Source organism: Lutjanus erythropterus, chromosome 7, assembly GCF_056507025.1.
Source record: "Lutjanus erythropterus isolate fLutEry1 chromosome 7, fLutEry1.hap2, whole genome shotgun sequence".
Lineage (NCBI taxonomy): Eukaryota > Metazoa > Chordata > Actinopteri > Lutjaniformes > Lutjanidae > Lutjanus > Lutjanus erythropterus.
Window position 1 is genome coordinate 31,060,821 of NC_139323.1, and position 71,920 is coordinate 31,132,740.

Consider the following 71,920-nt stretch of genomic DNA (forward strand, 5'->3'; position numbering starts at 1 on the left):
ACAATGGTAAGGAGGTCAAAATATTGAGAATAAAGTTAAATCAGTGGAGATTTTTATTTTGCATTTTGAGAATAAAGTGGAAATATCAAGAATAAACTTGAGATTTCAAGATTCTCTTACATCAAACTACTAACTAGCACATGACTGCCAAAATGCAGATCATCTGTGTCTCATTAGTCACCTGAACCTCTCTACTAACTTTGATGGTCAAAGGTTACTGTGACCTCACAAAACACATTATTCGCCATAACTCAAGAATACATACACTAATTTCACATAAATGTCTAATAAGATGTAAGCAGTGCTGGAGAGTAACTGTTTACAAGTAATTAAATTACAGGAAAATGAAATAAACTGAGAAATAATGTGTAATTAAATTACAATTACTAATCAAAATGTTGTGATTAAAATACGGTTAACATCGAAATATTGTTTTCAGGTTGCCTGGTGGAGATCTGCACTCTACTGACTGACCCTCACCTTTGTTCCCCAATAAAGACAAAAAAAATGAAGATTAGAAAAATGATCCTGGCAAAACTTTTTTCACCTTGTAAGTTTTGTTTCACAGTTAATAAAAAATAAGACATTATCCAGATTTTCCCATTTGTTCTTCTGTCATGAACACAGGAGTGAAAACAACTTAAATCTGATTTTTCTTCCTCTCATTTCACCTCTTGCAGCTTCTATACACAGAATGAAGGGTTTTCAAGAAGTCACAAAAAATATTTGCATTCTGAAAATATCTATAAAATAAAATAGTGTAAAATAAACCCAAAAGCAAGGTGTCACTCTCATCACAGTAAACTTTTATTCCACAATTCAGAATGAACAAAAAACCAAACACATAATCCACATGACTAACAGAGAGGGGAACAGGAGCTCTTTGGCTTAAAGCTGACAAAACTTGACATTGACCTTAAAAACATACGTAGTGGTGTTTCATCAGTGCTTCCAGAAAGCAAGTAGACTTTGCTTTCACTGTGTGACTTGATTTAAATGTTTTATTCTAGCAAAGCCTGATTGTACAAGCAGAATAAATGTGTTCAGTTCATCCCTTTGGTTCATGTACTGATACATTTAAATCTCATACTGCAGACCGCTGAAGGCTCCTCTGACACGAGGTTAAAGCTCTTCTTTCTTCTTTAAGATGATCTGCCGCACCATTTCAGCTATTTTGGGTCGGATTTCTTTGACCGAAACCTTTGGTCCCCATGCATCCACCACTTTGCCGCTTACATCGATCAGATACTTCCAGAAATTCCAGTCGGGCTCTTTTCCAGAAGACTCTGCAGAGAACAAAAGCAGAAAAAGTTAAAATCATTCTTTTTAACAAAAGCGTTTAAAACATTTTGTTTCCATCTGGGCTTCCACCCAGAAACACTCCCATCTTTCTTTCTTCCTATCTTCCAAACCTTTTTTTCTGTTCTTTGTTTTTCATTTTGTTTCTACAATACAATGATCAAATTTTGACAGGTTTTTATCAGCTGATAATATTGCTTTAAAAGCCCTCCAATCAAAGACAGCCAGGAAAGCTTTGTTTCTTGGCAGCCCAAGTCTTCACTCAACAGCTGGAGCTCTGGGTCATTTTGATTATGCTGCCATCTCCTGGTACGTCAGATTATCACAACTATATTGGTCTGGGCTGCATGTGATGGATTTCCTTTTGGTTTACTTTGATGCAAATGACATGTTACCTCCCAAGATAGTTTCAAGTGATTTCACCATCACCAACTATTGAATGCAATATCCCCAGACTCCCTTAAAAAAGTGAGTTGTTGAGTGAGGAGAAACTTAATAAACTTTGCAAAAAGGCTTGCAAATTGTAAGTTTTAGTTTTCACAGTTTACAGAATGTAAAGCTCCCTGAGGCAAACTGAGATTTGCAACATTGAGGATGGTACACTTTTCAATTACAGCAAATTGGTTCGTCTCTTGTCACTTGTGGAGAAAATCAACACTCTCCTTAAAAAAAATCCAACAATGTGAGTTGTTGAGTATGAGAAAACTTCTTAAATTTTGTGAGATGCTGTTAACAAATTCTTAATTACGTAGACCTTTTAAAATCAGCAAATGTTATATGTGAATTTATTCTTTCTTTAAGTAAAAAAAACATTGTGTCTATTAATCCCAGCACAACAACCTTTGCAAAAAAAACCTTTGCAAATTGAAATGATGTAGCTGCATGTTTTTTTTTCAGGGCAAAGTGAGAAACAATCACAAAAGGTCACTCAGTATGCATATGGAGACACCTTGTAGTGCCAGGTGTGAACTGATGTACATAGAGCTGTCCATTTGTGATTGGTTGATGCAGGACACATGTTAATACCAGGTGTAAACAGGCCATTGCACCAACAACACCACAGTTCACTCACCAACAAGGTACTTGTACACATTGTTGGCTCCTGTTCCGACGACAGCGATTTTACTGAACAGAGGGAAGGAGACCCCGTAGACTCTGCGCACGAAGCTGTCGATCTCCTTGTCGCTGCCGGGCTCCTGCTGCCCAAACTGGTTGCAGGGGAAGGCCAGCACGTTGAAGTGGTACGGCCCGAAGTCCCGCTGCAGCTGCTGCAGGTCTTTGTAGTGTTCTTCAGTGAAGCCGCATTCACTGGCCACGTTCACCACCAGGGACACCTAAAGCCACAGAGACACACTGTGAGAACAGTACAGCAACCATCCTGACGGTCAGCAGCTACTGTAAACAGCTGTTCACATCTCTGAATGAGGGACGCTCTTAGAAATACAGATTCCCAAACGGTTCTTCCAGAAAGGCTGAGGTTCTACACAGAACCATTTGCTTCTGAGGAACCTTTTTTGAAGACAGAGTTCATCGAGTATTGTTGAAATTGTTGAACTCTTTGATTGAGGTTTCTTTGTATGAAAATATAACAGGAATCGATGAGTTGGTGGTTCCAGATAAAACCCTTGGAATATGAAAGTGTTTTTGGGAGAACCTTTTTTTAAACCAGGAAGTGAGACAGGGGTCCACAGGGTCAAGCTAAAACTTTTAAATCATGTTTTTTATAAAACCAGAGTTAAAAGTAATCTGAGACACAAATTTAAAGGCCCAACATTTTCATAAAAAAATCATTTTAAGACAAAGATGATTAAAATAGTATATCTTTACACCTACGTCCCAATTCTCAAAGATGTGTGATGTATACATATATATGAAAAAATACCACAGCATAGAAAAATAGTATGATAAAAGTATGTTAGTGCAGGTTAATACATGTTAATACTTGTTACAGCTTGGACAGGTGGATCTTGTCTAGATGAGAACCTTAAACCAGACGGGAGAGCAGCTCATCACTGCAAAAGGAAGCACATGCATTCAGTTGGACTACAGAGACTAACAGCAAGATGATCCCATCATCCGCTGACATCTAGTGTCATGATGAAGCAGCTCCAAGTGTGATGTATCTGAAAACCTCATGGAGCTACAAAACATATTGTAGACACCTAAAAAACATCAACATCAGCTAAAGTGTAAAAAAAAAGTGAAATTTACTGCAGGTAATACAATGACTGTGGAAAAGTAACTCATAAAACCCCACTTCAAAAAATCAGAACTATCCCTTTAACCGGGGACATTGGGTAGGATTATTTTCTATTTTTTAAAGGGAGCATCCTTTGAGGTTTTGTTTGTTAGGACAAGTTAAGCCAAAGCACACAAACTCTGATGTAATTTTTAATTCACATGTAATTTTATTTTCATTTAAACAAAATGCAACTGGCTGATTGCAGGAAAGAAAAGCGATAAGGGCTGCAACTAACAATTCGTTTTATTATTGATTGAACTGATGATCATTTTATGGGGAAATCGGTTTGTTGTTCAGTCCATAAAATGTCAGAAAAGTGCCCTCTGAAGTGCCCTTCTAGATGACAAAACACAACCAGATGCTTTCTGGGGTGCCCTTATTGTGGACAAAATGTAAAAATGTGAAAAAGAATGTAAAATGTAAAATGTACCCTTGTAAGTGTCCTTTCATGATAAAATATCCTCTGGGATGCACCTTCAGTGGATAAAGTGGGGTAAAGTTCCCTTTAAAGTGCTCTTTCAGTGGGCAAAACATGATGTAGTGTCCTCTGAGATGACCTTCTAGTGGGCAAAATGCAGTAAAGTGCTCTCTAAAGTGCCCTTTAGTCAACAAAATGTGGTAAAGTGTCTTCTAAAATGTCCTTCTAAAGGACAGACAACAACAAAATGCCCTCTGGGCTGCCATTCCATTGGACAAACCATGACAAAATGCCCCCTGGGGTTCCTTTTGAGTGGACAACATGCCACAGAGTGCTCTATAAAGTGCTCTTTCGGTGGACAAAACATGATGTAATGTCCTCTGGGATACCTGTGTAGTGGACAACTTGCTGTAAAATGCCCTCTGGGCTCCCCTTCTAGTGGACAAAATGTGGCAAAGTGTCCTCTAAAGTGCTCTTCCAGTGGACAAAACATAAAATGTCGTCTGTGATGCCCTTCCAGAAAATGTGAGTCTAAATCCACCACAGCCTTTTAATCTGAACTGCTGAAGGAAACCTGACTGACTAATGGAGAGAAAAAACGTAAAACAAAACAAAACCTAAGTTTGAACCAAATCGTGTCTTTTAAATGTCCTTTGATGACTAAAATAAACCCTGCAGTAGCTCCAGGTAGTGAACTGTATCTATAGTCTATTGTAGGCAGATTAAGGTTAATCCGGTGTAGTGATCCGTACCTGGTTTGAATGAAACCGTGTGGAGCTCCTGAAGCTGCAGCGGCTCTGCAGGCCTCCTGCCACGTAGGCTAACGGGGCTACAAGACGGGACATCCCGAGCAGAGCAGACTACAGACTGATCTACAGGAGCAGGAGGAGGAAGAGGAGGAGGAGGAGGAAGAGGACTACAGTGTGTTATAACATCTACAGACAGACTGTTAAGTGGCAGTAAAGAAATCGACGTGCTCGTGCAGCGTTCATTCATGCAGTCAGCTGACGTGCAGAGAGACTGTGTTAGAATATCATCACTGTTAACACTGAGCTGTGACACTTACCGAGCCCCGGTACTTTTCCAGGGACACTAACTTCCCTCTGCTGTTCACCACTTTAAACGTGTAAAAGTCTTTCTGTTTGCTCTCAGTGAGGCTGAGGAGTAACGTCAGAAACACGGTGAGCGCTGCGGGAAGCATCTTCACTCTCAGACTGCCAACGCAACAACAGCAGCGGGGAAACTTCTCCCAACTCCTGCGGATCGCCACACCGGCGGTCAAGTTACACACGGGAAGGAGGGACTACACTTCCTGCACCGGCCGCGCTTACAAAATAAAAGCCCTGTGCCCATGCTGGGGTTCTACGGCGAACCCTTTTCCATTATGGTATACGGGGTTGGAAGGGTCACTTTATTCTCATAAACTACTAATTACCTGTTAAAACAAGCAGTCGTTAACTTAATCCAACATCACAATATTCAAGTAATATAACTTGATTACTTTCCGTTACTTTTGGATTACCTCCATCCAAAATAGAGTGAAATTCTTTAGCCTAATATAGTGTTTTTAGCACTGCAGCTGACAATTTTTTTTTTATTATCATAATCTAATAATAATATCATAATTTAATCAGCTGTTTACCCAATTAATCAATCAGATGTTTGGTCCATGAAATGTCAGCAAATGGTGACAAGATTATGTCCTCAGATGCCTTGTTTTGTCCTCAACTCAAAAATATTCTTTCCTTTTTTTTAATTAAAAAAAAAAACTATAAAAGATTAATTGATTATCAAATGAGATGCAGACTAATTAGTAGTCAATTAATAATAGATTAATTGTTGCAGCTCTATGTGTTTTATGGTCACTCTTGTCACTGTTTACTTTCAGAGAGGAGTAAAGAAACCAAAAAATATTTAAATTTAAGAGGCTGAAATCACAGAATTTAGTTTTTTTCGATTAAAAATTACAAAAAATGATGAATTGAGTAATTAATTCTGTCACAATCTTGTCAGTTGAAAAAATGGGTCCGGAACATGTGGAAGACACGGACATCTTTCCTGTCATGATTATTTTTAAATTATTGCTTAATCTGTCAATCATTTTCTCCATTAATCAATTAGTAGTTTGGTCCATGAAATGTCAGAAAATTGTGAAAAGTGTTGATCAAAGACAAAGATTATGTCTTTAAAAAAACGTTCTTCAGAAGCAAGGGGATCTGGGTAGAACCTCAACCCTTAAGGAGGAAACCTTTTGGGAGCACTTAATTCTAACAGTGTACTGTGTCTACTGTTGCAGGTGATTAGTCTGAAGCTTTTATTTTGAAGGCGTATTATGATAGAGCAGTGCTGGAACTGGAACGAAAATTTGTCCACCTCTCACTCTCAGCTCATTAGGCAAATGAAGGTATGCACATCGTGGCCTACTTCTTTTTGGGGGAAAACAAATGAGCACAAGCCAAAAATACAGAACAAAATCTAAATTGTGCTCCTGTGTAAGAGAAAGTTTTCAAACTGGGTCTCATTGGTGTGAAACTAGGCTATGTCACATTCCTAACCTGAGAATAATTACACAGACTTGAGAGGAGGTATATTTTTACATTATTATATTTTTTATTTTGGTTCTGAAATGTACTTTTGGTTTGAGTGAATCGCCTACGGTCTGCCAAAATAATAATAATAAAAAGATCAGATACAGTATGTAAATGGGGGGACCAGTGGAAGGATGGATGTCTTTGACTGAGGACATCAACTTAGAATGTAGAAAGTAAAGGTTTGAAAAATACAAAATATGACATGTTTAAACTCTAAATAACTAAATGATGTCTATTTCCAATCATTCAAGTTTACATCAGATTGTACGAGCAGATGCAGCTGGAGGAAAAAAGAGGAGAAAAGAGACGATAGGTCTGAATTTGCCTCAGTAAGATATTTGCAATCACCCTGCTTTTCACATAACCTGGGTGTAACATTCACACTACATTTATAAATAAAGCCCTCATATAATTACAAAAAAGTCAGGGAGTCTATAACAAAAATCATAACTTACTGTTGAATGGTTCAATTTTACTTTAAATATAGACAAACAACAATAACAACAAAACAAATTAATGCTGTCATACAGATGTAAAATATATTTTTAAAAATGCTAATTTTTTGCCATTTTTCTCAATATCTTTTTTTTTTATTTTGTGCAATTTTACTTTTTTGTAAGTTTTTAAGTTTTCAGTATGACAGAAAGAAAGAAAGAAAGAAAGAAAGAAAGAAAGAAAGAAAGAAAGAAAAATAGAAAAATAGAGTACGGGAATAGTGTACTTTAGTGTGCTAGATAGAGATTCTGAATGGTATGTTTTTCTATATGTATCCTTACATTTTTATTTTTATTTACATGTTGGAAAGGAAAGAAAGAAAGACAGAAAGAAATAGTTTAGGAATACTGTAGTTACAGTAGAGAGTTTCGGGGCAGTATTTGAACGCAACACGTTACACGCCCCTCTTCATCATCACAGGCTCTGACTCCCACAATGCAGCGGGGTAATGTATTAATATGGCGTCGCTGGTTGCTGTTTTGAGCAGGGCCGTGGGATTTGAAAAACATTATTTAGACCAGAACCATGGAGGCAGCTAATCAATAATCTGAAATCAACTTTAGAGCTCGAGAGTGAGTTAGCACGCGCTCCTGTGCGCTGTAATGGTGGAAGTGGGTTTCATCGGTTTTTAATGACTTTAATGGTGCTGCTGCTGTGTGGAAACTGTGTGTAGACAGTGTTATTTATTTCCCGTCAGCTAGCTCAGCAGCCGGACGACCGACCGGGCACAGCGGCTAACGGTGGTTAGCTTACGAAGACTGCTAAGCTAACAGCAAAGTCGGCTAAGCGGAGAGTCCCCGGGCCGGGAAGTCAACGCGAGTCCTTCGTATAACACAGGAGACACCGTTTGGTTTTAATGGTGAGCATTTCTTTCACTCGATAATATCTGCGTGCATGATGACCCCCTTTACGTTCCTGTTTGGGAAGTTGAGCTAGCGATAAGTCCTGGTGTTGTGTCGAAATCTGTGTCCTCCTTGGTTTCGTTTACTCTTAACTGAAACGAACATCAGCCGCAATCCAACCACTCGTCTCTGCGACGCCTTACCGTTAACTACCATTATCACAGATTAATCCCTCACACCGACCGACTGCGCAGGGTTCACAGGTTGAAGGGGAAACAGACTTCGACACAACATCACTTCGCTGTGTGCTGTTGCTCTGTGCACAAGAGATGGTTTAGTTTTTAGAAGGTCAGAAAACAACACTTTCTACGTTCATATGAACGCAATATTCAATTTGTGGCTCTAATTCCGAAAAAGTCCATATTCCGACTAAGCTGTTTACATGGTTAATGGGAATGAATATTCCTCTAATGTTGCATTCAGCTGTGCATACTCTGATTATGGACGCTGCTTTCGGTCAATATAATAATTTTTCAAAGTTTTCCACCTGTGGCGGACTTGTTTGACAGTGCGAACACAGACTCAGTTTTTCATAGCTTTAACCACCTTCTTGAAGAGGTCAGCACTGCAAGACTTGCGGACATTGATAACAAATAGGTACGTTTCTCCCCACGACCACAAATGTGAGATTTTCTTTTGTACACACATCTCTACCCTAGTCCTGCATACTGCTGGGTAGTTGGTTTGTTTACAGCACAGAGCAGAAGATGTTATGTGTCACAAACTGTTGTAAAAAAAAAAAAAAACTCCAACTGATATGCAAATTCTGAATTTTCTGGTTACATGTCCAAAGATCGCTCCTAAAACCAGAATAATATCAGTATATATCCCACATGTCTAATTCAATATCCAACTAGATAATGCTGATTATATGACCTGTATCAAATTGGAAATATTGCCATAGTCTGAATAGTGGAAAAAAATTGCACTCAAACGTGGCTTCTGTTATTTTAACCTTTTCAGTAAAAAGTTGCTCAGTTCAGTGATGTTTAGTGGCACAAACCCTGCAAAATTTGTAACAAATACTGTGTAAGCCTGCAACTAACGGTTATTTTCATGACCCTGCCAATTATTATGTCGATCTATCAGGGATAGATGCTAATATTTTTAAGACACATTTCACCCCAAAATCAAAAATACATATTTTTCCTCTTACCTTTGGTGCTATTTATCCAGCTAGATTGTTTTGATGCGAGTTGCTGAGTTTTGGAGATATCTACTATAAAGATGTCTGCTTTCTTTCTAATATAATGGAAGTAAATGGGACTCGCCTTGTGGTGAGCAGAGTCTGAAAAAATACATTGTAATTTCCAGCACTGTTTTCCTGTGAAACTACTGTGTGTTTTTTGTGGACGAAAAAACTAAACCCTACCTTCAAATGGCATGAGGGTGAGAAAATAATGACTGGATTTTCATTTTTGGGTGAACTGTCCCTTTAAGATAATCCCCAGACCTTGTTATGAGCAGTGCCATGTAGGAACTACTTTCTTACTGTGGTAGAATCTACTGGAACTACTTTCTTTCTGCAGAAGACTTAACCAGAACTACTTTCTTTCCACAAGAAAGAAAATAGTTCCTGCACGAAACATCTCACAACGAGGTCTGTGGATTATCTTGAGTAACTGAGTCATTCTTTCTGGACAGTGCTGTAGAGTTTTTCAAATATATTTTGTCTTTGAGCACTACAGGCCAAGTGGCATCTAGTCCCATTATATACGGGAGAAGGACGGCATCTCTACCATCCAAATCTCGGCAACTCGCACCAAAACAAAATAAAAATATGTAGTTTTGATTTTGAGGTGATCTGTCCCTTTAAGCACTGGACACCAGGAATCCACCAGTAGATATTTCTAAACTATACTGCAATATATGATATATATCACATTTTCTCTGAAATAACATGCTGTAAATTTTCAAATGCTGCAAACATATTATGATTACATTGCTGGGAACCATGGACAGAATCAAATATCACAATATGTTTTTTTTTTTTTTACCAAATACCTTAATATTGATATTTATCAATCTTGTGACAATATTGCAATGAGTTTTGATAAATAGTCATCAGTAATGTGGATATAATGATGAAGTGGGCAAAGGCAAATAATAGATCACTCTGGTAAGTTCAGAAAATTACGTTACTTTTCTATAATGCAACACTTCTGCTATATCATGATATAAAAATATACAAAATCTCAGACAAAATCCAGTCTCAGATCATAATATCTGCACAGTATCAGTGTAACATCTTTATATCGCCCAGCCCTACACGAGGCCCCTAAATTTGGTGGCCACACAACAACTGACACGTAGTAAAGTCTTGTAAAACATGTCTTTCTTTCTCAGTACTCAGGAGATTTACCTCTCACTTTCATTTCCGCTGAACTGAAAAAAGCATTAGCCCTCATCTCAACTGCTGTAACTAGTACAGGAATTATATGACATGACCCCAAACAAGAAACTGTTTCAGCTGTTCTAGTCTCATAAATATGTCATTTATAACATATCAAAAGTCTTGAGAAATCCAAGTCAGGAAAGTATTGGAAAAACACTAAAACTGATGATGTCGTCATTTCTCATCACTGCCAATTTAAAAAAAAAAAAAAGAAGGAAAAAAAAGGTTTTGTGCATGTCTTCTTGTTTGATGTCCACACACAGGGTTCTTTGCTGTCCACAATCAAACAGAAACTGCAGTTACATGGAGGTGGATTCAGTACAGTGAATGTGCAAAAGAAAATTATTAACTCTTAGATGCATGAGTGTAGAGCTGTAATAATTAATCAATTATTAAATTAATCGGCAACTTTTTTGATACTCGATAAATCAGTTTGAGTCATATTTTAAAGAAAAAAAGTCAAAATCCTTATATTTTCTGGTTTCTTTACTCTTCTCTGACAGAAAAATTGAATATCTTTGGGTTGTGAGTAAAACGAGACATTCGAGGACGTCATCTTAGGCTTTGGGAAACACTGATTGACATTTTAAAGTAAAAAACTATTGATTAATTGAGAAAATAATTGACCAATTAATCGACTGAAAATAATCATTAGTTGCAACCCTGTATAAGTGGTTAAAATTGACAGAGTGGGTTCATCTTCTTGCAATATCTTTGTGATGACATCATTTTTTAAAATAAGATTTCTAAGTTTTTTTTCATTACTGTGAATTTATGTTGATTAGTGCCGTTTGATTAGTTTGAGTTTGTTAATCTTACAGTTTGTGTGAGGTTGACCCACACGTTTGGGCAAAATGCATGGACTAATGTATACACACACACATTTAGTAAGAAGGGGAAACAGACTTTGTCTCATCATTGGTAACATCACTACACTGTGTGCTCTGGCTCTGTCCACATGATGCGTTTAGGTGCAGAGGGTCGTGAACACCACTGCCATTTAAGCCTTGTCATTTAAAAATCACTCTTTTGATGTACAGTGGCACAAACCTCAGGGAAATTTATGTTTGGCACTGTAATGGGGCTGTAACTAGTAATTATTTTCATTATCAATCAACCTGTTGTTTATTTTGATCTATAAATTATTTAGCCCATGAAGCCAGGATGCAAAATGTGGATTTTCTTCTATCTATGATAACCAACCTGCTTTTCATGGCTGATACAGATAAGATTTATGTTTCTTTATTTTAAAAAGTCCAAAAGCTGTAGTTGTATTGGTTGAGAAAAGAACTTTTGGACGCATGTGTGAGCCATAGATCTGCATCTGATAGACTGTGCAATGCAGCATGATGCTAATGATCTCTTTGTAAAGGCAAATCATGGAGACATTTCCAATCATTCATTTGCAGTCTAATTTTATTATATTGCACACCCTTACATAGACTTTCCGCCGTTCACAGGTTCCCATTCCCTTTTTATAGGAATGGGAATGGCAGTGCTTTGTAGAGTAAGATCTGTGTCTTGATTTCCTTCTTTTTTTCGCTCTGTCCTTTAAACAACTATTAATCAAGAAAATAATCGACTATGAAAGTAATTTCTGTTTTTTTTTAAACCTAGACTGTAGGTGGCCTGCCTCCCTGGTCATCCTCAGCGTGGTGTTGACTCCACCAGGGACAGGAGCAGCAGGACAGGAGGGATGGATGAGTCCAAAAGTCCAGTAAAATCAGGCAAACAGTCTCAGCCCAGAGGAGCTAAAGCTTTGTCCAGTGAGAAGTCAAATAAAGAGGCTCCTGCGCAGAGAGAGGCTACAAAGTCTGCACCCCGCAGACAAGAAAACCTCACTGCTGCAAAGGATGAACATAATATAGGAAGCCGTGGTGCAGGCAAGACTTTCACAGATACCCCCCAGGACAAGAGGAGAGGACGGCCCTCCAGGCTGACCAGACTGACGGGAAGACCGAGTTCTGGGGAGAGAGGAAAAGTAAAAGTGGCAAGCTCACAACAGCAGCTGGTGGCACAGGCTCCTGACTCCAGGGTGTCTGTCTCTGCAGACAGCAGCCCCTCAGCAAACAGAGAGACCAGCTCTCTTGCGGTGCCCGGTACACCTGAGAAAGGCCTCACAGAGCAGGCCAAGAGCTCCACTGCAGCTCCAGCAAAGGAAAAGTCCCATGGTGAGTTTGCAAGATGTGTTTCCTCAGATGGTTCTGTCTCCTTCACCAAATGTATCTCTTTTAAATGGCTTGGCCTTTGTGTGATTTTAGGGGTGAAAGCTGCTGCACTGATGCATCAGTCTGCTGAAGAGGGCACAGAGGTGAGGCCCACTGTGGAAGAAGGACCCCTGACAGAGCAACAGCTGGGCCTCCGACAGGCGGAGGAGCGCCTCTACAGAGACTACATCCACAGACTGTTGAAAGTAAGGAAACAGTTCAGTCATGCTGGATATACAGTGACAGGGAGCTGCCATGTCGTCTGTCTTTATATGTAGATGTCAATGGTACCAATCCAAATGAGACTGTGTCTGCAGTCAAAGCTGTTTTGTGTAAAGAGCAAATTAAACATGGATGCGCTGTTTTGTGTTATTTTGATAAATAGGATAATAATGGATCACTTTGTTTTATCTCTTTGCCTCATGAAATCATCACCAGTGTTTTTCTTGCATTATGGATTTGTTTGATATTTATCTCCACTTAGCATCAGCAGGTGGGTTTATTTGCTGTGATTAAGATCAGGTGGAGGACAAAATAACAAATCCCCAAATTTCTAACTGAAAAACGCTGAGGGAACATGCACGATCTGATTGCTTTTGCCTCTCTCTTTGTTTTCACAGCAGTCCCCTGAGTACCCAAACTATCAATACTTATGCAAGCTCTGTTCTGTGCACATCGAGAACATTCAAGGAGCACACAAACACATCAAGGAGAAGAGACACAAGAAGAACATAATGGTGCGGAAATGTTAAGTTTGTGGTCACTCATCCCAGGGTTTATGCTTTATCTATGCTCTCCTGAAGGAACCTCAGGTAAGCTGAAGAATATTAAATATTCTGCTTCTGGTGTATCAGGAAAAACAGGAGGAGAATGAGCTGCGCGCCCTCCCGCCCGCCTCTGCTGCCCAGCTGAAGGCCGTGGACGCGGCCGTCCTGGAAACAGCCACGCAGCACGGGATCTCAGAGGAGGACTTTGAGGTTCGGAAGGCCGTGGTCACCAGGATGGAGGAGATCATCAAGAGGCACCTCTCAGGTTGTATGCTGTGGTGTTGAGTTGTGTAAAAAGAGGAAATGTCTTGAAAAACATTTGAATTTCAAGTCCTGACTGATCCTCAGTGTCTAGTTTACTTCTGTTTTTAATAAGATGTTTGTGACAAATTTGCAATCCTTCTTAGTGTGGATTATACTGCAGATACTGTACATTTATATTCCAATATCTTTTTTTGTTTTGTTTTCCAGCTTGTTCTCTCCGTCTCTATGGTTCATGTCTTACCCGATTTGCCTTCAAAACAAGTGATATCAACATTGATGTCACCCACCCTTCCTCAGTAAGTCTACTTCTGTTTTTTCACACAATACAGGGTTTGTACAAAGTCTGGGAGGTGCTTGATTTTTAGCCGTTGTTGCCGTAAGTTATGAATATGTGTAAAATTTGAATATGCCGAACATAACCTGGTGTTTCATGTAGAGCAGGTATTCTCAAACTTTTGTAAATGAAGACCCATTTCTCACTGTTAAAAAATTCCAAGGAGCACCTTCCCCAAAAACATAAAAAAAGAAGATTAAGATATATAACATGAGAAAAAATTCAACTGGTCTGTTATTGATGCAGGATTGTCTCCCATAAAACTTGTTTTCTAAAAGCGATTAATTTTGTCTCGCTACATTCGAGAAAACGTTTGCTAGTAAAAAGTGGCAAAGTAACTTTGTGTCAACCTGATGATGTGTTGTGATTGGCGTGGTGATATTTAAATGTAACTGGTCATTGAAATTATGCAGTTTAATTTGATATTTTTTATTTGTGAATCCTTGAGCACATGTAGATTTTTTTTAGATTAATTTCTGTCATTAATTTTGATCTAACCATTTGAGTATACCACTGCCTCCATGGAAGGGGTGAGGAATGTGGCCAAAATCTTCACTTTATATTACGGTAAAAGTAAATATCATGATACAGTAATTGTTCTTTAAATTCAGTTAAGGCTATGAGGTTCCAAATACAAGCAATCATTTCAAATAAGGCTACATGATATGGTAAAAATGTCAGATTGCAATTATTTTGACTGAAATTGTGACATAGAATTAGTGGAAATAATTTTATTATAACAATCTTAATTTTTACTGAACAATATAATAAAAATCACGATGATGTGATTTTTGTTCGGGTCTCTACCAAACAAACATGTTTACTTTTATCTGAAGAGCAAGATTTTTAGATTAGAGCATCTCTGTAGCACTGCGATACCTCCTTATAATGCTGATTTCTCACACAGTTTTCCTTTTTAGAAAACTTTGCTATTTGGATCTGACTCTGTGATTTGGATGTTGCACTTGACCATACTGCGTTATCGATAATATTGCAATTAACTGTGCAGCTCTTATTTTAAGTGTTACAAGTATTAAGCTGAACAGGTGCAAAAAAAAGTCAGCCGAGTTGGGATCAAGGAAAGTTTTTAAACTTTTCTGCTGTAATCATGTGAGATCACATGAGAAAAGCTCACGTGATGGAAACGGTATCGCCAGATTTCTACAACTTAACCCAGTAGATGGTGCTCTGAGGCCCCCCAGGGGACCGTGACCCACTGGTTGAGTATGGCTGATCTAGAGCTGAGACAATTAATTGAGTATGAATTGATTACTAAACCATTTGCCAAGTTGCAGTTATATTTATATTATTTATTGTGTCACAGACTAAGAGTTTGTAAATTTTTGGTTTAGGTGCCTTGCAAGTGGTTGAATTTTACTCTTAAAAAGCTGTATACCAACCTGAAAATAGTGATGTATTTTTCTCTTTTAGAACATTATAAATCAGCAGTGACATTCAGTCTCACTCTCTCTCATCATTTCTGTCTGTTCAGATGACACAACCTGAGGTCTTGATTCAAGTGCTGGAAATCCTTAAAAACAGCCGTAAGTTTTGCTTGGTTCATCGTAATTTTTTTCTTGACTTTTGGACATGATGAATTGTTAATAGGTTTCATAATGTCACTGTTCTGGTTTGTCTGGAATTATTGGTTTTGCCTTGTTGGTTCACATAGCTGATAGCATTTGCAAATTAGACTTACCAGAACAAAGCAAGAAGCACATTGCTGGAAATTCCTTATCTTCTTTGGTCTTGGGCCTCATAAATGCTACTTTGTGTAGTTTATGTTTTACGTAAAAGTCCTGCAACTAATTTGCTTTTGTGAAACTTTCTTCAAGGTCATTTACTGTTTTATTTTCTCCTTTTATGTCTCTTTTCCAGCTGAATTTTCTGAGGTTGAGTCAGATTTTCATGCCAAAGTTCCTGCCGTCTTCTGTCGGGATGTTTGCAGGTGTGTGTTGGTTTAAAAGCATCAATGCAGTTTTTAAAAAAATATTATATCTGTATCTCCAAACTTCCATTCCAGGCCAGAATAGCCGTTTTAATTTGCCTGTTTCATGTTAATTAGAGTTCATATTATTGCTGAATGAGTAAGTGTCTGTTTATGAGAAATAAGAAATCATAAATAATCTTTTAGAAGGAGCAAATGTTTATAACGGGTAAACTGAGCATGGAGTGTGGCAGGTAGTCACTGAACTCCAGTTCTCTATTTTCTGATCAGTTTGCTTTTGTTTTTAGTATAAGCATTCATTTTAAAGAGCTGATCAGCTTATAGTGAAGGACTCATTGTTGCTTGTTAATGTCATATTACAATGTTGCACTCGTCTTGCACTCCTGCGGTGTATATTTCTGTCAGTGTGCTCTCATTGATGTTTAAATTATTAAGTTTGAGTTTGACTTTTGTAAAAATTTTCTAGTATGTAGTTATAATGTATAACGTATATTTGTGATTTTACACCATTGATTAGACTCAGGAAATGTTTTTAGGACTGCGACCTGGTCTGTTTGAGATTGTGTCAGACAGCACAGAGTCAGCCTTGTGAGATGATCTCTTATGTAACTGCACATTGTTACAGCACATATCAACTCCTACTTGCCTGACCTTTGGAGACCTGCAGTTTCAGCACTAATTTACAATCTGCTGCCCCCCCCCCCCTACAAAAACAAAGAGCAATATATCACACATAAAGCCTTTGGTGTAGCATAGGTGTGTTTTTCATAAGTTTATTGATTTGTTCACCTCGGTTTCTGTGCAGCGGCCTGTTGTGCAAAGTGAGTGCCGGTAATGACGTCGCTTGTCTCACCACCAATCACCTGGCAGCCCTGGCTAAACTGGAGCCCAGATTGGTTCCACTGGTGCTGGCCTTCCGTTACTGGGCAAGGGTAAGGCTGAATACTGACATAAAGAAAAAAAAATGATAAAGAGCTTATGATGGGTTTCACTGTGTTTTTGGTTGTTTTCCATACATGTTCCTATGCTTTTCAAAAGCTGTGTGTCTTAGGTCAAGTTTTACAAACACTCTAAAAAAAACTACAGGTGTTCTCACACATACCTCTTTTGGTCTGCAGTTTGTGGTGTGCAGGAAAATGAATCATCCACAGGTTTTTATGATAGAAGATGTGATTTTAGTATGATTTCAAAAGCTAAACTGCTAATAAATTAATCTGCTGATGGTGAAATTTGTTCAGATGGTGATCATATAATTGATGTGTACAAGCCAAGTAGCCCATGTTTATGGAATTTATTTAGTAACACGTGCACTTGAGGATATTTTCCCTGATTAAAAGGTCAGAATCTGGGGCACCCTGTTGCACCGTTGCTAGATCGTGCGCCTCATGCACTGAGGTTATCAGTTCGCCGCAGGGGCTGCCGGTTCGACTCCTGCCTGCAGCCCATTTGCTGCATGTCATCCCCACTCTCTCTACCCCCTTTCCTATCTTAAGCTGCCTCCTGTCAAATTAAGGCCCAAAGCCCAAAAATTATCTTAAAAAACAGGTTAAAACTATTGTGCTTGTGCTTGTATCCCACTCTGTGTCCTTTGGCTGATTTAAAAAGTGTGTGACAGTGAACCCACTGTAATACATCTGTATGTCACACACATGAAAAACCACATGGACAGATTCACTCCATCCCTCTGTTTCTCTATGAATGAGGATAAACAAATTTCAGTGTTGTCTGCGTGTTCTTTTCGTCTCTTCCCAAAATTTGTACAAACTCAATGTAGAAAAATATACATTAGGGCTTCAGGCGCAGCGCTGCAGCGCTCTGTCTCTATGAGCCACTGCAGGTTAACAAGGTGGCCGTCACATATGTGCACAGTGTACTGTAGGCTGGTAGACACCTCCTTTTCTGTTATTCATAACATGCTGCAATTTGCTAAATAATGCTTAAAATTGGTTATTTCATTGTGTGCTCTAAAATGTACTCAACAGGATGCAGGATGACAGTCACCAATACTGTCCAATCAAAAAGTTATCTGCTAGTCTGTAAAACTTTATTTCATCCTCTTGGTTCGTTGTTAATAGGTGAATGTGAACACGAACTGGACCAGAACTACAATGCAGTCATGTTGATTTTTTTTTCTTTTGAATCAGACCAAATGAACCAAAACACCCTGATATACAGATCCTAGACACTTAAATTTTAAAGCTGGCAGAGAAGAATGCTTTTTGTATTTCTTGTCAGATTACTCTTTTTAAATAAGCACCTCTATCTCTGCACAAACAAATTATATCATCTGAAACTGACTTAATGTTTAGACCACAATAAATTTTATAATTGAACAAATTAATTTCACAGTTTGGATTAAGGGTAAAATGCAAACTAACTGAAACCAACTTTTTCCTTGTATGTGTTTCTCTGCAGTTGTGTCACATCGACTGTCAGGCTGAAGGTGGCATCCCCTCGTATTCGTTTGCCCTCATGGTCATTTTCTTCCTGCAGCAGAGGAAGGAGCCCATCCTCCCCGTCTACCTGGGCCGCTGGGTAGGTGAAATGTTCTTCAGGTCTTACGGGCTGTGCTTGCCAAAGCATTTTTTTCCCCTGCTGACAACATCTGGCACTCTTCTGAGAATGAGAGCACTGTTGAGGCTCAGTGTTTTTCCATCTGAGATGTTTTGGTTGCTATCATAATATCTGTGGCATTAACGATTAATTACAAGTAGCTAATTTTGTAAACAGTTTATGTTATGAACAAATTTTGATCTCATTATATATTTGAAAACTTTATCTCATTATATATTTTATAGCACTATGCTGCATGCATTTGTATATTATTGAGGAAAACAGATAGGAAACGGCTACAAATCATTAATTTATTAAAGATTCATATCATGAAAATATTTAATGACCCATTACGGCACAAAATTAGCATACGAGGAGCTGCAGAGTCGATCTGTCCATTTTAAAAAGTATCAGAACAGTCACATCTTTGCTTACTGTTAGTTCTCCTTTGTAATGTTTTACTTTGTCCTCGTTCAGATCGAGGGGTTTGACGTGAAACGTGTGGATGAGTATCATCTAACTGGAATCACATTGGACATGTTTGTCCGATGGGAGCGCAGACCTCCGAGCTCCACGGAGGGACGAGGGGAGAACCGCAACGAGGCCAGAGGAGAGGGCCGACCCAAACAGGAGCAGAAAAAACCTGATGACGCTCATTTTTCAGAAGGCATGGTGAGTCTCACTACAGCTCACAATCATATTGGGAGTTTAGATCGCCTTTAAGTGAGATTTCAAATCCTCCTTTTTTGGAGGATGGTGTTGATCTTCCTGCTCTTAATCCTCCATCTGATACTTTCCCGTATAGACTCGCCTGACCTTGGACCTGGGTAAAGGTGTGTCGCTGGGTCAGTTGTGGTTGGAGCTCTTACGTTTCTACACACTGGAGTTTGCTCTTGAAGAGTACATCATCAGCATCCGCTTAAAGGAGCTCCTCTCGAGGGAGGTGAAGAACTGGCCGCGTCGCAGGCTCGCTATCGAAGGTGAGAGAATGCCCTGTTTGAAAACTCATCCTCTCACAATTATAATTATTTTATTCCTTTTAGCTCTCCCCAACATGTACTGCGGATTCACAGAAAAAGTTCTGGTCCTCTTTTGATGCTCCAGAATCAAGATCAAGTTGGAATAAGAGCATTAAAGCTTTTTGTTGAACATCATGATGCTTTCAGAGTGTTTTCCGCCATTTAAAACAATGGGTTTACTTCAGAACGCATGTTTAGTGCATTGGTGCCTTTTGACTCAAGGATGAACTAATTAGAATTTTGTGGTCAAAGGTCATTGTGACCTTAAAAACATGTTTTTGGGTTACGGAATTCATATGCTGACTGTCAAAATTTCACACAAATATCTAATAGGATAAAATGATGCAATTATGATATTTTATATCCAAAAGATCAACTTCACAGTGACATCGTAATGTTAAGCTCTTGATCAGTCCTTAGCTTTAGCTGTCTTTAGCTGTAAAAATAGTCTCTAAGTGAAGACGGCATGTCTCTCACTGGGAATTATTCACTGTAATCACACGTCAATACACTGAAAACATCCAAATTTGCAAAAATACACTTAATATTTTATTAATAATATTCTATTAAATTCCTTCAAAGTTGCAGGTAAATATAATTGTAAATTCCTTGAAAGTTTTCACTAAGTACATTATGAGTCTGGACAGATTGACACATTTAGGGACTTATTCTGACCTTATATCTGTAATTCAGTCCCATGCATGCTGCTCTGAGTAATCACTATCAGCAGCTCCTCTGGCAGCTGCACAGGGTCACCTCTCCTCACCTCTCCTGTTGCGCTGTGCCCAGGCAGTAAGGTGTGGCATGTGGTACAGACAACTTCTCTCTCTGTATTTCTTGCCACATATCTGGATATGTAAATAGTCCAAGTATGTCCCTGTGGTGAGTTTGATTACTTGGCTAAAGGTTTCTCTCTCTATCTTTTATATGGCTTAAGGTGAGCTCTCTTTCTTAAGGTTGCTGCACCTTACACAACAACTCATTACAACTGATCGCCTTCAGTGTTTTAATCTGTCGAAATGACAGACTGCTGTTGGATTTTTTCATTATTGTTAAAAAGTTCAGTCAATGGTGGAAAATGTTCTGTTAACATGACCTCTGTCCTACAGTTTTGGAGAAATTCACTCTTTATGTCTTTTTCTTCTGTTTTGTAGATCCTTTTGCCTTGAAGAGGAACGTTGCACGAAGCTTGAACAGCCAAATGGTGTTTGAGTACATCCAGGAGCGCTTCCGTACAGCTTACAAATACTTTGCTTGCCCTCAGAGAAGAGGCACCGGGGGGCACCAGAGAGGCAAGAAGTCAGGCAAGCAAGGTGCAAAACTGGAAGAGGTGGAGAGGAAGGAGGCTGCGTTTGTGAACAAGGAAGAAGACGACGGGAAAGGTGAAAAGGGTCAGAGCGCTCAGAGGGGACACCGGGGCCAGAAGGAGGAGGAGGAGCCCGACAGCGATGATGAAGATGGTTCAGATCCGTCCACAAAGAAGGATGAGAAGACTTTAGATGCCAGCCTCATGGACATGGTTCTCAGTGAAGGGAACAAACCGTCCTTCTCCCCCAACGGCCTGCTGGACAGTGACAAGGAGGGGGAGGATGAGGAGGATGAGGAGGAGGAAGAAAGTTGTGTTTCAGACAAGGACGGTCCTGTTACATCAGAGGATCTGCACTATGTGTTTGATAAGATGATTTTCACTGGTGGGAAGGTAACTACTATGATCAGCAGTCACCCTCTCTGTACATGTTTTTAATAGAATCAGGAACAAGTAATTTTGTTAATGAAGATATTGAGATACTGAAGAATTTAAATACTAATGATATTTTTACTTTAACTGTGTCTAAAAGACTAAATACTTCATGTAGTCCGGGGTGGCTACAGGTCCTTAAATAGTCTTAAATTGTGTTTGGAAAGGTCTTAAGTATTTATTTATTGAATGTTGTAAGCATGGACCAAAATTTACTCTCACAATGCAAGCACATTTAATCTTTGGTGAAATCAAAGATTATCCTGTTACAGTTGGTACAGGTTTTTCTACATGTGTTTGCACACTTTGTCCCCTGGTGACCACCGTAGCGTCTATATGGATGGCATGGTGGAGCCAGCTCGTTAGCTAATGTGTTAAATATATTTTTTAGGGTTTTTTATGCCTTTATTTAGATAGGACAGCTGAAGTGAAGACAGGAAAATGGGGATAGAGAGTTGGGGAAGACACGCAGCAAAGGGCCGCAGGCGGGAGTCGAACCCACAGCCACTGCAGAGGACTCACAGCCTCGGTACATGGGGCGCATGCTGTACCAACTGAGCTACCTTGCCACCCCCTAGTTGGCTAATTTTAACCTGTCAGCGTTTCAGTTTCTGTGATTTTACTTACTCACAATTTTAACCCTTCTCCAGTGCTTCTGTTTAGCCTTTAGTATTTCAGAACAAGTCTCATTCACGTCATTGCACCGGTCAGCTCGACCTGATAATTGACATCCCACAGTCCCTCACACACTTTCCATTAAGAATATAAATACGAGGAACAGTATTGGCTAAATTATGTGGATGAAACATTGTAAATGGACAGCAAATAATTAGCCAACTCCAGCAATATTTGAGCAAAAAGCACTCGACAGTCCAGTCTACAAGAGGAAGGGACAATGTGACAACATAATGGTCTGCAGACTAAATGAGACAGGAAGGCATTTACAAACTTTGGCTGTAAGACAGTTGCAGAAATTAGTATCACTTACAATCACTTATGGACAAATGCTGTCTAACTCAACCAGTTATTGTCATGTTGCGACTCTTAAAATTTTGAACTCACAATATAGACATCAAATTTGAAATTACAGACATACCGTTCTCAGTAAATAAATAGTTTCATCACAAAATTGTCTTTAAATTTGATGAAACAGTGCCATTAAAAGTCTTACATTTAAGTTGCTGATACAGTAATAGTAGTGTTTTATACAGTATAGCTCCTGAACTGTGTGTGATAGAGCAAATTTAATAAAAGAAAAAAGAAATTGGAGATTTCAAGATTTGAAGCAGCATCATGTCACATATCAGCATTGATGGGTTAAAGTGAGGGAGGGTCTTTGTTGACACATAAAGACAGTCCATACATTGGCTGGTAGAGAACGTAATTTCAACCCTTTTTTATTTTCAGGTTATACAACATACAACAATGTCCCACAGAAATGTTTGATCACAATAATTTTCTGCGCCCAGTGCATGATGGTTATAGCATGTTGGAATTTTTATTTACGCCGTTATCTCGCACTTCCTTTGTGTTGTTAAAGGCCGTCATGTCTAATTGATCATTTAATTTATGGTCTTTCATCTTTCTTGTTCCAGCCTCCAACTGTCGTGTGCAGCATCTGCAAACGAGATGGTCACCTGAAGGACGAGTGTCCTGAAGACTTTAAGAAGATTGAGCTGAAGCCTCTGCCCCCTATGAACGACCGCTTCAGAGATATCCTCGATGGGCTCTGCAAACTGTGCTACTGTATGTATTCAGGAGCGCAATTCAGACTTTTGCTCTGAAACTTTAGTTTTATCGTCCTTGGGGAAGAGTCTGAGTAAAACAATAGAAAGTTGTGCTCCTCACATACAGCTGCCACTGGCTATTCATTCTGTAGCAGCATGAAATTGATAACCTGATCTATATCATTAAATCTGTATTAAAAATTCAATATTAAATGGTTCTAGGGCTGCAACTAATTATTATGTTCATTGTAATTGTTTAATTAATTGTTTGGTGTACAAATCATTGGAATAATGATAAGTTCCCTTGATAATATGTTGGACTTTAGGATATTGTGAAGAGAATGGGGCATCACTTTGTGCTTATAGAACCTCATCAAATTTCTTGTTTTATCTCAACCAGTGTTCCAAAACCTCAAAATATTAAAATTTTCTGTAATTGAGACAACAACAGACAAACATCATAAGCAAATTCACATATTTCTAAACCTTGAACCAGCAAATGTTTGGCATTTTTGCTCAAAAAATTGCTTAAAATTAATTGGCAACTATTTATATTGAATTAATTGTTTGCTTTATCAAATTGATTTATCAGCTAATCATTGTAGGTCTTTGTGACTGAGTTTCTTTTCTGCTGTTTGTAGATGAATTGTCGCCTACACATGCAGAGCAGCAGAAGAGGGAGCAGATCCTCGCCGGCCTGGAGAGGTTTATCAGGAAGGAGTACAATGGTGAGCATTAAGCATAAACTACCACAGATGACAAATTTTCAATTAGTGATGAGAGCCTTTATGTGTGTTGCTCCAATGAAAAGAGAACCAGGCCTCTTTTCTCATGTTTGCCATGTTTATTTATTTATTTATTTATTTATTTTATGTTTTTAAGTAGGTCTGCAACTAATGATAATTTGATTTGTCGAGTAATTTGTCAGTTATTTTCTTGATTAATTGATTACTTATTTGGTTCATAAAATGTCAGAAAATTGTGAAAAATATCAATCATTGTTTCCCACAGCACAAGATGACGTCCTCAAATGTATTTTTTGTCCACAACCCAAAGATATTCAGTTTTACTTTCAGAGTTGCAAAGAAACGACAAAACATTGACATTTAAGATAATCAGCGATCATCAAAAAAGTTAGTGGTTGACAACTAATTGATAACTCGTTGCAGCTCTATTTTTATCATAACATTTTAGCAGCAAGACTTCCTATTTTCTCCCTTTTGCTGTGTTAAGCTCTCCTGCAGTTGACAAGACACTGTAAGACATTTACTTAGAACGATCTGCAGGAATTGAATTTCATTAACAACAGCTTAACCCCACCAGTGCAGTGATGTTAGTAGACATGCATCCTGCTTCTCTGACGCATTAAAATCCATGAGATGCAGTAAACTCACTGTCACTATTGATGGGCGACAGTTCTGGTGAACATTCCTGCAGTCAACATGCGAAATGCACGCTCTGCAAACTTATGACATCTGTGGCAGTTTGTCATGTGACAAAACTAAACATTTTAGAGTGAGTGTAAGTGCTTTTTAATACGGATTTTAACAAATATGTGAACAATATTTGAGAGGAATAAACCTGAAGACGTCATAGATCTTTTACTTCAACGCATGAACTTGTTGTGAAAACAAAAGAGACATGTTTATACTTTTGTTTAGTGTATGTAATTTTGTGGATTAATATTACTGCTATATTAATGTGTATGTTACATTTTATTCTGTAGATGTTTAAGGCTGTAAAAATAACAAGAATACAACCACAATTATAACCATAAAATAATGTCAAACATGAATGTAATACTGCAGTTGATCAAAAAACACAAATTGTATTGGGGATCCACTCAAATGACCAGAAGTAGAATGAATCAGAATGAATAAATTAGACAGTGAGAGCAGAATTTCTGTACAACAGTGTGGTGAGTATGACATAACTGGCTATTATTTGAGAAACCATTTTTTATGTAAGAGTTTCTGATAATGACACACAATGTGTGTTTTACATTTATAAAGAAATGAGAATATCTTCCTCTGTGTGTGAATCCACAGATAAAGCTCAGCTCTGCTTGTTTGGTTCCTCCAAGAACGGCTTCGGCTTCCGAGACAGTGACCTTGACATCTGCATGACTCTGGAGGGCCATGAGACTGCAGAGGTAGGCTGACTAAACACACACACAGACAGACACACACGCTGCTGTTTAATGCAGCTCACGCTTCCTCAGTGGGACTGATATTTACTGACCCTGAAATTCCTTCACTGTTGCATTTAATTTCTGGTCTGTCTAAACAGAAGCTGAACTGCAAAGAGATCATTGAAGGCCTTGCAAAGGTGCTAAAGAAGCATACAGGTGAATTTACGTTTCGCTAATCATATCTAATCAATCTGTATACGTCGAGGGCAGAATCTAACTAGTTGTGATCTTCCATTTTCCCAACATCACAGGTTTGAGGAACATCTTGCCTATCACAACAGCTAAAGTGCCTATTGTGAAGTTTGAACACAGACAGAGTGGTCTGGAGGGAGACATTAGCCTTTACAACACCCTGGTGAGTGAACGCGGCCTTGATACAGAACCTGCCCTCACCGTTATATAAAGTGCTCATGCTTAATTTATTTTAAGTTTTTAATGAATTACTTTGGACACCATGTCTTTATAGGCTCAACACAACACCAGAATGCTGGCTACGTACGCAGCTCTGGATCCACGAGTGCAATTCCTGGGGTACACAATGAAGGTCTTTGCAAAGGTACATGAAAGTACACAAACTGATTACTGAGTAACTCTTAACTGACTGATTTTGGAGAGTTCAGTTTGCAGTTTTCTGTTCTAGTACTACCTTCAGGCATTTGTTAGAAACTTCTCTGACTAACTTTAATTAAGAGTAACTCGACACTTTCTGAATCTCTGGTCTTTGCTGACCTCCAGTTTTAATTTCTCATGTCACTGCAGTGATGTACAGATGAATTTGAGGACACTGTGACCTCACTGTTCATTGTGGTTACAGATGCAACAAACCTGACTTTGAGCAAAATACACTTAAGCCTGGTGTCCAGCTACTCTCTAAGATCTAATGCCTTTTTCCTGATTAAAAATGATGATGTGCTCATATCTCACTATTCACCATATCGGATGTTTCTGAGGAGCACTAGAAGACACTGAGTTGTTTTTTTGTGGCCTCTTACTGTCTAACTCACCTGCCTCTGTATTAACAGCGCTGTGATATCGGGGATGCGTCCAGAGGAAGCCTCTCATCTTACGCTTACATCCTGATGGTGCTCTACTTCCTGCAGCAGAGGCAGCCGCCAGTTATCCCCGTCCTGCAAGAGGTACTAGTCACTGATTAATGACCGTACCCTTTAAAATGAGGAGCTAATGAACTCTACTTAAACATAAAGGGATGCTCAGCTTTGACTAAAATAAAATGAATAGCTCTGTATGATGTCTTTTTAGATCTTTGATGGGACGACTGTTCCCCAGCGGATGGTAGATGGCTGGAATGCTTTCTTTTGTGATGACCTTGAGGATCTGGTGAGTTTAATGAAAGGAACACTCCTCTTAATCTTCATTAACCTCAGGCAGTATTGCATTATCTGACATTGCCTTAAGGTAGTCTAGGTGTCACGTATCGTCTGCTACTCCAGAATTTAACGGTGTTGTGTTTTTGGGTTTTTTTGTGTCTCTGCAGCGTCGGCTTCTCTCCGAGCTGCAGCCGAACACAGAGTCGGTGGGAGAGCTGTGGCTGGGACTCCTGCGCTTTTACACGGAAGAGTTTGACTTCAAAGAACACGTCATTAGCATCCGCCAAAGGAAACGCCTCACCACCTTTGAGAAACAGTGGACCAGTAAATGCATCGCTATTGAAGGTGCTCAAACAGACCTGCTCATACCTCTGTTTTCATCTGCTTCTTAACGTTACGGCCAGAGTCTTCACTTCCACTCACTCATCTGCTCTTCTCCTCAGATCCCTTTGATTTGAATCATAATCTTGGTGCTGGAGTTTCTCGCAAAAGTAAGTGCTTTCGTCCAGTGTACCAAAATATGTTTTTTTTCCACTAAGCTGAGGGCCTGTCCAGATATTTCTGGTGTGAATTCTTTTATTTTTATTAAAGCTACTACAAGGAGTTTTTAACTGTCTCAGTTTGACACTGATGATGCGCAAACAAGAGCATCTATGAGAAGATTGACTGGTTCTATGAAGTAATAATTGATTAATAATCCATTATCGGTTGCAGCTCAACTGACAATGTGCTGTCAGTTTCATGTAGCCCAATAACTCAGCTTACTTTCAGTATTTCATGATGTTGCTCTGACATGTTGCTTTACTTGTATTCATTGTACCACTGTAATGTTGGTAAAGACTTGTTTCTGTAATAATCATGTTTGGAAATTAGCCTTTGTAAGTAATAAGCTAACTTATTAGCCCGGCTAGCCTGCCCTGACATGGTTAACATGGTCATGCAACAGTTGTTTAGTATTTACAAAGTATGCAGATGTATTTTTACAGTCCTTAAATGCTCTTAGTTACTGATGATGTGATCATCCACCTCTAATTTTGTGAAAATGTTCCTACTATTCTTCCTCTAGTGACAAACTTCATCATGAAGGCGTTCATAAATGGGAGAAAGTTGTTTGGAACTCCATTCTACCCCGTCCCCGGCAGTGAAGTGGTACGTCACTCTTGATTCAGCCAGACTGGGAGAGAAGTTAAGAATTTGAATGCTCTCTGTTGTTTCCCCTGAGGAAACTGTTATTTGTCTAAAATATCTGCCGTTTCTTTTCTGTTCTGCTGCAGGACTACTTCTTTGACTCAAAAGTGTTGACTGACGGCGAGCTGGCGCCAAATGACAGGTGCTGCAGGATCTGCGGGAAGATTGGACATTACATGAAGGACTGTCCAAAGAGACGCAGGTTGTCCCCTCTTCATGCATGGAAATATTGCTCTCACCCTAGTAGATTTCAAAGAAGAAACACTAGAACTAACAAGTAATAAATACGACTGTTACTTATGTGTTTTCTTGCAATCTAAGAAAAGTATGTTTTAAACTGTATAGGAATATTTATTGAAAAGCATCACTGTCCACAGTTCTGCTGCTTCACACATCAAATATATTAGGAAGCAACACAGTTTTGATGCCATTCCTGTAAAATGAGAAGGTAAACATGAGCATATGGCTGCCATGGCAACAGGGACTTACTGATATTCAGAAATATAAATGTTGTGTTGTTTTAACTGCAAATTAAAACAAATCTTTACCTCGTTTTGCCTCAAGTTGAAAAAAGTCCCTGGAGTAGTTCATGTTTTTCCCATTATCCAGTCAGAGTAATTGAGAGGCAGACCTTCTGTGATGGTGAGGACAAAGTGTTTGGAAATAATCATGGATGACAAACTAGTGCTGGCTGGTTTTACCAACCATAGTTACAATGATTTGAACTATTTAATTTTAATGTGATGTTTTCAAGGTTTTGGATGAAGTACTTGATATTGTAATTGCATAACTTTAATAATAAATCACTCTGTGAAGGATTAGTTTGCTTTTAGATAAAGAAGTAAGTTGGTTATTGGCTCAACAGGGTTTTAGGATACAGTCTTTTCACAGTCATGTGATGTATTTTAAAACATGAAGCTTTGTTGTTTTCCTTTAATTTATCACCCTTGAAAGACCCAAAACATAATTCTGGTTATTTATATCACAGTAATTCCTGACTTAATGTGACTGAGAATTTATCATTTTGAGTACATATGTACAGTATATAAATGTGTAATTTACCACAGCTGTATGGTGCTGGAAAAGCTTGAAAATGCACCCTGCATGCTTGAAAATTACTTTGAAAAAGGTGTAGGAATTCTGAAAGCTAACCACTGTGTTTCGCCCAAAAGAAGATATTTTTATTAAAGGTTGTTTCAGAGAGGCATGCCTTTTATATACTGTATAGGAGATTTTTTTTATCTTCAATCACAAATCACAATTAATTTTTATTGTAAGAATTTAGTAGGTAAACTGTATGTGTTGTTAGTTAGTTTTTTTATTTTTTTAATTCGAATTCAAATTTTTCTCTGCAGGATAAAGAAGAAGGAAAACGACAAAGATGAGGACATCAAAGAGGAGGAGCGGGAGCCGAAGGACAGACGCTGTTTCCAGTGTGGGGACATGGGACACGTACGGAGGGACTGTCCTGAGTACCGCCATCTCAAACAGAGGACCTCTGGAGCACAAGGTAATCAGATAGATCATCTCATCTCAAGACACAAAGTGTGAAGACAACCACAAAAAATATTTCTTTATAACAATTTTCATGGTTTTTCTGTCGTCCTCATGGAAACTCTTATTTTGAAACATTTATTTACTAATTCAACTAACTAACTCAGACCATTAGAAGGTGTAAATAAAACTGCTTACATGGTGTTTTATTCTTCCCCAGCTCCTCACATGGTACGACCCGCAGCAAGTTCTCAGTCCATCCCCATCCCACAGGCAGCTGCAGACGGTCCCGGAAGGACCAGACAGCCTTCTGAATGTGTGAGTACAATAATGAGACATTACACTGGGGTCAGTTTGCCCGAAGTACATAAATGTACTCTCACTTATACCCACAGTGACTTCTGCCTCCATCCAGATACAGTGCAAGTGAATGGGATTTCATTTATTGGTGTCATTTGAAGGGCCAACAATCCAAGACTTCAATGCTGACGAGCCAGGCTATCTGTGAAAACCAAAATTTGAAAGGGACAGAACAGACGAACAAGCAGACAGTGACTTGCTGGATTTATTTTTGAGTGATCTGTGAACAGCAGATACACTACCTGTACATACTTTTGTACAACAATAATTCTGTTAAGTTTCAGATAAAACCAAAACTACAAAGAATTTGCTCAGTTACTAATTCTTTATTTGTCTTTCTTCTCAACAGTCCGACAGTCGTCAGACTCCGCCCTACTCCCCACAGCCTACAGCTGTCCCCCAGAGTTCGTCCCAGTCCTCCAGTTCCCCTCAGCCCTCCCACAGTAAGACCAGTTCCGCTGGTGCCCCGAAGCAGCCTGCTCACCCGCAGGTCCCCCTGTCTCTCTTCAGCTTCCCGACCTCCCACCCGGGCCAGTACCACCCAGGGACGCTCACCGCACTGGGGCTTCTTCCCTCCCACCAGCACCAGTCACACCACTCCCAGGGGCAGCCTCATCACCCAGTCCACATCCCCTCCACCTCCTGGCCCATCCACGGACCGGTCCTCACCACGTCCTCCCCCACCGCCCCCTCCCCTCCCGGCCTGAAGTTCGCCCTGCGCTCGGCATCGGGGAACGGGAGCCCCACGGGCTCCGGGGGCAACCCCAGCCCCATGAACCTGAACGACCCCAGCATCATCTTTGCTCAGCCGGCGGGGAGGCAGTTGGGCATCGGCGGGCCAGGACGGGATGGACACTGGCACAACCACATGGCACAACCTGGGTCACTCATGGGAAATGGCACTGTGGTGAAATCAGGTATTCACTGGGTGAACTCTGGTGGCACCGTCTGTGTTTGTCTTTGTGTTGTTCTGTTTCTCCTTATTTACATACAGATTTAATTATATGAACAGTCATTTTCTTATATTATCAAATATTTTTGGTCCTAGTCTTTAATTAAATTCAGTTCAACTTTATTGACATTAACACAATGTGCAGGCACATGAAAACGAAAACGAGGGTTACGGCTTCACTAGGACAGTGCAAGAGTGTAGATGTAGGAACATATGTGCAACATATGTGATTTTGGGTCCTGGCACTGCTGCACAGCTGCACGGCTGCACCAAGACTAACATTAGAATTCCCTGATCTTCAAATGACTGTTACCTGACTATAGATGAATTCTTAAATTGACAATCATAATGTTATACTGGAAAGTCTAACTAAATCAGGGGTGTTGTGGTAAACGCAGTAATACAATACTTATTTTCCCTCATTTATTGATGCAGTTGATTTTAAAATATGTGATAGAACTCCCAGCAACATTTCAAAGAGGTGTATGAACTGAGTTTACTTGGGTTTAACCCCCTGTGTCCCTGAACAATGTGTTGGACTAAATTATGTTCAAAAACAAAAATATACAAAGATGTGGGGTCTGTAGTCTGATAGGAAGAGAGCCATCGGCACATTAATGCTTATTGATGTGCTGGAGGGGAAAAAAACGCCACTTACTCGCTGTTTGAAAAAGAGATCAGTGGATCTTTTCACACTCTGTTTAAAGACTTTGATCCAATTAACCCTCCGGTGAGCACATTCGACCTTAGATTCAAGGAAAATAAATAAATAAGTATCTCTTTGTTGCCACTTTGTGGCTTGAGTATGAACTTGTAGCTGAGTTGTTGCTGAGTTTCAGGGCAAGTTTCAAGTGTGTTACAGAGGGAGTTTCAACCACTTAAAGTTGTGTAAATGGTTCACAGCCTTAGAATAACAATCTGAACCTGTCAGTGGCTAAAACAAGCACTTTTAGTGGAGGTACTTTGGCAGTGCTCAGTTACCTGGAAGAATTATGGTGCAGCTCAGTTTTGCTTCTTCTTCTTCATTTATTTATTCCACAGGAGCGGTTGGGGTTAAGGGCCTTGCTCAAGGGCATCTCAGGGGTGGTAATGACTTTACTTTCCCTCCACCCAGATTTATCTTGCAGGTCAGGGGATTGAACTGGCGACCTTCTGGTCACAAGCTCATTTGTCTAACCTTTAGGCCACCACTGCCCCTCTGGTGTAATACTGGACAAATGTCAAAAATTGTTGTCCTCATTAGTCACTTGCACACGAGAGTCCAGGTTGAAAAATGCTGACGTTGCCCTTTAATGAACTGGAACATTTGAAGAGCGTGTTATTAAGCTAAAACGGGTGTTAAGTTTCTATTTAAAATCAATTAAAACGTGATATAGGGTTAAATGAGGTAAGATGCATCACATCACTGGTGAAGGGGCACTGTTTGGTTCACACCAGCTGGAACTTTACTGAACTTCTATTATTAACTTCTGTTGATCTACTGAGTGTGCTTTGATCTTGTCTCTACAGAGTCCGGCCATCCACCCCAGTTTGTAGGTGTGAGCCAAGGCTCTCGGTTATGGGAGCACAATAAAGCACCACAGTACTCCCTGTCTCCATCCTGGCCCTACCGGATGCCTCAGAACTTCATCCAGCAGGGCAACGGAGGCTACCAGCCAGGCAAACCCTTCGTGGCCCAAGGTCAGACATGAGAAACAGGGTTTTTTTTTTTGCTACTGTTGTAGCAAAGGTTGTAAGGTTTCCATTCATTCTGACTTTGGCTTTTTGTTTTGATTCACTTCTCCAGGTTCTGTGGTGCATCCGAATCCGAACTTCCCACTGGTCCCACATGTCCGACATCAAGTAAATCTGAATTTCATCCAACAGAAAAAGTGAACTCCCATCTCCTTTTAATTAGTTTTATGGTCAGTAACATAACAAATCAAAATTATGTACTCTTTGCATCATTTGATCCCAAGAATTTTTAAAATGAATTTTATCATTTTTGTACAGTTTTTATGTTTTATTTTTTGTCTCATTACATTGATTTGTGATACAAATGTCAAATATTTTAATACCCCCATTTTTGAGGGGGTCCAAAAAAGTGTTTTTATTTTATGTGTAAAGTAAGGAGGAAAAATGTAAACCTTTATTTTTATTAGCTGTATTCATACTTTGCTTGCCACAAGATGAAGGCTTTGAATAGACGTTTGTTTTAAAAACAATCTAACATGTCACCCTAAGTATGTAGTGCCAAAAAGCAGGGATAGCAAGAAAAAAGGGAAAAAATGTTAAATATAAAAAAAGCTACAAAAAAATAAAGAAAAAAGCAAACAACTTTGCTGTGTCATGTGGGTTAATGTCTTCAGCATATTTGCATGCACTTGCATGGGTTCTCAACCTGGGGTCCAGAGATCACACAGGGACTTTTTCTACTCTGAGGTTCTCAAAGTCAGATTTGCTCATGTCAACTAAAATCATTATTTTAGGGTTTGTACACCTTTTCCAAAGTCAAATTCAAGCACTTTTCAAGCATTTTCAAGGTACATTTTCAAACTTTTCCAGCACCTCACAGCTGGTAAATAACATATTTATATAGAAAACAATTATTTCACCTCTTAAGCACATTTAATCAGGTGTTGCTGTTATCCAATGATGGCTCCACCAGGCAAAACAGTGTCAAATGAGGTGTAATTAATGCCATTTCTAGACTATTGACTAATTATCAGTTAATGCATGTAATCAATTAAATTCTTATTTGGCATTTAGTCAATTAATGATTAATCATTAACTTCGTATACAATCTGACTAAGCAAATATCTGATTTATTTTGCTTCTTTGGGGGCGGCACGGTGGTGCAGTGGTTTGCACTGCTTCCTCACAGCAAGGAGGTCCTGGGTTCGAATCCAGGGCTTTTCTGTGCAGAGTTTGCATGTTCTCCCTGTGTCTGCGTGGGTTCTCTCTGGGTTCTCCGGCTTCCTCCCACAGTCTATGCCAGGTTAATTGGTGGCTCTAAATTGCCCGTAGGTGTGAGTGTGAGTGGTTGCTTGTCTCTATGTGTCAGCCTTGCGATTAACTGGCGACTTGTCCAGGGTGAACCCCGCCTCTTGCCCAGTGTCAGCTGGAATAGGCTCCAGGCCCACGTGACCCTGAATGAAAATGGATGGCTGGATTTTACTTCTTTGTCTTAAAAGTTAAAATTTAACTAATTCAGTCATGCAGCAGTTTCTTATGAAAGTAATGTGATTACAATTTCAAGCACTTTATCAGAAATCCAAGCACTTTTCAAACCTCAAAAATGTTACAATTCAAGTACTTTCAAGGATTTTTTTAGCATCTGCAGTGATCCTGGTGCTGGTTGCACCATCAGGGCCAGGCCTGGTTGAAGCCAAGTCGATTGTTACTTGATGTTCTCCATCCAAGCTAGTAGTTGCACCTGTTGTCTTTAACTTCTTACTATGACCAGGTATAAATCTTGTGCCTTGTTAGGAGCATATTGTGTACGTCATCTGTTCTTTCTCTCCAATTCGACTAATTTTTTTATTTATTATTACAGTGGAGTGCTTGGCAGTGAGTGTTTTCTTGTCCTGGATGTGCAGCTCTATCAGTTTTCTCATGTCAGTGTCAGTGAAATTCCCTTGTCTTGTTCTCCATAATGTTGCAGCAAATTAAAAATTATTAGCTACAAATTAGGAGCTGGAGATTATCAATGTATCTCAGCAATGCACACTGCCAGGCAATAGCCAAAGCCATGTGGGCATTCGCATGAACATGCATTGCTAAGGCCAGGTGTAGCTAAGACTTTGCGCAAGTGGTGCAACCAGCATCAAGTCCACTCTAAAGACTGGTCTTAACTAAGACCGGACATCAGTTAGGACCAAGGTGATTACAGACCACCCATCCCTGAATAATGTGTTGTTTTATACTCAATGGTGCTGGAACATTTTCAAGAGAACCAGGCCTTAAAAGTGGCAACGCGCAACGACCACACATCCACCTGTCTGAATTTACTCCTGTGCAACTGTGATGATCATGTGATTCAGATATCATTAACTAACCTGTGATGAAGAGTTTGCCTCAGACACACATACTGACTGGTTGTTTTTACAGTGCATTTTTTCACCTAAAGGGAGGCATGGTCCAAGGCTCATCCATCCACGAGTACAACACCACACATATAGAGAGACAAAGTCCCTCCAGTGTTAAATGAGTGTGACTCCTCCGCAAAATTTTGGGTGTGTAATCTGTCAAATTATGTATTTTTAGTCTTGAACAGTTTTACAACCAAATTCAGCTTTCTTGACATGCAGAATCATCTTTCATATTGATGGAAGGGGAGGGTCTTTGCCTCTTTACTTGATCTCACTAATGTTCCCAATCACATGAACCACATTCGTCCCCCAGACTTGCGCTCTACCTTGACTGTGTCTGTGTGACACATCTGGTGTGTCCTACAGTTGTCAATTATTGTGTGTCACCTGGTACAGTGTTCTGCAACATGGCAGGTGTGTGTTGCATTTCACATTTCACCCCAACTAACTTTATGTACACACAAAGTCTGACAATGGAGCTAAAGAACTGAAATTTAAATGAATATTAGTGTGAATTAATACTATTAAGACTAGTTGATAAGCAGTGCTGCTGTTTCTTTTCAAATGTTCAGGCATAAGAGGCGGTTGTAGCTCAGATGGTCAAAAAAAGTCAAAATGCACGCCAAATGAATGTAGTGTAATAACTGTATATATGATATAGGCTGACAAATCTCACTCATGCACAACAAATTCTATCACATTATTACATGGCTTTGCTAAATACTTGAGTCTGATTGGTCAATTACAGCGTTCTAAAGTCTGCTTTTAATGTACAGCAGATTGTTATTATGAAGAACAGACCAGGACGAATGATAAAATCCTCGTTAAATCACTAAAATCTTTTTAAAATCCATAGTTTGGTACATAATTATGTAATAAGCAGGATAATGTACAGTGCAAAGGTCATTATTGTGAAATAACCCACTTTAGGATGAGGCAGGACCCCCAACCCACCCGCTGGGACTTATTTCACAATAATGACCTGCTCACTGTACATTATCCCCTAGACAACATTAGAATAATTGTAGTCCTTTGACTTGTGGCCAGATGACTTTGGCTCTGGTTTGTTGCTGCGTGTTGCCTCATCATTTTCCAGCGTGCTCAGATTCTTGATGTGACGCTCAGTGAAGAAGCTTTGTCCTCGTTCAGCTCCAATGGAGCTGCAGAGAGGTGAAAAAAAACATTTAGTTCTTGTGCAGAGAGCAGATACAGAATCTGATATTAGTTCATCTTTCATCTTTCACCTGAAAACTGGTTCTACCTCACTCAAGTTCCTCGGGGAACGCAGAACTTCTTATGAACTGTAGGAGATTTCTGCAATGAATCTGGAACAAGACAAAGTCAATAACTCTAACTTTAACTTTCCCAGCCCCCAACGTGGAAGGTGAAGGTAATGAAATGATGTACTTCTGAAACAGTCGCTCTGAAAATAAATGATGTACAGCCTTTAGTGGATTCTTATGATTGTTATGTAGTTGAATATGTCGTATTGTTGTAATACAATTTATGGCCACTGGTGGCAGCACAGATCTCAGTGCTGCTGAGGAGCACCTCTGTCAGTGAGTGAGGAAGACCACCTTTGATTTTACATAGTTTGTATGACATGGGAGTTTTTGAGGTTTACAGCAGCTTTGAAAAAGTTTTCTTGTTTTGATAAGTTGCAAAGAAGATTAAACACAATCCAGTGGCATTGGCTTCTACAGAAACTGAGAATGGCAGTACTTGCAATTTTCTTTTTTCTTTCTTATTTTCTCAGTTATTTTGTTATCTCAAGATAACGCAAGATTTCTTGTGATAACAGGTTATTTTTTCTTGAGAAACTGTTTTTTTCTCAAGAAAAACTTTGTTCTTCATAAAAAAATATTTAACTTGTTATTGAGAGTAAGCAAGCTTTGTTATCTCGAGATAACGAAATATTTAACTTATTATCTACAGTAAACAAGCTTTGTTCTCGAGATAACAAAATAATAATGTTGTGGTCTCGAAATGATGGAGTTTTAAAAAATAAATGCAGTTTATCAGAACACCATCAAGGACGTATCATATCCCAGGTTTTAGGTCTATGTTGTCATGAATTGCAGTATGGGAAAAGTGGATGTTTTGACCTTTTTGTGGTAATGCTAGAGTTTTTATTATGTAGCATCTTTCATGTCTATCTATCCTGTAGTTATCAAGATTCCTTCCCTGCTCAGTACCAAACAAAGAATTTATAAAAATGATTTTGTATGTGTGTGCAGTTGAACTATTATCACTGCCTTACCTGGACTGGGTCATTTTTATCAGAAAACATCTGTAGAAGCAGAGAAAATGTCGGTAATTTCAGGGGAACGTCGTGTTTCAGGAACAGGCGAGTGATCTCAGATCGATCCAGCGTCCCACCGAAGGTGAGATCGAGAGCTGCCACTTCGTCCTCTGCTGATCTCAGAGAGGAGAGCTGCCAATCAGACAGCTCCTCTCTGACAGCTGCAGAGAGCTCGGCCTTATCTCTGTCCTCAGACACACCTTCCTGAGAGAGAGAGAGAAAAGTGAGTTTATCTTCAGTCATGGTGGCAACAGTCCAGTTTAACATCAGAGCTGCATTATGAATCTGTGATGTGGGTCAAAGAGCTCCTCTTTTTTTTTTAAATAGAAAACACTTTATTTTATACCTTAAAAGCCTCTTAAAGGTTTCATTAAAATGTGACGTCCTTGGAATCATAAATTAATCCTCAACAGTGCAAAGTGAAGCTGTAATGTTCCTCAGTTGTCTTTAAGGACTTTATTTAAGGAGCCAAGACCATTATTTTGTAAAACCTTGGTGAATGTGTTTTTAAGTTTTCTGAAATTTTTAAATTTTGTCTGCGAATGATTGGCTGTGGCATTTGTTTAAAGGCGCAACATGTAAGAACTGCAAGATTTTGGCCACCTGTCGAATTCATACCGCAACAACTAACTAACTGTAGTTGCCGTTAGCTTGTTAGCTTGTTAGCTCAGTTAGCCAGTGTACATAGATATATTATAATGAACCAGATAGTGAATGCAAAGATGGCGTCCATTCAATCCAGTGAGAGCTGCTTGTCTGGCGCATAAGCTGAAAAAGTTTTATAGCTTCCTGGTTTACTTCCTGGTTATACGGCCCCCTAAATATCATATTATATATGTTTTGATCAGCGACTCCTGGTCCTTTAAACAGCCAGGAAGCAAAGGAACTTCAGCAGCTAACGTTAGCTTTCGGAGAGAGAAAGTCACGATGTCACGCGACTTCTGGGTGTGAAGTCTTACTTTAACAGTTTGAAGATAAATGGCAACTTTCTTGACTTCTTGATTCATAAAATTGTCATTTAAATTAACAAGCATCATATGTGTAATTCATGAGACAGTTCAAACGGGATAAAAAAAAATATTTGGCTCTTATTGTTAAATGCCATATATAATTTTTCTGTAGTTAGGCCCGAGATGGTCCACCAGAAGGGGAGGGATTTCGGCTCTCTATTGTGTCTTGGGGTTTGGGCCAGCTGGTCAGCACGCTAACTTCAGTAGATATCGCTACAATAAAATGCAAAGATGTCTTTAACACAACATCAGAGCTGTTATTTCTCCACATTCTTTTGATTTGAGTTATTTGTGAATGTTTTACACTGCAAGTCTTACACAGCTCCTTTAAGACTTAAAGATTTCATTACAGACTACATACAGGAATTTTTTCTGCGTTATTATTTTAGTTGAAGCTCTGCAGTCATCCCTGTTACGTGTATATTTTTTTACTGGCCTAAAACATCTATCAAAATGTGTCAGAAAGAGAATTTCATCTTCTTTATTCACAGGACCTTTCCTTTGAGATGACAGCTCTGTGTCTCGTTGGTGTGTGACCTTCAAAAGGTCAAAATCTGCATTTGTTTGCTCCAGCTTTCATCTGCTTATTTCTGTGTGCTGTTTATAACATTTTAACGATAATTAAGTGCTGTTGAAAACTGTGTTTTTTTCAGGTCATATTTTACAGAAGAACCTGTTCTGTCATCTTCAGTATTTCAGCAGCTCCAGGTTCAGAGTTGTTCTGAGTCTTTGGGTGAATGTAGGATCTGGATCGATCACCAGAGGGCGCCGTCACACACAGTCTGTCAGGAACCTGCAGAGGAACACAAAGACCATGAAGTAAATCCTCCATCTACAGCCGTGTCTACACTCTGTCCTCAAAGTGACCTAAAAACAACAGGTAAGATGAAGTACATTTAGTTTCAGTTTCTTCATTTCCATTTTTAGTGACTCTTCTTTTACTTCACTTCAGAGGCAAATATTCTACTTTATTCTCAACTAGATTTATCTGACAGCTAGAGTTTCTGCTTATTCTACAGAGTCCACATTTACATGTAAAACTTGAGATAAATATGGCTTTTGGGATCAATATATTCTTTTCTTTCTCTCTTTCACCCATCCTTCATTCCTAATTTCCTTTTTTGAAGTTCTGTTACTTCAGTGAAGTATTTCAGTTTGTGATCCTTTCTACTTTCTTATCTTCACTTTATTTGAGGGAAATACTGGACATTTTCCATCCTGGTTGGATGATTCCTTTATTGTCTTTTCTTCTCAGATGCAAAAATAGAACAATGCATTTTATTTTTATTTAATTTTATTTTGTATTTCATGTTTTGGTTTTAATTTACTTTTATTCTGTTTTCACTGTGACCAATTTGCAACTCTGTTTTGAAAGGTGCTATAATTTTAGCATTTTTTTTTAATTTAAATGATAATGATGTGATTTTTTGGTGGGTTCTGTACCAAACAAGCATGTTCTCCTGCGTGTGGAGAATATGATTTGTTGGGGAGCCCCCGTCGCTCAGTTGGTGGAGTGTGTGCCCCCAATACTCTGCAGCGACCGCAGGTTCGATCCCAGCCTCTGGTCCTTTCCTGTGTGTTGTCTCCTCACACTCTTCCCCTCTTTCCTGTCTCTCTCCAACTATCCTATTGCAATTATGTATTATAAAAAAATACTTTCAGCTGTTTAGGCCTACTCTGAACATTTATAAACATCACATCACAGATACCTGGTTGATCACAGCCCAAAGTGCAGAGTCCACTCTGTTCTGCAGCTGTCTGTCAGACCCAGAGTCCATCACCTCTTGTTTCTCTGGAGGTTCGTCTAAATCATCAAGTACGGCTTCAACTGGAGGACTTTCCTCTGTCTTTGATGAATCTGCAGAATCTCTGATTGGGGAAAGAACATGCGAAGATAAAATTAAATTTGTACTTTTCTACTCAACAGTCAGACCTGTTTAGTATCTTAATCAAAATGCCTGCAGACAGTAGGCAATATGACAATATTTTTTCTGAGAAAGATGACTAAAATACATCTCTCTTGGTTAACCTGTCCATCCCTTAACAATAAACACGTGTCATGTGATGGAAGTGACATCACTTGTGCAACAGAGGTGATGTCACATCCATAACGAAATTTTCAGTTACTCAAAACTTTAAATAATTCTGCATTTACTTTACCCTTCACAGAGTCAAACACTGGTCTCTTGTGTGAAAGTCCTGAGTTTGTTAAAGATGTCCATCCACCTGTCCTCCTCCATACATGTAAGTTCTCATTCCTTATACTTCTCATGTCATACTTACTACATCCACTAGGGGGCGCCACCTAACAATAAACTGACATATCAGTCAGAATAAGCTGCTCACATTTGCAACCAACATGTTTTTTTTAATTGGTGAGGATATTTGCTTGATTATGTACCAGAGGGAGCACAGACTCACAAGATCTCATTCAAAACGTGATTTGACATGATCTCATGTGGAAGCAGATATAAACAAACCAAGACAGACGCGATGCAGCAGTTTGCAGATAGTTTTAAGTGTCAGTCTGTGAGCAGTGCTATGCTGCTGGCTAACATTAGCGTACAGAGTTGTGTGGCAGTGACACCGTCAGCTGCTTTGTCTCCTTGTAGACTGTCTGTCTTCTCTTTGTCCTCTTCTTGGAGTCTATCGCAAATGCTGACTTCACACAAGCATGTGTCTGAGTGTGTGTGACTGTGACTGACGTTATTGTCTGTGTTGCTGCATGCATGACCTGATTATCACCGGCGACCGGCCAAAACTGGCCAGTTCTGGTTGGTTGTTCAGCGCATCCTTATTATCGATTATTAACAATAATCCTGAAAGCAAGTGATTAAAAAAAGATAAAAATATTCAAGATTAATTTAAGTGATATAAAACTAAGCATGATAGTATCAGCAAACTCCTGTTGGTTTATTTCCCCTACATAAATCATATTCATATTCAACCACTGATGTAAAGCGTCCTCCAACAATGTCCTGTGGGAGGTGTACATGGTGTGTGTTGGTTGGTGGTGTGGGAGCAGGGGATGCTCCCACTGGGTCCTCCTCCCTGTTTAAACTTAAGTCAACAGCTGACTGCACGTCCTAATAATAACACATAGCATTAAAAACTTAATTTGTGTTTTCAAATCGACAGTTTGAAAGTGACTCAGAGCAAAATGAAGACTATGAGGACATACTAGGGACAATAATAAACAAAACATGAGTACAAAATGTACATAACAAAAAAATTACTGAAAGCAGGTATCATGTCATGGGTTAAATGTCTCAGCTGAATCATCTTTAATCTTTTGTAGTTTAGGAGAGTAATTTTATCCAGACTCTAAATAAACACCACCAGCCTTGTTGTTATACCCACCCTCGTGGCTCCTCAATAAACTGCTTGACCTGTTTGCTGCCGACGATCTTGACAACAAGTCTGGGGATTGAATTCGCTCCAGACGTGTTTTTCTGAGCCATGATGCAGGTGATGTGATCGGGATTCCCTGGAGACAGAGACAGAGACAGACAGCAGGAGAGGCATCAATCACACGGCTGATGGAGGGCTGCGCGGCTCAAACCTTTATTAAAGCGATCGCCTTTTCTTCAATTTTTCACAAGAAGCCTGGACAGCAGAGCGCAGCACCAACAGTGTAAAATAACAGGTTCTCTTCAGTTTAGTTGAGAATTTCTGTCCGTATAATGATCCTTCACTTACATGTGCAACTAATCCATTTGCATTCTCCAGTTTTTACTCATTGCCAGTTTACTTTTCCATGACCAAGTGGATCTTGTTTCTTGTACTGTGTGTCTGAGTTGTTGGGCTTCCTGTTTACTCTTTCTGCTCCATGGTTACCTCCCTGTCTCCACCCCTGAGGTGCACCGCCTGACACTCTACTGCACTCTGCAGAGGGCTGGGAGTCACACTTGTGTTTTATGAGTGTGTGTTTTGCATTTTGTGAGACTGCTGGCATTATTAAAACTGTGCGCAGAGGTGGAGGAGAGAAGTGACCCGCAGGTAAATGTGAAACAAAATGCCAGATGAAGAAGAAATGTGACCTTCATTTTATGAACATTTACCGTTTCTTTTCCATTAAATCTCCACTGTGTGCACATTTGCATCTGGTGTGAAAGTGTCAGGCTACAGTTTTTTTTTAAATATTTATTTAGTGAACATTATAGTGACAGTTTGGCCTATTACAAATACATATTTTTCCTCTGCCCTATAGTGCAATTTATCCATCTAGATTTTTTTGGTGTGAGTTGCATAGTTTTGGAGATGTCCGCCTTCTCTCAAATATAATGGAAATAGATAGCGCTCGGCTAGTGCAAAAAAAAAAAAAAAAATTTAAAAAACTTAACACCAGTGCCTCTTTCCAGAAATTATGACCCGGTTAGTCAAGATAATCCACAGACCTTGTTGTTAGCAATTTCATGTGGGAACTTTTTCTATTAGAAATAAAGTAGTTTGGTAGACTGTAGTATTCTGGTAAATTCTACTACAGAAAGAAAGTAGTCCCTACATGACAGACATCTGTACAGCTGATATCTCCAAAACTCTGCAGCTCACACCAGAACAGTGTAGATGGATAAATGCCACTACAGGCCAGGAGGCCAGCAGGAAAAATATGTATTTTGGATTTTTGGGTAGTTATTGCCAGCGCGCTGGCATAAAAATAGATTATTTTTACTGGGCAAAATCCATATTTAATGTGCTTATCTCATGTTGTCAATGTAAATCTAAATCTTCAAAGTTAGTCATAACATCAGGCATCAAATATAAGTGGGAGGACAAGCCATAATTTGAGGCACAATACTGCTTCCTTGTTTCAGTTTGTCCCAGTGAGGATGTCCTAACCTGCTGTGTGTGTCGGTGAACAACCCAAGCAGCAGTGTGTCACGTTTGAAACATTTCTTGCACTCGCTCAACCTCCAACCTGTTGTCACGGTTCAGAAATGATGCTGATGTCCTTGACGTTTCCATTTCTCCTCCAGTCAGCAGTCAGCATGGACAATGAGAGACTAGTTTATGAGGTTAAGTGCTATAACCATAATTACCAAGTTAGAGTTACCTACATTTACCAAGTGCTATAGTTCTGCTCTTAAAGCTGCATTATTCATTTTTCGCCCACTAGAGGGCAGAAGATCTCCACAACAAGCTGACAGACAGAGCCAGGACATATTATCACATTAACACATCCACAGAGCTGGGAGGGTTCCTCCAATTATTCCAGTTATTCTGATACGGTTATTAATTACCTGTTAAAAAATGCAGTCAGTAATCTAATGTAAGTAAAACAATATTAAAGTAATGGAACTTGGTTACTGTCCATCACTTTTGGGTTACCTCAATATAAAATAGTAAAATTGTTTTGTATAATATATTGTTTGTAGAGCTGCAGTTAAGAAGTATCTGTTGTTTGGTCCGTGAAATATCAGAAAATGGTGAAAAATCTTGATCAAATTCCAAGATAACTTCCTTAAATATCTTGTTTTGTCCACAACTCAGAGAAGAGTAAAGAAACAACAGAATCTTCACTTAAGAAGCTGAAATCAGAGAATTTTGACTTTTTTCTTTAAAAACTTTACTCAGAATGATTAAGCAAATATCAAAACAGATGCAGATTAATTTAATGGTTGATCAGTAATAGATACATCATTGCAATTAAAGTGTTTTATGTCAGTTTTTTGGGTTATTGGTTTGTTCAGCTGTTCCTTCCTTTGTTGTGTGCAACTTACTGATTGATTCACTGATTGCTTTAAAGACCAAAAAAATAGCTAAATTTCCACCAAGTGAAGCATTGTTTCACAAGAGGCCATGATAATGAATCAGCAACTGTAATCCACATTTTTACGATATGTATTTGTAATCTGATTACATCAAGTGAGCTGCAAAACCAAAACACTGAGCTGAAAAAGGCCAAAAGCCTCTGCAGAGCTGCAGCAGAGTTGATAATCCACGGTGGGTTCAACAGAACAAATGTTATTCAGTTCACTGTCAGTATAGAAATATAATGATTTATGGAGTTTTAAGTACAGTAATTATGTACATACTGTTATTCCTTTCCACCTCTGTCCAGCTGTCCAACTCATCTCTTTATGCCTCTGGCCAACAATTAACAAGGGAATCAACCGCTTGAAGTTCACTTTAATTTTGCAAAATCATTAATTGGAAAGATTTTTCTAATTAAATTTCCAGAAGCGATAAGGAAACAGCTTTGATAAGAGGCCTGAGCGGAGATAGAGGGCCTAATTACATTAATTACTCTATACCTGGAGGAGAAATCTGAGTCAATAAGTTCTGCAGCCCTCTAATCTTTTCATAGAATAAAGCAGGAGGTGAACCGCTGTAGCCCGAGTCTGGCTCAGCGCCAGGTACAGCCGGCGGAGCTCTGCCTCTCGCCGTTTGATTTGCAGGAATTAAGTTATTAAACGGTCTTAATAACTGTGGAAATGGCCGCTCGTTCTTCCTGGCATTGTCAGTCCCTACACGTCAGAGCGCTCTTTAAGTGTCCTGCTGTGGCTGAAGTGTGAAAGTCAAACTCAAAAGTCCGGATCTTGATGATCAAACGAGCAACAACAAAACAGCTGTAGGACGTTTGCCGCTGTGAGGAGAGAGCACCAAACCCAGAGCCCGTTTACTGACAGAAGAATCCTCAAAGGCCCATCTGGTGCTTCTGTGAAATTATGTCCACAGTGTCTGAGCTCACATGCTGCTCAGTTGTATTAACAGCAGTCCAGGGAAGCATGAGCACAAAGAATTGCAATTAGCAATTAGTTTTTATAATCTTTTATATGCCAATTCCTTATTTCAGTAATATTTAAAATAAACCTATGGGTAAATATGAACAGTATGAGGGCAGTTTGTCAAACAGTTACTAAATTAATTTTATATATTTGTGTATATGGGCAGAGTGAGAAATTCAGTGAAGGATGGAGATCAGGGTGGATGGATTGGTCAAAGAGAACTTTTACCAAAGAGGCCTGGTATTGTTGCCTGTTTGAACCATAGATGTATAATAGAACTGGACAGGGCATTGCTGCTCAGCCTTTCTGCCAGTTTTTTTTTTTCCCAGTGGCCACTCCTGGTATTGCAATGAAAAAATTCCCCACTGGCCCAAAAAAGCATTTTCCTCCATAGGTCACTGTTATAAAAGAGACGTCTGTAAAACTGTTGACATCTCGAACTGCAAACTCATGACTCTTTCCATTATGAATTTTTGCAAAACTTTCCTATTATGCTCATATCCAGCTCCATAGTTTCAATCTGGGGCTCCACTTTGCATGATTCACAGTTAAATCCTTATTTATCATGCTCTGGCTCTTCATGCTGCTCCTTTGTTCACCCTCTGTCTGAAACAAGCCAGTTTAGCTCCGTTCTCTTTAAGGCCCCCCTATATAAAAGCTTGCTTTCATCTGATAGGCCAACCCTCTGCTCATGAGCCATGTGGAACGGAGAGCTGACTACTGGGCCTCACTGATTGATGTACAAAACAACTTTATTCACTGATTTTGGTGAAACCGGATTATATCATCCGACTGCTCTGCCTCAACTTTCAATGACTTATGGAAAAGTTTTACTTATTGTTACCAATTAAGTAGTTTTGCTGCTTACCGCTTGTTAGCTCAGTTCTGCAACTCACACCAAAATGAATTTTTGATTTTGGGGTGAACTGTCCCTTAAGTCAAATGATATGCTGCCTGAGCTAGTTTGTTCAAAGCATAACCCCACTCAACTTAATTTTATATTTGAAATGCATCATTTCAACCTCATGGTTCAGGAGTTTGGAAAGATTGTGAAGAGAGTTGTGTCCTAAAGATTGCTGAGCTACCGAGTTGTAGTATTTAGATCCAGTGGTGATCTAAAGATCATTAACCAGGGTCTAAATGAGGGTGTCCAGCAGAACAAGTTCAAGGTGAACTGCTGCGGTCATTTAGTAAAGAGCACTTTCTGTGCATGAGGGTCTGAATTTGTAAATGTTGGTTTAGCGTAATGAGCAGGCTATGAAACACTGAGGTAAAATGTGTTCTGTTTAGTCACCTCTCTGTGTCTCACAGCTCTGACTGTCAGCCTCATTTATGCACTTGGCTGAGACGATCTTCTTGCTCACAGGCCTTAATTGATTAGCAGCCCAATTAAAGAGCAGCGATGGGGGCCGAGGGTGGAAGAGAAGGTGACAGAATCACGGCGCTCTCCTCTCCTCCTGAGTAATTCTTTTACTGAGGTTCCAAATCGGGTTTGCCTCGGACTGATAATGGATGTCCGGGCTATCTAAACATGCACCCAAAAGCCAGCTCAATCCCTCAGCTGAGATAAAAGCAGACAAATTACACAAGGAGGAAAGTACAAGGAATAAAAAAACAGAACATCTCCTGAAGGATTTTATCAGAAGTTCTGGAGTCTTTGTGCTTGTAAATGGCTGAACCTCCGTGTTTGTCTGTGTGATTTTTGGGAAGGAAAAGGACAAAACTGGAGATAAAATTCAGAATGATGAATTGATCGTTTAATGGGTTATCTCTGTCTCGTTAACCTTCGCCTGCGTGCAAATGATATGTTGGATTAAACAATGGGGTCTGAACATGGCAGGCACTACATCTCCTGACCGGCTGTGTGGAGAGACACATTGATCAAAGCGTCACGTCCAGGATCTCCAACACTCCTGCTGCGCTCTGAGCCATCCATCACCAGTCCCTCCTCTGGCTCAGATGGCAGTGTCGTTTAACATTTTTATAAATGCCGTCTGCTCGACATACCTGCACATGAGAAATGTGACATTAGAATGTCCTTCAACAGTCACATGGTCACATGTTTGGGATGGCAAAGGACAAAAAAACACTGAAAGTCTGTAGCCATGCTCACAAAATTGTGAGGGTGTAACCATACTTCAGAAAACTAAGTTGTTGGATAAACAAAGAATACACAGGACAGGCAACTTCGCTGGTTTTAGATCACCACAACTAATGAAGGGGCTAAAGTTTGTCCTGGGGGTCTTATTTAAAGGTTTATATTATGCACAGTGGACATTTTTGGACACCTGTCAGGCTAAATCATTGGACTTGGTACGATGTTCATGTTTGTATAGTCATTACTGTATGCTGAAGGACCTCAATGATTCAGAATCTTTGAAAAACCTTGAAAACTCTTTCTAATGACTTTAATGCCTTATTATTTTTATGTGTTTACTGTGAGGCAGTAATTCTATTTTTTGACTGCTTTGTTTTACACGACCATTGGCAGCTGACTTCTCACTCTTCTTAACCAGCCTGTAGGGGCCACAAGTGATCAACAACTGCTTCAGTTTGAAATCTAGTTTCAGGTCAGGACAATGTATGCGGGGGTGATGTCAATACTGGACGAACTTGGCAAATCTTTGCTGGTTGCATCTGGAAATTGTGGTGGCATTGCAGTAGGTCCTTCACCATCTGCTGCCTGGCAGTGTTGTACTGAGTTGTGGCCAAAAATGTGTTAAGTGAGGTTCCCGTGACCTTGACCTTTGACCACCAAAATCTAATCAGTTCATCCTTCAGTCCAAGTGGACATTTGTCATTCACAAGAATGGGATGAAATGATAATGGCTGTGGCCATTAAAACACAGTAGTATTTGAGATTAGCTGCAGACAAGCTGTGGGTCCAACGATCACTCACTTACATATTCAAGCACACGGGAACTCCCTCTGATGATGGCCTTTTTATTACATGTGTGAAAATTAATTTGATCTAGACAATATAAAACTTTCACTGGTATTTCAGGTTACATGAATCAAAGCATCCCTCACAACTGGCAGCTGTCATCCATTTACAATCTGAGTCCTGACCAGGACAGAAATCATCTGATACAAGCAGGAACTGAGCCTTCAGTGGAGCTGCAGAGACGTACGACAGCATGTTGCTGGAGGTCAAAGCGGGAATACATCCCTCAAGTACTCAAAGTGACATGTTTTGGTCAAATTTAAGTAAAATATATCTTAATGTCAAGAACTAAAGTCTGAGTGGAACGAACTGACATGTTCAGGCAAATAAACAGAAAAATAAACAATGAAATGTGATAAAGGGCATGTATCAGTACAGGATTATAAATCTTTTCCGTTTTTTTTTGTTGGCAGGCTGCAGTGTAGCCATGCCTCTCTATTAAGGAGGTGTCAAACGTGATAGGAGGGCTCTGCTCCGCCCTTCAGGGAGCTCGAGCAGCAGCGACACTCCACTCACACTGTTCCCCGTGTTAAAATGCAAATTGCTTTTTCCTGACCCCTCTGCAGTGGACAGGGAGGGCCTGGAGCTTTCAAAGTGACCTGCTTTTTTGCTTCAAAAGGCCGCACACTATGATGCAGCAGGCGCTGACAGGGCGAGACAGCTTAGCAGATAATATCGTCCATGGCAACAGAGCGGCCGGTGAACCAGACAAAAACACCAAAATATACTGCCACACTGAATATCTTTAACCCTGTGCTGTCTGAGGTCACTGCAGTTCTGCTTTACACTCTTATAGAAACAGACTCACATTATTTAAACCTTTTTAAGGTGGAAACAGCATTCAGTCAGTAACTTTAAATGATCTCTTAATCCTAATAGGTGTAATGTGTGAAATGCAGCCACCTGTTGAACGTCACTCCAGACAAATAGGGGGCAGCATATCACCAGAGTAACCGCTGGCTGCTGCTCACTATTCATAGTTTTCACTGACTAAAATGACCCTGAAAATAACTTAAATGCATGGATTAATGTTAGATAGCTAATGTTGGTTAGCTTACCTTCACTTTGGCAATGAAGACTTTCTTGTCCTTCACCCTCAGACAGCAGCATTATTGATCCATCCGGTTCAAAAACACAAATAAATGTCTGTACTTTTGTACACTTTCATCCTGGCAGCAGTGTAAGGTCAGGGATTCTCCGCAAGATAGATTTAAACATCGTCTAAGTGGAGCTCTGGCAAGTGACTCAAATATGGCGACGGGTGCTGTATATTTATTGCAAGTGCCCAAAAGTTGTAGCTTGTGTTCATATCTTTGTTATTCTTTAGTTGGGAGGTGGCTCAAATATTTGTGGCTTTAAAGAGAAGGAAAGTTTACCAGCCATCAACCACCACCACCAACCATCTACAGAGACCAGTGTGAGCCGCCATGTTGGCCCATTGTTTTGCCCTCCAGGTCACCACACATGTCACATGACTGAAAACTATGAATACTCTTTGCTGTAGCAGCTAGCTATTTTAACCCAAATCATGATGTTTTCCCCCTTGGACCTACCCAATAAGGGCTTTATGATAGAAAGCCTTCAAGGCTAACTTTTCCCAACAGCTTCGCAATCTGCATGTTTGCTGCTTGATTCCACTAGATGTTTGAACAGTAGAAAGACTAAACAAGACAGTTTTGGTTAATTTTATTTAATTTCTGTCATGTCTGAATGAAGCGTTTTTATGATGAGTTAACAAGGCAATTTTGTTTATCTTAGTTTGGTAAAAAAAAAAAAAAAAAAAACATGAACTCAAAAAGTTTGAGATGGAAGATAAGTGTAAGAATCTTTACTTTCTTGACATTTTGTGAGTTTATCTAATTTATTTAATAGCCTAAAAAAGCTAAGTCAGTCCCTCCAGGAAGTTGAAGTTCAACCATGTTTAGCATACATGTTTGGCTGGTGTGTTTACTGCCATGTTTTATTTTGTGTTTTTCGATAAATGGTTGAAATGAAGATGATAAACTACAGAGTTGTCAGCATATAGCTGGACTCATTTCAAAGCTTTATTATTTTTCTGTGAGTCTGAATAGATTGAGAGTGGCTATTCTGACCTTTCCATGCCATGTCATGTCATGTCATGTCATGTCATGTCAGGTCAGGTCAGGTCAGGTCACGTCATGTCCTTATTGTAACCCAAACCATGATCTTTTCCTAAACCAAACCAAGTAGTGTTGGTACTAAAACTAACCAAACTGTGACCATTTCACAACTTTAAACATGTCTGACATATGTTAAACTGAATGCGGTGATGTCTGTCACCTGTACTCTCCAACAGTCCTGCAGATGGTTTTGGGAATCATTGGCAGTTGACCTATTCTGTCATATAGGTATGAGGACGTGTCAGCGTTCATATAACTTATATAAATGCTAATACAAAAGAGAGACAGCATCTATATTTAAGTCATTTTTAAAGGTTTAGAAATGGCACTTATGGCAGACTAATTCTACATTATGAGCAGTGCTCTGTGCTCCTTGTTCCTATTCACACCTGATGATGATCATGTTTTTCAGATTTAACAAGTTTCTCAGAGGAGCTTCTGTCCACCTACAGTCCAACGACATGCAGGTGGTTACTCTAAAGTGCCCGTAGGCGTGGATGCGAGCGTCCCCCGCGACCCTCAGAGATAAGCAGGTATCGTTAATGGATGGATGGCTGGATGTTCAAAGGCTGCTTTGTTTTAATAGCCATCTTTTATCTTTACTCATTTTTCACCTCTTTTAATCAAAGGCCTGGAAACAAGCTGGTCATTCTTGGAGCCGTTCACAAACAGAAGATGAAAGCAGCTAATTAAGGCTTTATATGGAGGAGTTGTAGTCTTATTGACCCACTGCAGCACTCTGCTAGCTTTTATTAGTGATAAAAACAATTTTTAGAAAAAGATAAATGAATGCAGAACCCAATCAATAGCATATAAAAACACATTTAAATACTCTCAGTCTTTAATGTACACCTTAAAGGAACAGTTTGGACATTTTGGGAAATACTCACTTTCTTGCAGGAAATTAGATATTCAGATTGACTGTGTTTAGACGGTGAAAATGAAGCTATGACCTGCAGCTGGTTAGCTTAATTTCGCACAAAGATATAAAGAGAATAGTCTGACGACCACCTGTAAAAGAATAAATTGTTGTTTTTATTTTTTTTACACATTTTTTACACTTTAAATAAACAATGTATGTGTTAATTAGGGAGTTTTTTACTTTTAAACAGAGCCAGGCAAGCTGTTTCTCGCCTTTGTGCTTTTTTTTGCTTTTTGTCTTTTTTCTTTCTTTTTCTCTTTCTCCAAGCTGTTGGCCGTAGCTTCATAGCGTGTAAGACAAAAGAGTGCTGTCAGTCTTCTCTTTTAACAAGCATCAAGAAAGCAGGACCTCTCAACCTTTTGTTTTATGGTATAATTATTGGCCGTATTTTCCCGTGTTAATATGAAGCAAAATTGACCCCAGGCTCCACTGCAGTCCTGTTTCCATCTAAATGTATTGCAAAGTTTAACCGAATTTCAAGTACAGCAGCAAAAGAAAATACCCATGTTTGTCTGTTTCCACCCACTGCTGTTACACAGTTATTAGGAGATGGTTCACTGAGATAAGCAGTAGGTGGTTAATGAAATGAAATAAATGAAATGAAGTGGTGCCAGTACACCACTGCAGAAGAGGAGGGTGCAACAAAATGACGTAATTAAAAGAGCGCCAGCTGAACCTCAAACAGTGAAAAACAATCAGATCTGTGTGGAGCCATCATGGGTGTACTGAACCCCTTTTTCACACATGCATTACAACTCTGCAATTATCCAGACACTGCCCAGAGGAGCTGTATGTGTGAACACAAATGTCTGCATTTGTTCACCTGCAAAAAAAAATCTCACGAGAGTGATCATTCTGGCCTAAACCATGATCTCATGAGAATTTTACAAATCAAGGGTTCCCATGATGACATGATCACTGTCTCTCACTCTTTCTCTCTGGATCTCTGGCTTAGTGTGTTCCCATAAAGAGTATAGATAATTACTGAGAATTAATTAATTGATGTAGTCGGTCCATGTTTCTAATGTAATCGGCCTGTCTATTGACATCAACACAAAAACAGTCATTATGGAGAATTCCTCCTCTCCTTGCACGCTCTCAAGGCGTCCCCTCCTTACCTAAACCATGCAGATTATTTCAAATGTGTGAACACATCTGGTGCAGACAGTCTCCTCATGCGTGCTGCATGTCTGAAAGGGCATGTTTGAATGATGTCCTGACCTGATTCTCAGTGTATAGTACGGCGTGCATACATGAAAACGGCTTTATAGAGCCATGAGAGCGATTAAAAGACTGTTGGAGTGTAAACAGCTGATCAGTCATGTGAGGTGAATGTTCATAACGTCAGAACTTTTTCAAAAAGTGCCCATTAAGAGTATTTTTTTTCGTCTCCATCAATCTTTTCTAACGCGATACTTCACAATGCACATAAAAATACGTGTCAGAGCTTATCAGGCATCGTACTGCTGTGATAACATGCAGGGTCAAACCATACATGTGCTGACTTATCGCTTCAACAGTCGCTGCACTAATAAAGTCACCTTCCTCACATGGCTGCAGCACAGCTTGCACAATGAAATTTTAAACTCTGACAACACGTTAGTGGGGTTAGCCCAGAGGAAGTCTGTTCACAGCAGACTGACGTAAATCTGGTCTGAATTTCTGGAGCTGACAATCATCTACAGCAGAGGGCCTTTCTGGGCTTCTTCGGCTGCCTCTTATCTGTCTGCTGGAGGATACCCAGGAGACAGACACATATAATAAATGTGTGAGCGCTGAGCATGTGTGTGTGGCTTTAGACACAATCTCTAACTGAGCATTACAATCATACTCCACAAAGAAGAGTATAGAGAAATTCAAAAACACATTAGAATAAATCTCCCTGTTAGGATACTATCATTATTGTCTTTTGCTCGTGTCTTAGTAGTTGTTTCTTGATATGGTTCAGTCCCTGATACACAGCTTTGTTCTGCCATCATATAAACATTTCTGTTCGTAAAATGTTTTTGCATCATACTTTGGAGGATTGCAGTGCTTGTTGGCACAAAAAAAGGCTTCCCCCCCTAGACTTCAGTTTATTCTGTGAAGTGTGAGAACTGCTGTCCAGAAAAAAAACACATCTCTGATCTTCCTCAAAATAGTGCTGTGGGGTTCACTGCAGCTCATCTAAGGCTACATCTGTACTTATACATTTTCTTTTTAAATCACGTGTCCACACTAAATGTCTGAAACAGAGTTTTGAAAATGCTGCTGATCACCCTTGTTTGAAAACCGTCACGTTAGTCTGGACAGCAGAAACAGAGTCTCAGCGTCTCCTTCTCTAATCCCTCACACCCCTATTATGGAATCTGCCTTTTTTATTTATTTATTATTTTATTTTTATTTTATTCATTAGGGATGATGCAATTTAATATAGTTGCAATACAGAATATCAAACAGACAGTTTTTGGTGATTGTCCTCTCGCATCATCAGGACACACGCAGGAAAATCAAATTCAGACTGACAGAAGTTTCTGCAGCAGTTTTAATGATTCTGATGTGAAATAACTGATTATAAATGTTATTAGTATTATTAGACCTGATTTTTTAGGCTGCATGTTCTGAATAATGACACAAACAGAGAGAAACAGGACGAAAAGGAGGCGTCTGGTAGAGTAGTGATTCAGAGATTATTACTGTGGGCTCACTGTCACACACTTTTTAATTGACTAGTCAAATAAAAATACCTGCAGTGGTATGCTTACCTCGTAGTGTCACGTACAGGGATCTATAGATAATATAGTAAAATACAGTTAAATGGTTAGATGCAGTATAATGCACCATCGTCTTGTGTGTTGGCGTCTTACACTTTATAACAGGATAATTTCATTGTAAAGAGTTGTGCAGAGCAGTTTTTCTTGTTTGTTTTTTTTATTTCACAATAAAATCGACACACACATTCATACACAGTTGTGTGTGTGTTATTGTGCAGCAGCTAATGTTAGCTTTTGGAAGGAGAAAGACAGTGTCACTTCTGGGTGTTAAATATTTCTAATTATCTTCATATCTTATACTGCAATTTTCTTGACTTGTAAAGTTATATACATAATTACAAATATGTGTTATTTGTGGTGCAATTCAGGCAGAAACAAAAAAATATTTGTCGCTCGCCGCTGACTTCTGTACATATGGTTTTTTGAGGTTAAGTCCCACGGCGGTCCAGCAGAACGGGACGGACATCACCTCTCTGTAAGACAACCTCATGCTGCTTCCAACTTTGAACACAAACAAGATGTTTTTCTTGGGAGGACAGAAGATCAACGGTTGATCGCCGCTCGAAAAAAAGCATATAAGGCTTCTTCATTGTGGTAAAAACACACTGCCTGACCTCGATCTGAAAGAACATATCTCCTCCTTTAGACCCAGGTTGTAAGAAAAATAATTTTCGTTTAGCTGCGGAGCGACACTTCACCACTTTGGACTTTGATTCATCTCCAAATCAATCAATTAGCTCCTTGTGGCCATTCAGCTCACAGGAGAAAAGGCTGCAGAAGAGATTATTTATCTGCTGTCAGGACGCCTGTCAGGCGACTGGACAACAAACGGCGGCCGTGTGTACTCTGAGCGGCCGGCGGAGCCTGCTGCTTTGTCGGAGACGCGGCTCAGTAAAAAAGGTTAATAAGGACACCTCCTCTTTACCGGAGAGACAGCGCCGTCACTTTGCCAGCGAGGGAGCCTCGAACCGGTCTCCGCCACATGCAGCGCAGGAATATTTTAGAATATTAATTGCACACTTAGTATGCTGTTGTCATATGGCTTTTATTAGTATTCCATCAACTCAATGAGGCGTGAAAGGGCCAGATGCTGTGTCCTCATCTATCCCACATATAGTCTTGTCTTTTGTCAGTTATCAGTGTCAGTCTGCTGATCACTTCAGCGATCTGATGTCATGTATTTATTAATTGGACCAGTGAGTTTAAAAATGGATTAATAACACTCAGGTCTGATCTTTCTGTAGAGTGAGGACCCAACACTTCTCATTGTTGTCAACACACACATGAGGATTACTGTGAGGACGCTGTTGACCCATATTTATTGTCTGGAGGCTCACCCTTATATTACGCATTATGTGCAAAACCACTTAAGGACTTAACCCATAAATCCAAACTCTACAAAAACTCTGACTGCTTGATTTTGTGTTGGTATGCATTCATACTGATGTGACCAAACTCTTTTCTTCATGTCTGAGTCACAGCACTTAACTTTTTAATTGAGTTGGCGGAGTATCTCAGTCTGATTTCACTTTAATTCTTTTTTATGGGACCACTTGAGTCCCAGAAGATGGTATTTTTTAAATCTCTTAATCTCATGGGAACTTCTTTCTGGGTTTGTGTTTAACTGCATCTATTTATTGATATTTATGTTGTTTTATGGGTCATTTTTTTTAATGTAATGACGTTGTTTGGGCTTTGACATCTTGTTTAATGACTGTTTCCAAGTTAATTTTCTAAAGTTGACACGCTGAGGTTCTCTGGCTGTGCAATCATGTAAAAGAGGCATTAATTTACAAGGTTTTGTTCACTCCTGCGCCCCGGCACTTGGTGATTTACCTCAGTTGAAGTGACTTTTACGACTGCGTTGGAGGTGAGAGTCAATGAAGCACATGAGTGGAGGTCTTCGATAACATTATAACTCTTTTTTACTGCACTTCAGAGCTGTGAGCCAGTGGCTAAGAGCCAGGCGGGAGGAGCAGTGCCTCCATTTCTCCTTCAACACTGTCAGTATCACAGGACTGCTCACCTTCTTCGGAGGAACTGATAGAGATCAGGAGCACATTTTTATCTGGTGCTTCCCCTCTGATATCAACACTCTCACTATTTCTCTAAATAAATAATGGAAAAGTAATTTTTGGCAAATCATAATGTGTCGGATTGTGGCACTTCTTAAAGTGAAAATACTGGCACATAGTTGATGTATGAGTTTCTTTTTTTTTAAAGAATATATTTTAACAATCTGGGAACTCATTGGATATCGTCTGATGATGATTTACACCGCTTCCTAACCAGATGTGAGTGACTGAAAATCAGGTTGTTTCACTTTCTTCTAATAAGATGTCCTAACCTACGTTGGGCGTCAGCAAATTGAGGCTGAGTGATGCATCGCTTGTTTGAAAAATCTGTTTTAGCGAACTTTTGCAGCGTTGCTTCATCTCCAACTTATTTTATCAAAATCAACTCTGGCACCCTTGGTGTGTCTGTGTCCCCTCATCAAAGCAGTCAACAGGGATGACAGAATAATTAATAGGGATAGGTCTTGATTTTCGAATATTCAAATAATCGTTAAATTCTAAAAAAAAAAAAAAAAATCAAATAATACATCTGACTATTGTTTTGTCCCTGTTTTGTCTTTTCCCTTATTATACCAGTGCCTGGAAATAACGCGATACTACCAGATCTCATGTTATTACAGGCTCAGGTAGAAACACCAATAGGACGTCTGCAGACCCTGACGTGTTTTATTTCAGACTGACAGGCTGTTTACTGAACATTTACCATGTCAGAGATTCAGCACAAATCGCTACATCCACCCCCAGCCTCAGTGGACACAAGAGTTGAGTGGACAAAAAGTTTAGTTTTGAGGACAACGTGTGTTGATTTCACTCTGTCTGACCGCTTTCTTAATAAGCACCTGCCAGTATCAGTTCAAGCTCAGTGACTGAAAGCTGCAAAGTTGCCTTGTTTGTGTTGTTTTAGTGTTTGCTCCATTGTTTATCCTGTTGAATTTGGCACTACTATGTTGTTAATATGGCTAATCTGAGTGGTTTGGGTGCTGTCGGACTAAATTGTGGCCCTCCACTCCAGCTTGTGCATAATCTCTATGCTTGTGCGTGTGTGATGGGGGGGTCCCTGATCAAAGAATAATTGTTGAATAGCATTTTGGCTTGAAATGCTCATCCCTACTAATTAACAAGGCTGAGAAGCAGCACCTTTTATATGAACTCCTATGTCCTACCTATGTCTGTACGTCCGTCTCATTCTTGTGAACACCATATCTCAACAACACCTTGACAAGATTTCCTCAAATTTGGCACAAACGTCCACTTGGACTTAACCGAATTTCAGAGGTCAAGGTCACTATACCTCACAAACCGTGTTTTGTTCAAGAATTCAACCCTAATAATGACAAGGTTTCACACAAATGTCTAATTGGATAAAATGATGAGGTGATGACATTGATATCAAAAAGGTGAAAGGTCATTTTCACTGTGACATCATAATGCCCTGCAAAAAAACACTAGAAATATGTGAAGACAGCATGTTTCTCACTGGAAATGATTGGAGTCGTGATTTAACTCCTTCAAAATCATCAGTACACATTATGAGTCTGGACAGACATGAATGTAAACTTGACTGGTCTGCAGGGGTATACCACGTAGTTTATTTATTGCTCTTTTTACAAATGTATAGCTCTTTCCACACAGTGATGGCAAGAGTCCCTAAGTTCATTAGAGTTTAAATTGGAATCCGTGCTGATGCTGGTTGCGGCCGTTGTACTTTGTCCCCTGTAGGATTGGAGAGCAGGAAAATTGAAACCACAACATTTGGACAAGCAGACATTTAAGGGCTTGTTGGAGTGAGATAGGGCTCCTCGCCCCTGCCAAAGCCTGACGGCTGACTCCATCACTCTCAATATCCTCCTCCTTACTCACAGGAGCCTCCACCTTTAAAACAAGAGATGTGGAGAACAGATTGCTGGCCACAGACAGCAGAGACTTTTCTATAGTCTTTGCGTGTCTATAAATAAAGGTCAGCTTTATTGTGACATATACAACCATGCAAAGTACAATTTTACAGTCAGACTCAGGCTCTGCATTTGGAATTAGGAGCAGTGGCCAGGGACTTACTCAAGTTCTAAGCCAGCACCTTGGTCAGAGGTATTGACAGCATCTGTGCATACATGTCTTCGATGGTCAGGGAGCAGTCAGAGGAACGCCACGCAGGTGCATGAGGAGCATGCAGACACAAAGGCCACGTCCAAACTGCCATTTGAACCCACTTGCTGTGAGGCAAAAGTGGCACAACTTGATCATTTTTTATCAAGATCATTATCATACTTGGATCTTTGGTTGAAGCAGAGATGGTAGTAAGTCACATGCAAGTCTCAAGTCCTAACCTTCAAGTCTCAAGCATGTCCCAAGTCACTGTGGTGAGAATCAAGCAAGTCAAGTCTAGTCATTGCTCAGGACAAGCAAGTCGCAAGTCAGGTGTTACAAAATGCTCGCCTGACTCACCAGATGCACACTGCAGGTATCAATCCTGCCACTGGCTGCAGTATCACAGCATGGAGCCTGGCTATGACCTGGCTCTAGCAAGTCTTAAGTTCTCAAATTTGACTTAAGACAAATCATGCAAATCAAGCCCCCCGCCTCTTTTTATTATTCTAGAATAAACTGTAAGGCGCACATTTCTTTTTGGCCCACAGATTATGATTGTGATTTTTTTTTATTCCTGGATGTTGCAGTTGTATTGTGCTGTTTGATAACGTTGGACTACATGCTGGAATGTTTTGTTTGTAGTTAATATGTCTGAATAATCCCATGTGGGGTGGGTCAGGAGAACAGACCAGGCATGAAAATAAAATATTCTTTCATTCATTCATTCACTCACTAATCACATACTTACAAAGAAATCTGGTGGTAATTTCCAGATAAATTCAGAGAAATTTCAAATATGTTGCTCTGTAATTACCACTGGCTACATAAAAATGTAGTACTCACTAATTATCACAAAATTAACCAGCAAATTTGGGGGTTATTTCAAGGTAATTTATGGGTAATTTCTGATAAATTTTAAATATGATCCTTGGTAATTGTGGGACCTGGAAATTGAAGTGTTACCATTAAGGTTATACACACACAGAAACATATTCTCCTACTAACAAAAACAACCATATGTCTCAAATTCAAATCCCAATTTGTTTGTTATGTCTAACTGGTTTGTCCAGTCCAGTATCATAGCAGTATGTGAAACAGTTATGAAATATAATCAACAGATACAGGGCGTGTCCATGTATCTATTACTATTTCACTATTATTCAGCACTGCTGCTTAGTTTAACAAAATTTCATCTCTTGGCATCATTTTTCTCAGCTAACAGATAATTAACACCTTCCAGTGGTGTCATCTGCTCATTTTGGTGCACAGCTCCGCATTACCACACAAACACTGATGTACACAATCAGACACAAACTGCACTGGCTCAACACCAAATGCATCAAATTAAGTTAATAATTGTTGTTGGGTAGATCATTACCATTTATGGCTCTGGCTCCGACACAGAGCGAGAGATCCAATTTTAGTTATACTCCTGGTTGCGAGGTCAGTGACATTTTCGTGCAGGCTGCCAGCTATTTCCATCAGTGTCACTGTAATGACATTAAACCAGCGTGATTGCTGTGAGTAAATCCACATTACTGAACATAATTTTTTACCATCCTGACATCCTGTTCCGTGGGCACTCGCTGTTTCAGTCCCTTGCCTCGTTATCCTGCTTTAGTTTTGCAAAGATGGGACGGTAAATGGCAGGAGACGGATCGTTGCCTCAGAGCAGCTCGCCGTTCACCTCAAGGGAACCCGGTCAGAAAGACACGCAACCACGATGACCATGGCGATCATGGGAAGGTTAGACATTTGTCCACATAAATCCTAACTGCTGTGAGATTAAACTGCTGCAATCACCGCAGTTATATAACGACAACACAAACAACAACAGCCCTTATCCTGTAGACGCTGACGAATGACATCATTATGGAGAATGAGCCTGAATCACATAATGAATGACAAAAAAAATCCTTATCTTATGATTAATTGAAAATGCATTGTCTGCTCTTCAGCTCGCCTCTCTCCTCAGTCCATGTGATCCATCAAAGTTACTGTCCTGTCTCTAAATGCCTACTTTACAGTTTATTTCATACTTGGAAATGTTTGGTTAAAGCAGTGGGATGCAGGTGTGACAAAGGGCCAACATGTTCTCATACTTGAACTAAATTGTCAGTTCGTTTGGTTTTGATCTGATAACAAGCAGCTTATGTACTTTCATGTAGGGGAGAGCAGTGAGTCAGATTTATGAGGTGAATTCCTGGTCCAAAGCTAGATCCTGTGGCACCCGTGAGGACTGGTTAACTTTTAACCAACAAAGAAACATCTGCACTAGTCTGATTAGCAAGGCTACATCAAATTATTTTCAGTCAGCTTTCTGCCTGCGACAGTTCTACCAAATTTTGGACCACAATCGCATCTCTTAAGAAATCAACTCGGTCTCACCTCCCACCTGAAGTCAAACAAGCATCCGGTCATATTACTGATAGATCATCTATGGTTGAAGCTTTTAATCATCACTTCCTCTCCTCTAGGCTTTTATTTTATATGCCAGTAGTTTCAACCACAGACACTTACCACATCTGTCCAGCAGTAGTTGTGATGCTCTCGTTCTCAAGCCTTTCTTGCAAAACAAATCTTAATCTCAATGAGACTGCCTCACAAAATAAAGATTTAATCAAACATGAAAAAATATTCATATACTGAATGTGATGTGGAGGATGTATGCTGTATATTCAGAGGAGGACTCATGGTTAAAACAAAAGTTTGCATCAATGCTACCAAATCAGATGTATGCAGTATTGCAGGACTGATACACATTTCTATTATGAGCAGGAGCGATTGAAAAACATGACCGCCATCAATAAAAATATCTTTGTGAAGGGCGGGGCTTAGCAGTAAAATGACATAATTCATTTAACATTTCTTCAGTAATGCTAAATTTTATATATTTAGGTCGTGTTTGGGAACACATCTACTGAAGCGATTTAAGCCTGACCAGTAGTGGACACCATAAATGAAAGAGTCAAGATTCACCTTCGTCCCCTTCAGCCTGTGGAAGATTGGCGGACGCTCTTCTGGAGCCAGATGATTATAGTGTCCACATACTGTCGGTGTGTGGACAGGGAGCACTTGTCTTTCAAGTGGGCCACCAAGGTCATGTCATCAGCATACTTAAAAGGTGACAGTCTGTTGCTATTGCAGGTGGTTTTGTTTGTGTACAGACAAAGTGGGCAAAGTACCAAAAGTTAACAAGCTGCCATTGCTGTGGTGGCATCTGTCTAAATTATGAGCCCAAATGAATGCGAGCTGACCTAAGAAGTATCCAATTTTCTACTTTTACACTTTACACAGCTCAGCTGCTCCAACAGTCATGTCAAACGTCAACTTTGGAACATCTAACTACTATGTCAAATTTGAAGAACATTTATATGCCACTGTTCAACATTGTTAATCCAACTATCCATGTTGTCACTGTCAGCATGCAACAGCAGATTCGGTGTCTAGAAGGGAACCCTAGACCTGCAAGATCTGGTGTGAGTGAACATTTTGACTATGAAAAGTCTTGTAAATTTTGTGATTCTCTTCTAGACACAACCAGCAGACACCAAGAGTGACGAATATGACGTGCCACCGTAGCAGTGGTGGCACTGCAACATGGCAGAATACACAAAGCGGTAGCCAGATTTGTCAATATGGGGAAGTGCACGGGCGACAAGACAGCCCTGTGGGAGCCCAGTATTTAAAACAATGTTGCTGGATTTAAAAGCTTGCATTCTGACATGTAGAGGTCAATGTGTACTTCAAAACTTGGTGGACAGAATTTCACCACTTTCACTGTGCATGCTTTGGGGGCAAGTATAAATCTGAAGTGCCGTATTTATTGGTGCAAGTGGGCGTGACCTATCACGTATTTGCTCATAACTCAAGCTCTGCTGAACAATCCTGATTTAACTCACTACAGACGTCCAGGGTCATCTGCTGAACATACACCGAGTTTCGTTCACATCCAATGAAGGGTGGACAAATAGTGGAACGTAGAGAGGAAATCTTACAGGAAATCTTTCATACAAGATTTTCTGTGATTATTCTCAACACTGGGGACTGTAGGACAGAGTTGGCAAGTGTCCAAACGTACAGTTGGATCAATGTAGGCCTTCTTGTCTATGATATGCTCATTCTGCTGGTAGAAAACCTCAGTGTAAATGTACAGAGGTTCAGCGTGATGTCTGTGTGTTGAGATCAGGGGAATCTCCCCTGTAACGGTACAGGTTGGCCCTGTCTGTGCAAGCCCCGGCTGCTCCAGCTCACCATTTGTGATAATTAAATTTTCAGAGAGCAGATTTTGTCTCTGTGACACGTTGAGGGGAAGCTGTGAAAAGACCATTTTCCCCCGCGAGGACGTCTGAGCAGGGAAAGCAGCAGAAACAAATGTGTTTCATCAGGGAAAAGACAGCCGGGAAAGGCTTTTCAAAACAATTCCATTTGCCAGAGGTTTCCATTATCACATCTGAGATGGAGGATGCCAGGAGGGGAGGGAAGATCGCAAAATAAATCTCTTCTAAAGCTAAATTGCATGAAGCAATGAAGATATTCTGTAAAGAATGTTGACTTTCAAAAGGACAGCACCAATGTTTAATTTAATTTACTGATTGTAATTAAGAGTTCATGCTTAATTTTCTTTTATTATATACTTTAATTTCTTCAGTTGACATTTCCAAGCTTTGCATTGTATTTAGTTTCATTCTTAGTTAGTAAATGTGTGTTTATGTTCTGATAACACATTTTCCATCCCAATATTGATTCTGATACCTTAACTTTCCATTTTGCATGATTAGTACCAATCTGATACTAGCATGTTAAAATACAGTATTTTTAACAGTTGTATACTATTTATCTCGTGTGTGACTCAGGTTACCAGATGAGAATGGGTGAAACTTGGGACAGAGGAGTTAGAGGTGAACGTGTCAAGTCTGAAGGACGAACAGGACAGGATTCTTGTAATTTGTGAAGTCATACTTTTTAAATAACATTTTTAACCTTTGGGATTGGGGGAATTTAGCAGTTATTTTCAAGTAAAACGGCTCCAAGTTGAGTTGCCTTGTCTATTTTTCATTTTGTCAAGTCTGGTGACTTGAGTCTGCATCTCTACTATTTATCCTGTATGGATGTGATATGATCATCATTGTTTTATGGCCTGGCTCAGGTTAAAAAAAAAGGGAAAGTAGAAAGGTCCGGTTTCAGGGCTAGTAAACTGTGTGACATCGGATCGGTGCATAGACTCGTCGATACTCAATCCAGCATTTAAGGATGCACTTCAGGCATTTCTGATACTGGTATCAGTATCAGGACAACCCTATAGTAAACTCAGGAGAAATTTGATTTCATATCTGTTGATAATAAGCAGAAAATTGCAAAGTCTGAGTCCTAAACTGGATTGACTCAATGGCGTCAGGGAAACCCCCTGACATGTTTTGGATGCGGCAGTAGAAGAGAGATCGACTGTTTAATGATTCATGACGGTGGCGACTGAAGAACCGGAGTGACTTTGCTGAACGGGCTGAGACAGGTACCCTTGGAGTCCAGTGGAAGGAGAGAGCATGAGGGGAATGCATTAATGCCGTATTGATCACAGTGACATTACTATCAGCTGAGACGAACAGAAAGGTCGCAGTCACTCACTCTGACTTTAACTTGTGTGTCCACCTCTCCGACACTGCGAGGAAGAGAGAGAGACGTTAACGGATGTAATAATATCCACATAAAAACTGTCTGTGAGCAGTTTAAATTATGAGCAGTCTTGAAATTATTCCTGCAATCAAACTATGTGTTCCAGTTTGTCTTACAACTCTGGTTTTGTGTCAAGCGATTAGACAATGTTTAACTATGTCTGGTATGATATTGCCATCTTACTTTTTTAGGTATGATTTTACTGTTTTATTCTTTCTTCTTCTGCTGCTGTCTTGTTCTGGCTTTGACTCGCAAATCTTTGTTTCAATAAGAGGCTATCTGCTGAGCGATATAGGCAGAATCAAACATCACAATTTTTTTGACCAAACACCTCAATCTTGATATTGCAACAACGCTGTAGGACTGAATATTGGTGCTTTCATACAATAAATAATCTTCAGTAATGTCTATATGATAATTAGCTCTTTCCCCGCCATTGATGAGATATTCTGTGAATTACTGTTTTCACTGCCAGACAGCAGGGGACGCTGTGACAGTTCATTTAAAAACAAATTGAAGGAGAAGAGAAAAGTCGGAACTGAAAGGCCGAAAAAGAAGATGATGTTATGTAGCATGAAAACTGAATGTTCTGTCAGTGTTGAAAAATCAGTGAATTTTGTCAAAATTGCTGGCAACTTTTTGAAAAACGCTGGCAGGGAAAGAGTTAAGTAGTTAAAGAGAAATACTAGAACAGCTAGAACAGCCTTTTAAATCTGGAAAATGACCTCATTTTACTGTAATGCAGCCTTTAAACTCAGGAAAAGACAACACTCATGATAAATCATGACAAATCATGATATAATGATATACAAAGTCAAAGATGATACCTAGTCTCATATCACGATATGATATAATATCGATATATTGGCCAGCCCTATGCTGGCTACACTGGTTGTTGTCCCCAGAGTCATTGTGTTTGGCCCATATTTTATTTGCAATAAGCACAATCTTCTCTTTGAATTAAATTAGGGCTGCAACTCCTGATTATTTTCACAGTCAATTAATCAGTCGATCATTTTCTCAGTTAATAGTTGTTTGATCAGAAAATGGTGAAAAATGCTGAACAGTGTTTCCCAAAGCACAGGATGACGTCCTCAAATATTTTATTTTCCCCGCAACACAAAGATATTCAGTTTACTTTCATAAAGGAGTAAGAAAAGAGTAAGAAACCAGAATATATTAACATTTAAGAAGGTGCAATCAACGGAATTTTACTTTTCTGTAAAATACTGATCAAACTGATTAATCAATTCTCAAAATATCTGGCGATTATTTTAATAATCAATTACTTGTTACAGCTCTAAATTAAATCAAACCACAGTTCCAACTTGTCTGCAGACAGAAAGCTCCTCTTATCCTGCTGGCTTTGTCTTGTCAGAAAGACCTTGTGATTACAGCTTGACCTTGTGCCGTATTTTCTGATGTCACAGTAAAAAAGCGGTCTTTTTAATAGACTATTGAGTCTTGAGCTTATTTTAATTCCTGCTGTCAATCTGGAAAGACATCAAGGCGCGTCATGTCTGCTCCTGTGAGCCTTCTGAAACTATAATCACTCATCCGCTGGAGGAAAAAGCAAACTGTTGGCGCGACACATCAGTTATTAAACAGAGATGGTTTGGATCATTAGGCGTGCTGAGGGGGACTCCCCGTGCCAGATGTGCTGAGCCTCTGGTTCAGCTGTGGGACAGACACATCCGAACATTAACTCGCACGCTGACAGCGTCTCTTTACTGCTCATCACTGAGAATAATTAGCTCTGCCGTGCTGGAAAAGCCTCTGGGAACATATTCAGGAAGAAGGGTGAATCCCCATTAAAGTTTAGGTAAAAACCTGTTTCTGTCTTCTGTCACGTCTAAAGTGAAGACGGCACCGGATCACTCTGTTTTTAGGTGGTGGAGGTCACAGTGGATAGGTTTTTCCTGCTATAGAATTTAACATATGGGGATTTAATACTGCAGAACATTTGTACATTATCATTTTTGGTGGGCTGGTTTTTACACACCTGAAAGCCTTTTTGTAGTCCTCAGACCTTCATCTGGTAGATTTTCAAATAATTATTCTCATAATCAAAGAATGTTTTATTCCAACTTTAATAACTTCCAGAGCCCCAGTTGATGAAATAAAACATGACAGCGATGTACTGAGCTAAAAAAAAAAAACAAAAAAAAAAAAAACAGACTAATGATCTTTACTTCTTCTGTTTTCACTGGTTTATTACATGTTTTCATTGTGACAGTTTCTTATACAGCCACCTAAAATATTTAGTGAAGCTTAAAGAAAAGTCTTAATCAGTTTTCTCATATGAACACAGGACACTGGGCCTCATGCAAGAACATTTTCGTATTCTTATCTTAAATTTCTCTTAATTTTTTAGTACGAAGGGCTCGTATGAACACGCCACGTCAGATTCAACAAACGCTCGTAACTTCAGAAAATTGTGTAAATGATCCACCTGCATGAGACTTGTAAATTAGCATAGTTAGCGCCCCAATAATACCATATAAGGTTGTGCTTCCTGCTCCATGTGTCAGGAAGTGTTCATTCATGAAAATGGCATCAAAGAGTAAAAATAAGAAAGTTTTGAGTTTGACGTCCTGCTGTCAGAGATCTATAAAGGAAAATCTGTCATTTTCATAGCGTCAGTGGTAGAATTAAAGGATCGGCTAAAGCAAAGAAACAGGAAAAGCAACTGCTGTTAATGCTGTGTTATTTGAGGGTCCGACTGCCACTGAAATAAAGACGAAGTCTCTATATGAAAATGACTTCAGAGAAAAAAAAAACTACTCGCCACAACCACAGTACAGCAGCGAGAAGAGAGAAAATTGGTGAATGCAACAAATTTTCCTAAAGAATCAGGTACAGAGTTGTTCTTCAACACAACAGGAGATTGTCCATGTTGCGATCTGACCTTCTGGAAACACACCATTTGGTCTAAGCCAGGGGTTTACAACCCTTACAATCAAAACAGAAATTTTTGGACAAGAAACAAACACCAACAACAAAAAGTCCGGATGGAGCTGCTATTAAAATCTCTCTTTTCCCTGAGGACTTTTCTTTTTTTATAGCATATGAAGACTCAAAGACGTGCCACTGAGCCATAGACGTAGACTGCAATGCACATTTTAGTTGACAAAATATTTTTTGGTATATAGGCTACATGTTTTTAGAGTTAAAGAATGTAAGAATCAATTTACACTGTAAAAAATGAGTTAAGACAGCTCAACATTTCAAGGCAACACACTGCAATATATTTCTGAGTTTTGAACTTACACTTGAGTTTTGAAATAAACTGTACGTTTTGCCAACATATAATTATATTATCTGTATATATAAAGTTAATGTTTCCACTAATGTCTTCCACTAAATCGAATGATTGGCGGTCAGTCAGTTCACGTGTTCAGTTCACATGTCGAGTGGTCAATAAACTCAAAAAGCACAAAATAAAATGCAGTCCATTTACCGTTTGGCACAGCACAGATAGAAAATGTTTAATGACTAAAATTTTAAATTCTCTGAGGCTCAGTTACTTCTGGCCTTTCTGTTGGTACTTTTCATCTGATCCTCAGTGTGAAGCCGCTGCAGCTGGCATGAGGTCGAAGGTGTCCGCAGTGATACAAAAGTTCAAAGGTCAATGGCGAGTTAGTCTTTGCCAAATGTCAGCTGGTTCTCCTCATAAAAAAGACCACCTGGCACCAGTGGAAGCAGGACAGAGAGACGAGACTGCACCGAACACTGAAATGCCTCAACTGAAAAACACAACTTCACACTGAGCGAAACACAAACGGCAACGTGACTCGACAGATAAACACAATCCGCTAAACAGAGTTTTCATTCACCTCCTGAATTCATGCTCACCTGTTTTTTTTCCATTTGAAATATTAAGATCATAATACAAACGGTGATGTCCATTTTTAAAATTAATCTCTTGTTGAACGGGGATCTGTTTGGTGTGATTAATGCTCGTCATATCAGAGGATAATGATCCTGAGAGTTAAATCCAGATTTTGTGTCATGTGTGGCTGCTCAGACCCGACGTGTGCTGTTACACACAGACACAATAGAAACTGTCTTTATGGACATGCTCACAGAATGTAAATCACAATGTAGGTCTGGATATAAATCAATGTGTATTTAGATAAAGCTGAGTCAGTTCACAGTGTCTCCTAAAAGTTTGGTTTATATGTTACTAATTAATGATGGCTCAGTACCACTTTTTCATACACCAGTCCAGTAATGTCTTTTCCCCTCTTTTAAACAAATAAACTGTTAATAATACATTTGAAAACTAAAAAACTTTCCAAGCAATGTACAGCAACAGAATTTTGAATTTTGAGCTCAACTCAAATTCTTAAGTTTTGAAAAACTTTTACCAACTACAGATGTTTTTTTTGAGATAATTTACTTTTTGTCTTAGGATAAACTTAAAGCTTTGACTTTTTACAAATTAAAAAAATATTGAGAAAACTTACTGAAGTGACAGTAAATGTGAAAATTTCAATATTTTCAATTAAAACAATTTAATTTTTTCAGGCACTTAAAAAAAAATCTAAATTTCGAGGTAACATTTTATGACAGATATTTGAGCTTGACTCAAACTTAAGTTTTGTACAAGTTTTACCAACTACTAATCTTTTGTTGAGATAATTTAATTTTGTTCTCTAGATGGACTTTTGAGTTTTAGACCAGACCTGGTGTTATGACAGAGAAAGTCTTAAACAGATGAGGCGCACTGGTTGGCATATTGATTGGTTTCAGTCAGATGGCAGGCAGTTCGCAATTTGTATTTGCAAATTTTTGTTCAGTCGGTACATTCAAGACTTTTTTTCTGAGTGCCAGTGTCTTATTTCAGTTGTTACTGGTGAAGAGACAGTGTCTGCTGCCGCATGCATCCATGTCTTTTTTCCATGCAAACAATCATATATTAGATGGGGACTCGTCACCCCGGTAACCAGGAAATTGCAGGAGAGTTTACCTGTCTGTGTGCGTCAGAGAGCAGAGACTCAACTCATGTCTGTGCAGGAGCCCAGTGACAAAGTGTCTCTGTATTCAGCTCTCAGTACTTCTGTAGCTTTCAAAGGCTTGTGTGTGAATGTCTGAGGTCTGAAGTTTAATTTCTCCCCTGCGTCACTGTTTGTACTTCGAGGTATCTGTTTTATTTTAGTCTCATGTTCGCTTTCAGCTGATAGGATTCGTCTTAAGTTACTGTAGATGAAAAACGAACATTTCCTGATTTTGCTGCCTTGTAATAAAATCTTTGAGATGACAAAACATCGGTGGAACTTTATTGTGACGACTTTATATAGAGTGGCTTGTGGTTAAGCAGATAAACTCTGTTCAAATGGTGACTGAACACTGGGAGAAAGTAAAGACAGTCTGTTTTGCTTTTTCGTGGCAGTAGATGAGAAGACAGACAGCCGGTGGGGACATGAACTCTGACAAATCCTTTGACGGAGAACTGTGATGCCGAACGGCTAAAAAAACAAAACCTGCGTAAAACCCAACACATAAAAATTCATCAAAATGTCATCCTGGGTGCTCTGCTTTATTTTGTTGTGCTCGTGCATTTTACCAGTCAAATTAGCGAACAGGCTTCAGTATGAACGCAAGTTAGCAGACGAACGTCCCTTTGACCTCCAGTTTGAAGAGGATGCCGTGGATTTGATGAGAGGGCCCCAAAATACATCAAGTCAATTTCATTTCACTGGTGGAAAATCAATATATCCCAGTGTCCTATTTAGCTGCAGAATATCCAGGGAGGACTGGAGGAGTAGATGAAGGCTGACCTGTTCCTGACATGATTTCACTGATATCCTCCAGGTGACTCAGGAGGATACCTGCAACATGGCTGCTGCTACTTTTCAAAATAAAACTCTGACAAGATGCAAGAATCATTTTAAGATTAAAAGTTGCCGGCACTAAGTCTGGTGAAGTTGAACAAATTTATTTGATTTGGACTTCATTCTTATATATATACTTTATTCTGTATATTAGTATCTCTGTGACTCTGTACTTTGTAGTTTGTGGCCGTACTAAAAGTTTGCAAGTATATATTCCTTGCAGTTTGTAGATCCATAATTTTGCGGTATTTTTTTGGATGTATATTGTAACTTATTTCTGAATATTGTACTACTACTACTGCTACTTCTGTCCCATCTCTTCATGTGACGCCTTGAAAAATATAGTTTTTTTCTTCTTCACTTAATTCCTCAGATCAGCTTTGTTCAAACCAGTCAAACAGCATCTGATGAAGTTGCAGTAAAGATTGAGACTGAGCTCCATTTGGGTAAAAAGATACTGCAGATAATTTTGTTTGCGCACAAAAACTACTGTACATGGTGATTTACAAAAAAACATTTGAAATTGCATAAAGAACAGTAAGTTGAAACTAATATTAACAAAGTTAGTGAGCTAATGCTTAGATAACAGCAAGATGTAAAATCTCCCAAACAATGGAAGTGAATGTTGACCAGTTTTCAAACATAAAAAACAACAGAATGAAAACATAAAATGCCTCCATACTGCTCATCTGGTGTAATCCAAGTCTTGTAAAGACCCAACATGCTGTTTGCATGCCGTTTTAGTGACTTGGCATGCTGGGGCTTTAGCAAACTTGCAGTACACCAGACAAATAGTATGGAGGATTTTAACGTTTTTATTCACCACTCTGTGTTTTGTGAACGAAAAAACTAAACCCAACCTTCAATCAGCATGAGGGTGAGTAGATAATGGCTGAACTTTCATTTTTGGGTGAACTATTCCAACAAGTTCCAACAAATGAAGGATTTTTTGGTGATCCATCTTTTATGAGCAGCCTTGGGCCACAGCCACATGCACACACTCTCTCTTTAATTAAGATGAACACAGGTCATTGAAATTAATTACCTGTGTTGGTCTCACAGATGGATAGTAAGGCCCATGTCTGGTTTTAGTCAATCCTGTCCACGTGTGTATTTAATGTGCAACCTGTTTTTCATGAAAGCAGCACCACGCGTGTTGAAATAAATAAATTCAAAAAGCAAAATATATAAAACAGCAGATCCACTGATATCTAAGACGTTTATTTGAGGGGAAAATGTCACGGAAAAGGGCGCAGAGTTGAGGATAAGGATCACGGAGAGTGTGTGCTGAAAGTGAATCCACTTCCTGAGACTCAGCTCACCTAAGGGTTTCTGAGGATCAGGATGTGACATGAGAGAGCGAGAGCATGACCTTGATGGTTTCGGGGAGAGAAAATGACTTTTCATCCACGCCGGCTGTGAGGATGAGGAGCGGCGAGTGACACAAGAGAGCTTAATTCAGCCTGCAGGATGGAGGGAGGGGACGGAGGATACAGAGAACGGATGAGCGAAGAGGTGGAATTGAGCATTTGTCTGGATCGGGTCATATCTGATTAAAGTATATGAGTCCAGTATGAGGGGTAATTTTCATCAGGCTGCCAGATAAGCCCGAGCTGCACAGACAGAGATTCTTTGTTATTCAGCAGGACTCGATCACAGGCGTGTGTCCTCCGCTGCCGTCACAATCCCTGCTGATTAACACAGGAATAGACAGGATGCTCTGCTCCAATTTCTCTTTCTGCACCCCCACCCCCACCCCCCCACTCGTCTCTTTTTTTCCCTTTCGGTCTTCCTTGCGTCTCTCTTTATCATACAGAGCCTGGTAGGTGTCAGGGAGAGACATTTCTGATAAATGATTCCCTCAAACTGAGAATTATTCCTTTAAATTGATTTGTCTGCTCACTGTAGCTATTTTCTCCTCTCGGATTAGCAATTCATAACTTTGAATTACGCAATTCTTTATCTCAAATTAATAATTTAAATGCTACCATTGAATTCAGAGGGGAGTTTCATACATCTGAATCCTGTTCAGCATGTTTTTGGTAGGTTAAAGGTATAATCTGCGACATTTTCCCAAAAAATCACCTGACCTTTCAGTTATCACTTAAGTCCCAGTAAAAGTGTGTGGTGGTGGCTGAATCTGCAGAGACCCTGCACTCTGCCTGTATTTCCTTAATCATTTCACCTTGTTACGTCTTTTTTGTCTTGTTGCAGCTTTTATGTCATCTTTCATGTTTAGTCCCTTCACTTTTTTTCATCTTGTTACCTCTTGGTTGATGTTGGGAAGGCAGTGTGCAATGATGCAAACTAAAAATAATCAATAATACTTGACCGTTGGTTTAATTTCCTATGATTTGTTGTCTGTGCTTGTCACAGTTGACTTTTTGCGCGTTTATTACATTTTATACTTGTGTGAACAAGCAAAACAATAAGAGAATGACCTCCATTTTGAGACTGTTGATGGACAAAGTTGAAAATCTTTTTAAAAAATGTCCCCCTCAGACATTCTGACGGCTGAACCCTCTGAAGGCCGCGGTGGCGTCTGCGGTGACTCACTGGATGCCATGATTGATTTAAGGGTCAGTGAGTCCAATACATTTCCTCCGAGCCGATCTTTGAACGGCTGATGTGATCTTAATTGAGTCTAGTTCATCTTCTCAGAGAAGGAAGGGAGAAACACGCAGTCTTCAGATCCGCAGAGGTACAGGGATTATCACAGAGAAAATTGACAGCGCTCATGTCAAAACACAAGTGTGTTTACATTTTTTTATTTTCTAGTGGTTCACTGTCTGTAATGTGTACGCCCCAAATGAAATAAACATGAAAATTTTTCTTTTTCCTTTTTGGATGACAAACGGCAACAATGACAACGATGTTTAGATGCACAAAATTTGACAGTTTCTGTCCTTATTCCAAAACAGACAATGGTACTTGTCCATAAATCTTTTCTTATCTTTCGTTATTTATT

General features: G+C 39.5%; 3 protein-coding genes across 4 annotated transcripts; 1 reads left to right on the forward strand and 2 right to left on the reverse strand.

The window, feature by feature from the left end:
• Positions 1–785: 785 nt before the first annotated feature.
• gpx7 (glutathione peroxidase 7) lies at positions 786–5,238 on the reverse strand. Of its 2 annotated transcripts, none has more exons than XM_084723541.1 (3): positions 5,026–5,238; positions 2,372–2,633; positions 786–1,286 (listed from the first exon to the last, which is right to left on the reverse strand). In XM_084723541.1, the coding sequence occupies exons 1-3, from the start codon at positions 5,158–5,160 to the stop codon at positions 1,123–1,125; spliced, it is 561 nt and encodes a 186-aa protein (XP_084579667.1). In that variant the 5' UTR covers positions 5,161–5,238; the 3' UTR covers positions 786–1,122. The 2 variants fall into 2 exon arrangements, with proteins under 2 accessions (XP_084579667.1, XP_084579668.1); XM_084723542.1 differs by lacking the exon at positions 5,026–5,238 and adding an exon at positions 4,712–4,847.
• Positions 5,239–7,491: 2,253 nt separating this feature from the next.
• On the forward strand, positions 7,492–32,728 carry tut4 (terminal uridylyl transferase 4). The gene is made up of 30 exons (XM_084723543.1): positions 7,492–7,904; positions 11,960–12,513; positions 12,604–12,755; positions 13,170–13,286; positions 13,404–13,581; positions 13,788–13,876; positions 15,407–15,458; positions 15,793–15,862; positions 16,668–16,794; positions 18,278–18,397; positions 18,893–19,087; positions 19,221–19,395; positions 20,589–21,133; positions 22,768–22,918; positions 23,541–23,627; positions 24,948–25,051; positions 25,189–25,246; positions 25,342–25,445; positions 25,557–25,646; positions 26,113–26,226; positions 26,351–26,428; positions 26,586–26,763; positions 26,862–26,909; positions 27,485–27,567; positions 27,693–27,808; positions 28,962–29,116; positions 29,321–29,418; positions 29,810–30,377; positions 31,922–32,092; positions 32,199–32,728. The coding sequence occupies exons 2-30, from the start codon at positions 12,039–12,041 to the stop codon at positions 32,285–32,287; spliced, it is 4,587 nt and encodes a 1,528-aa protein (XP_084579669.1). The 5' UTR covers positions 7,492–7,904; positions 11,960–12,038; the 3' UTR covers positions 32,288–32,728.
• Positions 32,729–35,112: 2,384 nt separating this feature from the next.
• On the reverse strand, positions 35,113–41,612 carry c23h1orf87 (chromosome 23 C1orf87 homolog). Its single transcript, XM_084722279.1, has 7 exons — positions 41,494–41,612; positions 41,155–41,281; positions 39,504–39,663; positions 38,468–38,587; positions 36,743–36,988; positions 35,744–35,807; positions 35,113–35,642 (listed from the first exon to the last, which is right to left on the reverse strand). Exons 2-6 carry the CDS (start codon positions 41,253–41,255, stop codon positions 35,745–35,747), a joined length of 690 nt encoding a protein of 229 aa, XP_084578405.1. The 5' UTR covers positions 41,256–41,281; positions 41,494–41,612; the 3' UTR covers positions 35,113–35,642; position 35,744.
• Between the last annotated feature and the right edge of the window lie 30,308 nt (positions 41,613–71,920).

Coding starts and splice junctions, on each gene's coding strand:
- tut4 (XM_084723543.1), top strand. CDS start 12,039: ATGGATGAGTCCAAAAGTCCAGTAAAATCAGGCAAACAGTCTCAGCCC. Junction 19,088..19,220: donor CTCATTTTTCAGAAGGCATG/GTGAGTCTCACT, acceptor TTTCCCGTATAG/ACTCGCCTGACCTTGGACCT. Junction 32,093..32,198: donor CAAACCCTTCGTGGCCCAAG/GTCAGACATGAG, acceptor TCACTTCTCCAG/GTTCTGTGGTGCATCCGAAT.
- c23h1orf87 (XM_084722279.1), bottom strand. CDS start 41,255: ATGGCTCAGAAAAACACGTCTGGAGCGAATTCAATCCCCAGACTTGTT. Junction 39,664..41,154: donor TTTATTGAGGAGCCACGAGG/GTGGGTATAACA, acceptor TTCCCCAATCAG/AGATTCTGCAGATTCATCAA. Junction 35,808..36,742: donor ATAAAAATGACCCAGTCCAG/GTAAGGCAGTGA, acceptor GTCTTGTTCCAG/ATTCATTGCAGAAATCTCCT.
- gpx7 (XM_084723541.1), bottom strand. CDS start 5,160: ATGCTTCCCGCAGCGCTCACCGTGTTTCTGACGTTACTCCTCAGCCTC. Junction 2,634..5,025: donor TGGAAAAGTACCGGGGCTCG/GTAAGTGTCACA, acceptor CTGTGGCTTTAG/GTGTCCCTGGTGGTGAACGT. Junction 1,287..2,371: donor TGTGTACAAGTACCTTGTTG/GTGAGTGAACTG, acceptor TGTTCTCTGCAG/AGTCTTCTGGAAAAGAGCCC.